The sequence below is a fragment of the Echeneis naucrates genome, chromosome 17 (genome assembly GCF_900963305.1).
Source record: "Echeneis naucrates chromosome 17, fEcheNa1.1, whole genome shotgun sequence".
Taxonomy (NCBI): domain Eukaryota; kingdom Metazoa; phylum Chordata; class Actinopteri; order Carangiformes; family Echeneidae; genus Echeneis; species Echeneis naucrates.
Window position 1 is genome coordinate 9,907,664 of NC_042527.1, and position 60,948 is coordinate 9,968,611.

The following is a 60,948-nucleotide window of genomic DNA, read 5'->3' on the forward strand; positions in this document are numbered from 1 at the left end:
GAAATAATGGTAAATTAACTGTCCCATTAAATGAGACACTGAAAACCACTGAATGAAATGGTATCATACAATTATGTTTTGGGGTAGATGTAAACAAAGATAAAGAGCTTGTTTGCTTAAGTTCCTGAACTGAACTTTCTTATCCAGTCCAGCACTCCAAATATTGGGATCTGATCTCATAGCTATCTGTCAGGTAATCATAAAAAAATCTAAAAACTTGCCTTAATAGGAACACACAACCAGAGCAGGGATGCTAAGATTTACTTGCATTGCATTCATCTGTTGATCTTGTAATATTTATGCACTGTTCCTGATACAGTACTCCAAAATCAAAATGCAGAAAAGGCAGATTTAGCATCCAGAAATGACTCTTTGAGAATGTCATTCCTCCCGTGGGTTTGCTCTGTTTAATCATCTCCCCATTTTGCTCGAAGCACGCAGAGAGGACAAGCAAACAAGAGAGAGAGAGAAAAATAGGCATTTTTATTGTTTGGTCCTGTTGTCTTGTCACAGTAAATCAGATCTCAGGGTACTGAAGTTTAAACTCACACACAAAGACACAAACACACGAAGAGCAACACTCTCTTGTAGCCTGACTGAATGCCCCTGAGGTCAGATAACAGCTCATTGCAGGAAAGGAGAAGTCTGGCCTGTGACCCAGAGGCCAAGGGCCAGTCATGCCATAATGCCTGGTGGAGGCCAAGTCCAACACCTCAGACTCCAACCTCGGCGTCAATCCGAACCCCCAACACACATGAACATACCACATCATGTGTTTTTCCTCTGCTTAAGCAACCACACATATCAAGATCTGATTAGCTGACTCTCCTACCATCCCATGCGGTATGTACCCATTGAGTTAAACAGGACATTAAATTTCTATTAAAACATGGTCTGATGCCATTTTATACCCTGAAGATCAAAAGCCAACATCACTGCAAAAAACATAACACTCTGATTCTGGTCATATCTCCTGCGACTAATTGTAATTCCAGTTTTATTTTAGGCATTTTTTTATATCTCAGATCTACCTGTAAGATTGTCTCTGATCCTCCATCCCTGCTTAGTATGACCCAAATATTCCTTCTCTACTGCAGCGGAATAATTTTTTTTTTTTTTTTTTTCTAGGCTTCTCATATTATTCTCTGAAAATGTGGAGTCTATCAAGCTTGAAATAAGCAGGTGCATGTGGTGGGTTGCACATGTTTTCATGGATCAATTTTCCTCAGCGCCCCAGTAGTAAACCGTGACACTGTGATAGTGAGCCAACATGCACTAGACCATGAAACTGAAGCAGTTAAAGATAGCTCAGCTATTATTCATTTTATAATTAACCCCTGTCCATTTCATTACTAGATTTGCCACTCGCTGCCACTCAGCCTCTCTGTCTGTGTGGCAGTGAGCGGACAGGTGGCCTGACAGGTTAGCATCATAACCCAGACCATCTGCGGCCAAAGTCCTCATCCCTATGGTGCATCTTTGCTGTTTAGGACGTGCAGCTGAAAATTAAAAGAGAATGAGATGTGGTCAGCTGAGCTCCATAGCAATCCACAGCAAGCATGACATTAGTTTTTCAATGTAAACTGACAGAAGATTACAGGCCCGCTGTTAATGTTCACAAATTAGCTACGAAGACGCAGCGTGGACAGTAAATAATACCGTCTTTGGGCAGAATGTGTTGTTGTACTCTAATCAGAAGTTCTCCAGCTCTCCACACTTTTCGGTCCGGCAACAATCTATCAATATTTGGGACTAATCTGTCCTCTAAACACAGCCACCATCCTGGTTAGAACAAATTCTGAAACTTCTCCCAAAACATCAATGAGGGTGAGGTGTTTTCATTTTGCCTCGATAGTTTGTAGCTGTAAAGTGATAAAGTCTGATGGCAAGCCATCTGACTGAAAGCATATGAGCAGATGGTGTTTTTCCAGTGATGTATACTTTACAGACAACCTTTACTCTGTACAAATGATTAAATGGAGTGCCAGAGAAAACTAAAATTTGCATAATTTGCTTGGTAAATTCCATTAATCAACTTACAATTTTTTTTTTTTTCGTCTGTGGACATTAATTAAATCAGACTAATGGATTCGTTTACTCCCACAAATTACGAAAAAAAATCTAACATTTCAATTGCAACCTTTTCTGTTTCAAGGTCACAAAATAATTTCCTTGCTCAACTCCAGGAACAATTTTGGTATTTGTTTCTCAACTCTTTCTTGAATGATATCCAAGATGTTCTCGTGGGAGTATGGTGACTGCATCCATGATGTGTCATCACAGTGGGTGCAAAGTGTGCGGATTATGCCTGCAAGTGTAAGAATTTGATGCCAGTATGGGCCACACATGGCAGCCACCTGCCACCCTCCTTTTTTCAAACCCTACTTTTGGGAGGACTTTCATTTTGCACTGACATTTACAACAGAATAGGCTGACATTTGAGTTGAGTGTACGTGGGGCATCGGTTAGACGTTAATGCACCAGATAACGTGGATACAAACATACTGTAGCTGTTTAAGAAAGGCAACTTTAAGAAACTCCTGCTGAACTACTTGTGTATTCATTGGAGAGGTAAATACAGCAAACTATACATAACAAATGAAGCTACTTTGGAAAATCATGAAACCTGAAAATGATTTATTTCACTTACCTTTTCTTGTCGCCTTCCACTTAACAATCTAAAGATGTGTAAATTGATACAATAAGAGCAACTTTGCGGCGATGAAACAGGAAATTTGATTTAAACATGCATAAATTAGGGTTTTGGTTCCAGCCTACACACTCTATCAGCAGCAGCGCTCTGAAACAAATCACAGCCTTGTTTGTAATTGTTGTGTTTGGCAACTTCTCTGCATTGCAGTATGTTCAAAAGGCAGACAGTCAAGAGCCGAGTGCATCTACATCTCTGACATGGTCACACTCTCAGAAATACCCCACCACTTCTCATATGACCTGTGCCATTTCCCATCAAGTAACTCTACACTAGAGATGCCACAGGAGACTCCAGAACGTATAGTTACATATGAATCCTACCATCCCACACATGCATCATTTGGTAATCGACTTTGCTTCCAAAATGTTCATAATGACCACAAAGACATCCCTTTTCAACTCAATGTGGAAGAAATTCTGTACAAACATTTACTCAATGGAGTGATGGTGACACACATTTTGTAGTAAAATAAAACAAACAATGTGTTTAACTCAGGCCTGTTTGAATGCCAACGTCTTGTCAAATCATTGTCAGTGATGACAGCAACCGATAACTCTTTCAAAGTACATATTGACATTTGCAATTTGTGTAGGCAGGTACTATTTAGTCATGTCAGTCTCACAATTTCCAGTTTACTTTTATCCTTTCAAGCCCTCCAAATCGAATTTCTTTTGAAAATGTAACAACACAGCTGAGTGTAGACTTAAAATACTCTTTTAGGGTGTGGGAAAGTTTGTGTCGCTGTTATCTGTATAAATACGTTTTTTAAATCTAGAGGAAATCACATCCATCTGTTGACACACTTGTTTCACATCTGTTTTTATAATGACCTGACTCAAGTTTATTTGTTTCACTTTATTCAATCTCAGATAATGTGACAGGTCTCCTCACAAATTATGATATAAAGACAGACTGGATATCAGCCAACCTATCTAAACCAAATTTATGTTTATTACTCCGATTAGATGGCAAAAGATCAAATGTGTGTGTGAAACTCTGCTGTAGTCCACCAACCATCAAATCAGATTTATTTTATGTTAACTGACACGAGAAGTCTGTTTGTGTGGGTCAGACAGAAAACAAGATTTCAGTCTGTGCTGTACTGTCGGAAAATGACTGGCCTGTAGCTCAGCCTGTGGTCTCTCATAGTTCATCTTATTCACTGTTTTCCCTATGCTCTGTGCCACGACGTGAGGCAATAACATTATTTTCAGTGCTGCCCCAAACAAAATGGATTTAGAAAAAAAGAAAGAACTTTTTGTCCTTTCATTCACTCTCATATTTCCTCCATATTTACTTTCCCATCTACTCACTCCTCCTACTTGGCTCAGAGAGAAATATCACCAATGACACATTCATTAGAATTAGGGATGAGGGGAATAGCAGTTAGATGTGATATTAACTATGTTGGCAATGCAACGTCGTTATCTCCTCAACTGAGTGTGTGTGTGTGTGTGTGTGTAATGTGGGTGTGTGTGCACGTGTGCGTGCATGTATGTGTGTCTATGGTGTAAGAGTCTTATCAGAGGAAACAGACCTGGACGTGACCAGGGTGGTGAGCAGGAGAAGGATGCGGAGGAGGGGATGGGGTAGAAAAGCAAGAGTGAAATTAAAGGATAAGAAAAGAAATGGGGGGACTGGAAGCCAGCACAGACGGGGAGATGGACGATAGACACAGAGGATATAAAAGAAGGGATAATTGGTTGTGAATGGAGAGAGTGTGAGATAAAAGACAAAAAACGAGGTGAGAGGAAGGGAACAGGGAGCAGATGGGACGTGATCCGAGTGGAAAGTGGGAGCAGAGGGGGGGACTGGGACCAAGAGGAGAACAGAAGTTGGCCGAGGGGGAAAATGCTTAAAAGGTGATATGGAAGACTAGATAGGTGAATTGAGATGAGCTCAAAAATGAGGTCTTTGATGGGTGAATCATCTGTGCAGGAGCCTTGAGGGTGAGCAGATGCCCCAATCTCTCCGTTCTGGCTCCTGTCCTGAGTGTTGCCATGTGGCTATAATTTGTCTTAAAGGCTTAACTATATGTTATTGAAATTGATCCCTGACAGTGGGAATTCAGCAGTGTCTGAAATGTTCATCAATACTTCTGGTGCTGTGTCTGAAATCACTTTCAATTTGCTCTGTCATTTTAAAACACACACTATGTTGTGCCATCAAAATCTCACAATGGATTAAATAACTCAGCCTTCCTGACATTTACAGACTAACACTTAAATCTGCAATAACTGATTATTTCTCGTCACTTTGTAACAATATTTTATCACCCTGGTTAGGTTTTCATGTCATGTTAAAAGTTATTCATTCATTCCATTGACACATTTAAAGCATCGGTTTTTATTTGGTGCTGCTTTTTCTTGTCACCTAATGAAGTTGGACTGAATTAATCAGCCGATAAAGCATCAAACTGACTGAGAAGGATGAGAAACTGATACTCATCATGGTATTATTTATCATTACAACCACCATGGTCTAAACTTAATCAAACCCACAGTCTTTCCCAAAGCCTCACCAAGTTTTCTCTAATCTAACCAAACCACATTCTTAATATTGATACCCTGCCAGGAAAAGTGAGAGTTGTATTAGAGGGTAAAGACAAACAAACTACAATAAGTGGTTGTACTCTTTGAAGGGAGAGTGTAGAATCAGGTATTAGTTCCCTGTAGTGTAGGCCAACATCACTAAGCTGCTGTTTTTATCAAAAGCAAAGTTGGGAATATTACAGGTTCGTACTCCTGAAAGAAAAAAGTAATTCAAACAGCATGGAGCATCAAACACCCATTTCCTTTGTGCAGAAAACATTCTGATCCAAACAACCAATGAGAAAACATGTGGACATCTATCTTGTTCAGGTGCCTTGTCCAAAAAACTGCAACTGTGATTTATATCTCTCTGGAATCTCCCAGCACTGCCGCCTGCCACCATTAAAACAAACTCTCTTTAGCGTGACAAATAGCATAATGTTTTGAGAACAAACTGGCTCTTTTATCGCACAGATTCAGATGTGAGTCTGAAAAAACAAAACATTTGTTTGTTCACACTCACAGCCAAGTGAAGAAATGCACAGATCCACGCCCGACTCACCATCACATCACTCAAGCTCATTTACAATGTGATATGATGGGATGTACCACGTTCAAACTCTCCTATTCAGAGCAGTTTTGACATCTCATCCACAAAAACATGATCTACATCAAGAATGCATACATTTTTCTACTTTAGGTCACCATTGATTAAACTGATTTATTTCTATCAATGTTTGTTTACGTTTTTTCTTCCATTTTTTCTACTACGTTCTACATGAAGTTGACCAAGTTAAATGTCTCCTGAATTGGTGCCAGGTGTAAGACACGTCCATGTGATTGCAACATCTGTAGTTTGATCCTGATGTGATCCTGCTTGCTCTACTGTCATCTGTTGAAATAAAGAAGCCGACGTTGCCTAAAATGTATATCATTATCATTGTCTAGCAATTTCATTAATACAGCGACTCACCCGCGTGTGCTTTCGTCATTTGAATTTTTGTTTTATTATAATCATCAACGCCACCATCTGTCTGTATTTGGTCACGGTGTTTGGTTGACACAGTAAATCCCTCTAAAGCCAGATGACAGTGATCTGTGTGATCAATGATGATCCTGTGTTGCTATGTAAAAACATTGTATCTTTGCAAAAGCATGTTTCTGCTTTGAAACTGGACCTGCATGGACCTTCAATGCATGCAGCTGCTTCAACATGTCTCTCCATTGCCGCCACTCGAACAGCTCTGTCCTTCAAACCAGCAGCCACGAGCAGGAAAAGTCTACAAACTACAGACCTGCAAATACACTGCAGCTTTTTCAGCTTAACGCAGCACATTGAAGCCACCACAAACACGCATCACCTTGCTCAGAAGCCGCAGCAGGCCGCTAGAGCCTAGAGTGTGTGAAGTCTAACTGAAAGTCATCTCAAAAGCTTAAACATAAAAAAAGAGGAAAGGCGAGGGGAGATAAAAAAAAAAAACAAAAAAACGAAAAAACAAAACTGTGGGCGATAGCAAGAGAAATGCAAAGCTATATATTTTAGAGGTGGCTGAATGAATTTATAGAAAATATCAAAACACTGATAGAAAAAAAGAAATTGAGGGCAGACATTAAGAATAATCATCCTGAAAAGAAATATGGAGGTGTGAGCCTTTCTGAGACAGCTGGAGGGTAGAGTGACGGAGGAAGAGACTGTGTGTGTTAAAATTGTAACAGACCTGCAAGGTGTAGAGAGAGCGAGAGTGCTAATTAAGAGATATGGAGATATGGCAGAAGGGCCCTTTAAAAAAAAAAGGCTAAATGGCTATGACTGGAGAGAGAGAGTGGTTTGAAGAGAATTGGGGCAGGGGAGGCGAGGGATCTGTGACGATGAAGCTGAAAAAGGGCAAAAAAGGCAGAAGGGAGAGGTGAGAGAGGGAATGAGAGAATTATGGAGAAAGAAAGAGAGAGAGAGAGATGGTGTGATGAATATAGGGGAGAGCAAGATGATTTGAGAGGAGCTGTTGTTTGTCCTCAGGCTGCTCTCTTTGAGGAAGGACACGAATGTGGGGGTGGTTAGAAACATTTACTGACACAAGCCGTAAATGTGTGTGTGTGTGTGTGTGTGTGTGTGTTCATTCTTCACAGCAACCAGCCACCAATAATATTATATAAGAATTATCAAAACTGAAGAAACCATGGCAACTATAACTGCAACAGCCACCAGCTTCACATGGAGAAACACACAATATCAGGTGTGACCGGGCAGTTACAGATGCCAAATATGTTTTATGATATCAACAACAATAATGAAAAAACATTATATATATTATATATATTTTATTTATTTATTTATTTTTTCCTGGAGTTATTTTAGGAGCTTGCAGCCTAGCAGGGAAGACATGCTTTAGTTATCATGCCCCTGCAGACCAAGGAGCTCTTAATCAGAAAATTCGTGACTGGAGCCCAGACAGTGACGGGCATAGCTTCTGGGAGCTGAGCATATTTCAGGCCTGAAACAGAGGCATGATGGACAGAAGATAAGGGCATCTGGGTCACCATCCCAAATGACTCGCTCGCTTCCAAAAACTCCGGCACAAGCCTCCGACTGCTGTCTGGATCCCAGGCTTAGGAGAGGATGAGTGCAGATAAATGAGAATGCCGGTTCACTAGCTACAGCTTAAAAGCTCATTTACATCTGTTTCAAACTCACACAGGGCTAAACTGGTTCCTGGGTGGCCTACATACCAGGTACCCCACCTGTCTTCTGTCTTTGGTCCACAAAGTACTGTTTTATTATTATCATTATCTTTTTTGACAGATTTCAATAAAAGATAAGAACACAAATCAGTCAAGAGCCATCAGCTACACTGGGCTCAGTCAGATAACCTCTAATATGCTAATAAGGATGCTAATCCACTCATTGGACAATGCTAACATGCCGATGATGAGCAAATTCATTGTTTTTATGTGTTCATTGTTTTGGCTTGAATGTATTAGCCTGCTAATTAACACAACATAAAATGTACACGATCCAGAACACCTGCACTTTAATTATTTAAGAACAGGCTCTTATTCTACTTATTCTAAATAATGTCATTATTTACCAGTATGTTTCTTCTACCACTGTCTCCCTCACTCATCCCTAACAGTCATTGGGTTGTGGTATTATGTGAGAGAGCATTTTACTTCTATGGCAGAGAAAAAAGCTTTGGTAGCTTTGTTTAACACAACAGAAGAGAAGCTTGGTTACTTGTTAGTATGCATGCTGACTTCAATGGTCAGGAGCCCTTTGGGGGCCCTCTCACTGAAGTCAGGAAACGGTAGCTTCAAAAGGGAGTCGACCCACTGAGACATTTTTGCTGTAATTAAGACTTAACTATTAAATCTAAAAACCGCTTGAGGCCACTGCAGTGATGAGAGCAATGGAGAGCTGTCTGAGCTGTGCTTACATTTCTTTAGTGGGACACGTATGGAGCCAAAGGAGAATAGATCTACTGTCTGTCTAAACTTTCCCATTTTACATTTCCAGTTTGAAATAAGTAACACCTCATTGACTCAAAAGCTGGCTGGCTGCCTGCCTCTCACCATCACCTGCTGATATTATGTCATTATCAGAAAATGCAGTGGGAATTATCAGATGGCAGAAGGTATCCTCTCTGTGAAGCAACAGTTTCCATTCAGAGCCAATAACAGGGCATCTGCCACAGCTGATCATGTTCCATCCCATAGTTGCTTTCGACCATATGGGTTATAGGCTCCTTCTAAGTATCTAACCAAGCATTTAATGATAGTATGTTGTTTTTCTGTCCTTGGATTGAAAACACTGTGCTTTAGACTATTGCCCACATGCGCCTTAAATTTGTGAAGTGTAATTTAGTTCACTGTGATGTTACTTGTTTCTTGATTGGCTAGCGTGGAACTTGCAGTGCAGAAACACTCTCATCGTCATGATGCTAACCAAATATTTTGGTGTATCAAATCACTTGATAGTTGAACAGCGTCCCATGGAAATAGCTCTGCCGAGGGGTGTACTACAACCTGTAAGTCTGGAGGTATTGGTAAATGAGGTGAGTAAAACATTTTAATGTGCAGGTATTACAGCTGTAGAAATACAAAGAGACAAAACTCAGTTTGGTTAGGGGGAGCGATCCTCTTTTTATAGAGCCTGAGTGAGTTGCTATGGCTTTGGACTCCTTAATGAAAATTTCAATCATATATTCAAATAATCCCACTGGTTTAAAAATGGAGAATCCATCGTTCCCAGAGGGAGGTTAACATTAATATAATACAAATATTAATTTAATATAAATATGAAATATTTGTACAAATTGCGTTAAGACAGAAAATAAAAGCTCAGGAGAGACCTGCAATAAAATTATTCAGTTGGAAACTTTTTTTTTTTTGGTAAGCTAAATCACAGAAGTTTATCTGTGAAGTTTAACTTCTCCTGCATCATCACTACCAGTTGTGTTTTCTATTCATTTCACAATAGCTTCCATTGTGCTGTGAGAAATGTGCAGGCGTGCTTTGTATCTATTGTGTCTGGTGCCGAATCATATTTCTGAATATCATGTATTAGGAAAACAAAAGGAGCAATTGTTGAAGAGTCAACCTCTGTTATATCAGCGATTCTCATATTTCATGAAAACGTCACTGGATGAAAAGTTGCTGTCACAAAGATAATTTGTTTTGTCAAACTCACTTTAAACCTAAATTTTCTATTTATAAAGGCACGTGCATAAGACACAACACTGATGCACATATTCATCTTTATTGCTTTCCTTTCCCCGTAATGTCCCCAGTAGATGAGAGTGGAGCCTGGAGGAGTCCTTATACAGGCTAACTGAAGATGAAATGAAAAAAAGATGAGTCAATTAATGGGAAGAGAGAAGAATAATGTCTTGTGACATGTGGCGCTGGGATGAAGTGATAGGATGATGCATTGTCACTGCAGGAGCGCAAACACAAAAATACAATTATTGTTGCTGTGCATTTCTGGCAATGTGTTACAACCTATTACAGGCATTCCATCTGTGCATCTCAATATATCTGTGTCTTCGTGCACTGCATCCGATGATCTTAGGAAATGTTTTGTGGGTGTGCAGGGCCAGAGGACATAACACTGAATCATATTAGTTGCTACTGATATTAGATTCTATTGTTTCCTTTTTTTTCCATGTGACATCACATATCTCATACCTGAGGGTGCTCTCACCTTCCAGTTGTAATGGAGTTTCATTTTCTCACAACATCAATCTGATTTGGACACAAATGCACTGGAGGAAGATGGAGCGAAGAGAGGGAGAGACAAAAAAGGGAGAGAGTTGTTGATTTTCTTGAGTGCTGAAGCATTATCTGCTTCTTATAGACGGTGTTGTTCGGAAGCAGCCGGCTGGAGAGCTTTGCCTTCTGTACTTAATCAGAACCAAGAACATGGCACGCTGATTAAAAACCCAATAAAATGACACACACACACACACACACACCTAAGTACATTATGTTGGAGTTTCATTGAAAAAGCAGTTTTTATATAACAAATAAATGAAAGTATAATATGCAAAAAAGTGAATTTCAGGTACGTGGAGCCACATCTGGGAACGTCTGCACTGTGTAAAATCAACAACAAGGTCCAATGGCACACTGTAAAGGCTAAAATTCGCATGTGTTGTGGCGCTCACTGGAAGTTACTCCTGTGAGTCCCCAAAGAAGCTGGGAAAATCTTTTTGGCACCAGAAAAAACTAATGGGATTATACTTTTTTGGAAAGCAGTGGTGCATGAAATGTAGAGTTAGAGGATGCAAATTTATCCTACAATCACACAAAAGCTCTCCAAAATAACAACTAAATAAGTTGTTTGAGAGTTCAACGTGGGCATTTTCTGATCTGGCAATTAATGGCGTACAATGTCATGGCTGTCCAAATCACCATTTACAGTAAATTTAGTCCACGAGTTGGCAATGTAGTGGTCAAACAAAGACTTTGTGCTTTTGGTTAAAATAACAGGACAGCAACAACAACAAACACTTTTTGGAGATTCGGGTGTGACTGATGTCATGGTTATGTCAACAAACCTTATTTTAAGGTTCAGGAGCAACAGTTGTCATGGTTACAACAATAAGTATTTTTTAATGATGGAGGTAATATTCAAATTTACACCTGAGGATTTTGATGTTGTTGACAATGTCCAACCCAGAGTAATTGTTACTGAAGAATCAAAAAAGTTAAACATTGGGATAAAACCAATCCTCATTATTATCAAAGTAAAAAACAGTTCGCAACAGGCCATGGATGAGACTTCTTATATCACAGATAGAGGAGAACAGCGACATCCCCCTTATGCGTTATTCATACTTAACAGGCCTGGTCACACCAGAAAAATGACACAGCTAAACCTTTGTGACGTATGGGACATGGTGACCAGTTGCAGAGATCGCTGGAAAAAAAAAAAAAAAAAAAATCTGTTTTACTCTGCAACACCTCATTATAGATAGAAAAAGCTGACGGTGAAAATATATGTTCAAGGTCTTGAAAATACATTTAGTGGAGCAAATGTAGAGGTTAGCACTGTTGCCTCACGCATTTCCTCCCACCATCCAAAGACATCGTGTTCGGGTTAAGTGGTGACTCTAAATTGTCCGTAGGTCTGAGTGTGAGTGGTTGTTGGTCTCTGTCTGTCTCTGTGTGTTGGCCCTGTGATGGACTGGTCACTTGTCATGGGTGACCCCGCCCTCACGCAGTTTGAACTGGGATTGGCTCCAACACCCCCCGGGACCCAGAAACAGATGAGCGGTAGAAGATGAATGATGGATGGATGAATGAATGAATGAATGAATGAATGATACCCCCCATTAGAAACAGTCATTAATGCTTCTAATAACAAAGCCAGGTGGCAGAGATGGATGTGTTAGTCTCCAGATGTCACGCAAAACACAATGAGCTTTATGATTAGAGGTTTAACAAATGCCAATAAACGCGCACACACACACACACACACACACACACACACACACACACACGCGCACACACACACACACACACACACACCCTTACAGATGGCAATGGCTATAAGTACATGTTGTAACCTGGTAACAAAGGACAAGGTGATAATGAACCGTCATCACTCTGCTACCCCTCTCTGTTTAAGCATGTCTTCCTCCCTCCACTTTAACCTTTCTTTCCCCCATCCAGTTAAGCAGCTCTCAACCCTGTAGTCCTTGTGAGTGATCATGTCCTATGCATAAAAAGAGAACAGGAGGAAAAGGAGAAGTTTAATTAATATCCAGGTCCAGCAACCCTCCATCTGTTCTATAGTCCGAGCAAACAAAATACAATCTGCAGTCCAGCCTGGACCTCAATGGGAGAATTTGCCCTTAATCAAACCTTGTAACCACATCCGCCCAAGTTCTCTCTCTTTTAAAGAACTTTCATGAAGACAGACTTTTCTTTTCTTTTTGAAATCAACCCATCAGTTTAAATTTACATACACAAACACATTATCCAGGAAGCCAACATTTTTCCTTCAGTCATACACAGTGCTGTTGGGATTGAACGATCAGAAATTTTTAAGTTGAACAGTGCACATTTTACAGGTAACCATTTTATACGTTCCTACATTGGTGTCCATCATTAAATTTATGTATCGCCATTTACACCTCAGCATCTCAGCATCTACTATGAATTTATTTATTAATTTATTGATAGGTGTTTTTGGACAATGTGGCCGTGACTCTTCAGATGGATGCTGATATTGGACTCATCCATTTGAGTTGGTTTTCAGCTTAATGCAGAAGTTGCTGGTTCAGGTGCAGTTTTACTGAATCGATTTGTGGCTCCTGTTGTCCTGATCTGTTAAAAAGTTTCATATTTGTTCCATCCACAGCAGCACATGATGTAGACAGCCACTCGATGGCCCCAATTATCACTTTAATGCTTTTCATATACATATACATATATATTATTTCCACACTCTCTCTGCTGTCTGCAGCTCATAGCTTTGGCGTTGGACTACAGGCTGGGTTGTTTTTGTTTTGTTTTTGTTTGGTTGGTGGTTTTTTTTATTCAGCTCTGCCACCCAGATGGTCCAGACCTCTGCTAACCTTTATAATTGTATTGTTGCACTACATTAACTTTATGAACAGAATGTGAACTTCTCACGTACTGTATCTAGGTTGTTCTCTATCAAACATGGACATATTGGCACATTTCTCCTCTAAAATCAGTGGAAACTAATTCTTTCATTAACTGACTTGCTCTTTCATGGTGCCCCACTTCCTGTCCTTGTGCTTTCTTTCCCCTTCCAGGATGTCCGATCTGCATGAGGGGACAGGAGATGGTACATTAAGCACCTCCAGTACTACTTAGAAATCCCCAGACAGTCTCTGATAGACACAGACATTAAAGATATTAAACCTCACATGCCCTCCAGCTCCCCAAAAAGTGGTGCAGCTCCATGCTGTTTAAGCACTTGGGGCATCTCACAGGGTCTAAACAAGGAAGGCTTAGAGAGAGGTTGGAGGAGGTCAGCGAGAAAGGCATGGAGGGATGGAACAGAGGAGGAGGAAAAGATCCCAGAAAGTGAAAAGTGGGAACAGGAACTGCAGAGGAAGAGATTTACTGGCCTGAAAGAGGCAGGTCTAAATGAGAATATATAAAAATGAGAAGGAGAGGAGGATTGACAGGTGAGTGGGTAGAAGCGAAGGGGAAATGGAGGCTTTGGCAGAAATACAGTATGAAATTGGTCAGAGAATTAGTGTGCATTTGGAGACGTGATGGCGGAGAGGCCAGAAAATGAAAGGATTGTGCAAAGAGGATAAAGGGGAGGGAAAGTCGGAGACTGTTGAGGCTTTTGGTGGTTACCTCCATTCACCTCAAACGAAAAAAAATAAAAAATAAAAATAAATAAATAAATAAATAAATATTCTGTTATTTTCATAGCCACCCACACATTCCTAGTTCACAAACTCTTATACGTGCATAAATATAGGATCCTGATCCCCAGACCCTGTGAGCTTGTGACATCACGCTCTCTCACCCTGCCTTTGTCTATCTCTCTCCTTGCTCTGTGGCTGATGTGAAATCAGGCCTGAAACACAGGGAGATTATTCCAGCACACTGCAGTTTATTAGACTAGAGAAGCACAGGCCCTCGCCATTTGGCTCATGGTTACTTTCCTTTGGTCACTGATTTTGCTGAAAAAATTTGGAGTAAAGGACTAATCCTAGATGGACAGGACCAAGTAAAGACCCTGAGCCGACAGCCAGCATACTTTTCGATAAACAGAGACTGGTACTAACAGCTGGCACGCTGTGCATCTGACTGCGCTATGAATTCAGTGATGTGATGTAATGTGGCATTATCATTTCTACATAATTGAAATAGCCTCCTGCAGCTGTGCAGTATCCAGCTGTGGTATGTACGGCTTCCGACCGAATATGTATGAGGTGATTTGTAGTTCATTAATCGCACTAACATACTCACATTCCACAACTTGACAGCATCTATTGCTTCATCCTCGTTTAGATTTCTGTCCTCTGTGCTTATCCAGGTTCTATGTTATTACTTTGACATTTCCAAGCCAAGTGACGAAAAGCTCACATAACAGAGCCTAGTACATGAATTTTTTCATATGCTGAACTGAACCGTCAGTGCCTAAGGTGCATGACTGAGTCCCATCATGCCATTACTATTATGATTATCCTTTTGGTTCCTTGGTGTGTACATTTTCCAAGTCAGTGTGTGCATGTATGTGCAGAAGCAGCCATGTGCGCAGCGATGCATGTCCCATTCTTCCTCTGTGCAGGACATCTGATAATAAGCCAATCACCGCGGCTGATGGAGAGAGCTGAGTGATGAGAGCTCTATCTCCTAGGGGACGACGGCACTGAGGGGGATAGATAACGTGTGCTGACGCAGGCCAGGCTGCTTTTTCGCCTGGCATGGCCACCAGACACCTGAGACCTGAGACCACTGCTGCACAGCGAGCCGCAGCTGATACAGGCCTCACTGCTGGAGGAAGCACACACTCCCTGTCAAGTATGGCCTCGCCACAAGTCTTGGCCAAGTGAAGGCTGGAAGAAAAAACGCTTTGCTTTTTGTTTTACCATTCATCACATCTGCAGAGAGGTTGGTAGTTGTGCGTTCTGTTTACATTCACAGGAGGCACCAATTAGCTTCTGATATATTAACAAATTACCAAGCACTTGGTCGAGTGTTGTGTCATTTCATGCATACAGAAAGTAAAACTTTGATAAATGAGACTCCGTTCTGCATTAATTACTGCTCTTTGACTATATTGGCAAAATAAATGGTAATCTTGTTTTATTTTGGCACCAAGTGTGGGACTCCTACACACAGCTAAAATGGAAACAGTCTTGGACTATTATTACACGGCATACATTGATCACCCCCCCTTATCACCAGCTGCAGGTGCACACAAACAGAAACACAAATATGCCATCACACTGACGTTCCATACAGTTCACAAATAGCCTGTCACACATCCACTCTTGTATTGATGTGCATATTGATTGTTATTTCTCATTGCTCTTCTGTTTAGAACTGGGCTGTAAATCTGCCTTGCTGTGGTGTTACTACAACACTCTGCCAAGTCCAAAGCACTAAAAACAGACATGAATAACCACCAAAATTTGTACATGATCTGTGATGGCATTATAGGGTCACAACTCTGCAAATAGGCCAGAGGGGGATGAATCAAAGGAGGCGGCACCAAAAGTCTAATACATAAAAAGGGATATACTCAGCTCAATGAGTAATAAAATAAAATTGATCTGAAAGTATCCTGCATGTTCATCGATGACTGCTGGTTTGGATGTTTATCAGGGGATTCTTCTAGCCCATATGAATCTGTGCATATACGTCCAACAACCAGGCAATAAGAAGTCCGTTGTCAGGTGCCAACAAATGCTCAGTAGGCATAACAGTCACATATGTGAGCCTGCATGTGAAATCAGAGTGCCTGTAGCGATGAGATAAACAAGAAGCAGAGGCATGCCCATTCGTCAGTGTGTCAGTGTGTGTGTGATTGAATGTACATGCATCTGAATTTCCACCTTCCAGCACAATAAAAGTCTGAAGGAGCCTGGGAACATTCCAGTTCAATAATCGTACATTTACCGTCACCTTTTCTTGTACAGTTCTTCCATCTCCTGCATTTTCTCTCACAGACTGATTTCACGTTTCTTAAATGCAAAGAGACACCAGTGGCTGGTATGTATTTTCGTTGGTCTGTCATGAAGTTGCTTAACAACTTCATATCTGACAGCCTGGTAGAGCAAGTCCTTTTTGAGTATGTTGTGATAGAAGTGAACAATTTAGAAATACTACAATTATAACTATAACTATAAATCATTTTTCACATCACAGGTGTTCCGCAAAAGTTATTCTGAATAAGAAAAAGATCTGTCCACTGCCAGTATGGAGGACAATGAGCTCCTTCAGTGTACCGTTTCATGTAAGAATATCACTAAGAAAGGCTTAAAATATTTTGACTGGATCCTTCAAAACTTCTCAGTCTGTTCCTCTGAATGTCCTCACATATATTCTTATGCCTCTTTTGCTATATACACAGTATATATGTATCTTTCAACTTTTGGGCTCACTTTGGAGGTGATGGACATCATGTATAGTATGTCAAGTTAGAGTCAGAGAGACAGTCATGTGGGAGACAGATGGAAAGAGAAAGTGCACGCGTCGTATCTTTCCTGCTTTGATCTCTCCTGCTATTATCCACTTTTGCCTGCGGTCAAGTGTTCAGCTGTCATGGTTCGCCCAAGAAAAGAGACAGACAGCGATGAGTCCTCAAATCTCCGCTGCCACTGCACACAATGCATCTTATGTAAGCGACAATAGGGACGACAATGGAGGGTGGGCGCATGGGAGAAAGGGAGGACACAGAAGACATCTAGCAGAGGCGAAAAAGGGGAAAAGGAGAAGACAAGAAAGCGTCAGACAGGCAGTGGGAGAAAGAGACAGAAAGACAGGGAGAGTTGTCAGGTCAGCATAAAGAGTCTGACTCATTTGTACCGTTCTGGATATAGCACTGAACAGAAAGGCATGTAGCTAATGTATGACAGCTCGAGAACAATTACATTCCTTCAAACCAGGATTAGACTCGGCACATGTGAGAGAAGGAACCAGGCTCTACAAAATTAGATTGACAAGGAACCCAGTTTCCACCCAGACTGTCACCAAATGATGCCTTGTTGATAATTGAGGAAAATGGGAGAATGCTTTCATAATTTCTGTGTTACTGAGTAGCACCACAAAATATTCTGAAATGTAATGCTGCATCTTCACCCACTATTTTAGTGCTTCAGAAAGTAAACATCTTTTGTTTAGATTCAAAATGTTTATCCATACAGGACAGCTTCATGCATGAATACCTGATAGCGGCATTGGTTAGATACATGATTTATATTCCATTATACTCATTGTGCCATTGTGTCTGTAGCTATCTGCAGAGGCAGTTAAGGGCCCCCGCGTGGCATGCTCTCCCTCTGTGAGTGCCTCCAGAAAGGACTGGCACTGAAAGCTGTAGTCAAATAGCTGTAATTATCTACAATCAGCTGACAACCAGGGAGCGGCTGAAAGGCTGCTCACACACAAACACAACAGAGGGAGCGAAGCTTCGAGGGGTGCAGAGGATAATTCATTGCGGAGAAAGAAAAAGAAAATGGTAGGAATGCTAGCTTCAAAATGAGGCAGAAAGGCTGTGAAAAACATCATAATTGAGATCACAAATTAAGCCCAACACATGTGAATAATAATGAGACTAGAGAACAACAGTAGAAGCGACTTGTGACTCTGAAGCCCTCTCTTTCCTGTAAAACCTTCTGTTTCTCTTTCCAAAGCAGCCGCTTGTTCATTGATAAAGCTGGTTTCCAATCTAAAAAAAAAAAAAAAAAGAAAAGAAAAGATGAGACAATAGACACTCATACTACATGTTTTACTTTTGGTAATCTGAAATTCTTAAAATTTGGTTGCTTTACAAATTTAACCTACATGTCAACTTCTGGACATTGATGGAACTTGTAAACCTGCACAATAAATCAAAGTATAGTTGAAATTACAACATGGCCTAGCAGAAGAGCCAATGCTAACCAAAGGAGCTGCAGGTTAAATGCCTGATCATACATTGTATGAATCAAAAGCATTGTGGTGCTATAGAGGCACCGTGTGTCAGGATCAGCTAGTGTTCACTGTCTGTTAGGTTGAGCTCAGTTTTTTGTCTTTGTCTCATCACGTCCTGTTTTATTTTGAATTCTCGTCTCATCTTAGTCTTCCTGTCAGGCCTTTCCCTCCTGTGTCATTGGGTTCCCTCTGATGTTTTTCACCTGTGGCTCCTCAGCACCTTCCCTTTAAAGGGTAAAAATAGTCCTCCATCACATTCCGTCAGTTTTCATCACCATATGACATTTGTTCAGTTGGAATGGATTAATTCATCCATTTAAAGAAAATACAATTCTGCAACAACTGAACAAACTGCAGGTAGGCTGCTGAACAACATTTGGTCTGATGGGAATTTCTCAAGTGTTTGGTCAGGACTGACTTCCACACAAAAACCTATACTAAAACATTTTTGTTAAGCTGTGTTTACCCTGACTTAACTTTACTACCTACCGTTGACATCCCTGACAGCACAGGCAAACACTGCCACTTATGACTTGGACAGGAACAAAAAGTGCATGTGTGATAAATCTGAGAAAGGATAAAAACGAGGGAAAGGAAGCTTCAGAAGGTTGCCAAGCAGCAGCCATTCCTCTTAACAGCTCTAATATAAGAGCAAGACAGCAACAGATGTTTAAAAGCCAAGTTTCTGAGAAAGCAAGTGAGTGATGTACCCGACTCCAAGAAACAGAAAATCAAGGTACAGATTACATCTTTATCTGTACTGGCATTAAATTGTCTAAGTCATGGCAGAATTATACCAAAAATACCAACCAGTCAGAGCTCCCACTGCATTTTCTTCATGTTCACACAACCTCCCTGAACCCCATGGGAAATTGAATTGCAGTTTCACAAATTCATAATTACTTTTAGACACTGAAATGAATTATTGATTTGAGGTGATTAACAGGCAGGCACAAACCTGAGAAAAAAAAAAAAAAAGGATTGTATAATGCACTTATGCTGTGAAAGTGTAAAGCTTTTCATGTGCAGGCAGGTGTGTGCGCTGTCTCTCCCAGATGTTGGCGTGTTCTGCACTGCACAGCAGTAATAAATCACACTCTTACTGGCCATATGAGGTTTCACGTTACTTGTCTCCAGTAGGTGCACGCTCTTCTGCCGGAGCATTGGGACCGTGACAGAGGCTGTGAAGCACCAGCCTGGAACTGCTACTCAGAAACGTGCTGAAAGGCTGAACAGCCTCAGATGAATAGATGGCAATTAATATACATAGCACCCAGGAGACAGCGGAACAGTCTCTGGACAAATTACTCCATCAATAAAGTGGGCTGCCAACACAATGAGAAACAGAGGATGAGACGATGAGGGAGAAATCCGCAAGGCCAAGCAGCTCTGGTGTTTGACTGCGAGAATGAATAATTAGTTTCTCAGAAACGAACCCATCACTAAAGTCGTATCTCTCAGAAGAATCAAACATAAGAGTAAAAGTGTTAAGCCAGTTTTGAAAGGTGAAAATTGAGAGGAAAGGTTATGAAAGAGCGGGGAAAACCAGAGATAAAGAAACATAAGGTCTAGCTTCATGTACTAAAACTAAATGATATGAGGTTCCACCTCAGAATCATACAATGGACACTGGAACAGGAAGACAATAAAGTCCCATCTAATTTTCACAATCAAACAGTAGCAATTAGATTTACATTGCTGTTAAAGAAATCCAATATCACAAACTACTCATCTTAGTTTCTCTGTTATCGTATGTGCTATGTTTCCTGGATACATGGGGTACGCTCCCATGGTTTAGCCCATAGTGATAAAACAAGATTACAGAGTTTGGGGGGGAATTTGCAATGAAAGCCTGCACTTGATGAAAAACATTGTTCGCCTCCTCCAATCAGCCCATCCCCCCAGCCAGAGTCATCCAGCAGCATATCCCAGCATTCCTCTGGGTGAGCATATATTTCCCTGACATATCGCTTTGAACGTTACACCTCTGCTTTCCGCTGCCGTGATGGGAGCACGAAGGGCAGATTATCAAATTAATTGGCCATTTGAACATTTATCCGCCTGAGGGCACAGTCTGGATTAGCAGTGCTCTTCCCCCGTGAGCACGACAGGACTCAAACTCACGATTCGGTCAGCAACACGTTGCGGTTTCTTAAAGATCAAAGGCTGAACAAGCTGCCTGAACAGATACAGCGCTGCAGAGAAACATGCAAGTCCCACAGTGGCTCCAGGAGAACATGAAGGCTTTGGTTTTAGATTCAAAGTGAGAGGCGAGCAGCTCTGAGACATCACGCTGAATCCTTGTAGATCCAGCGTCATTCCTCCTCAAAAGCAGGTTTGACACAGTCAGCACTGTGCTGGGAGGCGGACAGGTTGTCCTGTGAGGCTGTCTGACAAATGAGGTCTGTAGGTTCAGGCCCAAAGACTCACTCCCAGTGTGGAAGCTGCTTGTTCTGTGTATGGTAATCATTTAACGGATTTTTTTAATGGCTTTATTTAAAATGCCATGTTGACAGAAAGTTAATGAAGCAGCAAAAATGTCAACATATATACAAATAAGTGTAAATAGTTAAACTCTTGTCTTAACGCAGACATATGGGTTCACTTTATTCTAGACAAGTGTACAGGAGTTGTGCTGCTGGGTCAGCAACGTTGAGAGCAGAAAAACACTTGTCAGTGCATGTATAATTTAGCCTTATAACACTGACACTATAAGTGTCCACACGTTCATTATCTATAACTCTTTAGTGCACGGCCACACGAGGAAGGATGAGGGGCTGTGTGAGGAAGCTGAGTGCGCAGAGGGAACCCACACAGGTCCGGACACGGCATGCAAACTCCACACAGACAGGCCCTGAGGTACCTCCTGCACCACCATCCTGTCCTGGGTGGAAGCTTAATTTATGCTGAACTTTTTTTTTTTTTTAAACCCAAATTTATTATGCAGAAGAACTGCGGAGTAAGTAAAGTCTATTCCATATTCCCCATTTGAACACTCAACATACATCCTGTGCCTGTCGGCTGTATGTAAATAAATTGAATTAGCAGTGCTGATTCTGCTCCAAAGAGCCCAGCGCTCCACAAAGAGCTGAATGGAATAGTGGGGCTGTAACGTTAAAGGGAAACTTCTGCTTTACTGAGATTTCCCTCTCTCCCTGACTCCGCTATATAGCTTTTGTGCACCTTAATAGACTACAAGATAGCAAAGCTCAAAGTGAATTCCAAATGGAGAAGCCAACTGATGTGAAGGGAAAAAACACTTTTCCTATTTGCATGAAGCAGCTTGTTGGCTATCTTACTTCCAAAACCCACTGATGTTCAAAGATGAACAAAGTCTAGATACTCCTGGCCAGATATTACTCCAATGCTTGGGCTTCGATTATAAGTGAGGCCAATAACCCATGAGAACTTAAGAAAAACATTCAAATACCGGATTTCCTCTTTGACCTCAGCATGCACAAGCATTTTTTTTTTTCAGGGATTGAAACTGTTAGATTGTCGGCTTCAAAGTATCCTGAGGCCTTAAGTCAGACATGTCCAACTCTGAAGTCTACTGTGCTGGAAATGTTATCTACACATATTATCTTTTGAAGGGCACATCAGCCATTTTGTCACAGTAAACTAAAGCAAAGTAAGTCCAATATTAATTCAAGCTCCCATTAGTCATTCAAGCCTCACAGTTTTGAACTGACTTCAATTAATGTGGTTTCACGCTTCATCATATTCCTCAGTGAGGGAGGGCATAGAGCAGTTCCCACTGGGTGCTCAACAGCCAAAGTGTCCTCTGAGCCCAGTCCCCATTATGTAAAGACAAACGGGGACAAAGAGCTTTGGACCTCTCCAGTGCCTGAATTTGGAACATGGATATCCAGGAGCAATGTTTGCTCACTTTATGAGCCATAATGTGCTCACAGGAGGCTTGTGTTGCCCTTGAAACGTTCTTTAAGACACCGGCTCACACTTGGATACATTTCACTTTTAGTTTTCGCCTCAGCATAAACTCAGAATGAGATGACAGGAACTTTGTTGAGATTAAGGAGGAAATTGCCAATCTGCTCATTCTTGTAGAATCATTTGAAAATGTTAGATTCAATTTGTACGAATCAATCTCTCCAAATAAAATGCTTTTCAATCAGGGGAAATAGAAAAATCTATTGAACTTGAAGTAGTTAAGGCCATATCCTTGGGACGAATAAGCAGTGACAAATCAGCAGAGCGAGAATGTTTATTTTGTTAATTAAGTCTGCAGACTGGCTCATTATAAACGAGACTAAAAAAAGACATGTCACTACTGTAGCGTTCAGTATGTACATCCACACACGCAGGCATAGCAATCTGTGAATTTTGCACCTGGAACACGTAATATAAATCATAAGTCTACGACATGTCAGTTTTGCTTTTGAGATCAATTCTTTGACCTTAAGCAAAACAAGTCCTCTATTCACTCCCAAGTGAAACAAGTGTACATAAATTTAGGTTAACCCAGAAGAAATTTTAAAATCCTTCATTTTGGAAAATGAATTTGGAAAACGATTGTGAAGTTGGTTTGTTGTGTAATGTGTGTTTGCATTCATTCATATTGCCTCTCAAAATATTTTTAGAAAAAAGGAGCAGTTTTAGCATTTTACAATGAGAATCTCAAATCTGGAGAGTTGTAAGCAGCTATCGGAGATTTAACACAGGCAGTGGCAAAACTTTGAGCTGCAACAATCTGCTGAAACATTATGACCGTCTGCCTAATATTGGGTCGCTCCCCCATTTGCCTCCCAACAGCCCTGACCCTTTGAGGCCTAGACTCCACTAGACCTCTGAAGCTGAGCTGTGGTATCTGGCACCAAGATGTTAGCTGACTTGTTTGTTTCGCACAAAGCACAGATGTTGGATTGGATTGAGATCTGGAGCATTTGGAGGCCAAGTCAACACTCAAACTGGCTTTTGCGCCTGAAATCATTCCTCAACCATTTTTTCAGCGTGGCAAGCATTATTCTGCAGTCGTCTAGACATCATGATTTGTTTCTTGTCAAAATTGCTCATACTTCACAAACTTCATAGCCAAAATGTTCACTCTCTGCCTGATCCCACCCACTGACACATGCCTCCGATCACTGTTATACTAACACCCTGATACCGAGCAGGTGCACATTGATGACATGATGAAGCTCTAGCGATCATTTGACGCCAGGCCTTCATGTTTCACAGCCGACCCACGCCAAATCTTACAGACCTTATGTCCCGTTCAGTGTTATTACTGAAGGGTATAGTGGCATGTGATCCAGCTGAAAAGTCCTAGCAAGGCTCTGAGTCAACATTGCCACCAGTCTGTTTACCAACACTAAAGGTGGCCTGCAACCACCTGACAACGTGCAACACAATCATCTTTATTTCTTTCTGTTCACGCAGCTTCTTGTTAGTGGGCTGAATCATACAAAGAGGTCAGTTTCACAACACATACACAGCATCAGGATACGTTTCTGCCTCGTTCAGTGGACAAAATAGTAGGTTGGTGGAAGATCCGCTGAAGAAACTACCTCAATATTATCAGTTAAAAAGAAAAAAAAAAAAGTCTTGTGTGTGTGACGCAGGGGATGCAGATAATGGCTGGCTCATGAAAAAGGAAATATGCCAGCATGATACTCAGACGTAATACAGACTTCAAACATGGAGCAGTAATGATGGAAAGTCCATCTCCAAGGTACAATGGCTCCCCCTGCTGGTGAATTATTAAACAGCTTCCCAAATGAACAGATGATGCAGTGGAAGCATATAAAATGAAATCTTCACATTTCATTTGTGGTACTTTTTGGGAACTTTACACCAAAAACATTTTAAAACTTTTCTGATAGAGGTGTTAGCAAAGAAACTTCTTGGGATTGATGCATCCTCACACATTTCACACCAAATCAGATAAAAAAAAAAAAAAATGTGTCTGTGACCTTTATTCCTCCTCTTGTCCCTCTGCTGGGATGTGACAGCTGTACAATGAATGATGATGTCAACCCTGCCTCAGTCAACGCCTCTGAATGACACTCAAAGCTTTTTGTTTTTTCCTTCCCCAGCACCTGTGCTCGGCTGTCAGACAGTTTAGAGCATGACTCTGCTGCCATTTCAGCAGAGGAACAACAGGCCTCTGTGACAAAGGTTTACAGACGGTGCCCAGGGGACCCCAAATGTGGAGGCAGGTAGGATGTTTACTGATTTATCAGGGTCAAAGGTTATGCTTCAGCATAGAAGAGGACAGGTGTGCGATAGTAACATTAGGTATCCTTCTTTTTGTGGATTATTTATATATGCAGTGTCTAGCCACCGGTCTCTCCAGTGACATTGCTTTATCTATTTATAGAGCCTAGGACATAAGCTCAATGTCCATTTAGAGATGTCATGTAAAGGCCTCATCTGTAAATGTGAAGGTCAACAAGCTGCTTCCGTTTTAGTCATAAACTAGAGAAGTTGGAAAGAACCATTTCTACTGTACAGAGTAAAGAGTGCCGATAAGGACAATCATCACATTGTGAGCAACGAAATCATCTTGTTTTTGAAAGGTGACAGCATGACAAGCATTTCTAGAAATACCATAAGCTGAACTGGCCTCTGGTTCGTGATGTGTGATATGTACATCTCTAAATGTGTTAAGGGATTTTTGAAACATCGTTACTTTCTCTCTCTCTCTCTCTCTCTCTCTCTCTCTCTCAGGATGGAAGAAAGCTATGAGACATTTGAGGAGGAGTTAAGGCCAACAAGCGCTGATCCTCCTCCACAGAAGGCTGTTCGACAGATCCACAGACCAGGTGGCAACACGTACATAGAGAAATTGTAATGCTTGCATATAAAAGCCACAATCCATTGTGCTTATATTGTACAACTCTATAAATACAGAGCAGAAACTCCGGGAGCCACTGAAATATGACTCCTGGTCTAAAACTACTGTGATAATGCAGCTCAGCTGTGTTGGATGGATGGCTGGTGTTCAGATTATTTCACTGGTCAGTGGGTGTAAGACTCAGTCCATCTTAAAAAAACAAAACAAAAACACCCACTCTTTAAAAGTCAAACTCCTGACCAACTGTACAGTCATTAATGCATCCCAGAAGATGCATTCTCGTGACTCTGGTGACTTTTCATCCACAATTATCATCAGTTCACTCAAATATGGCCAGGACTCGAGGCTTATCTCAGCTTATGTCCATGTGAAGTCCATGTCATGATACTAAACCAAGATAAAGGATATACCCGTTAAACATCAGTATGGCAGCATGCTTACGTTAGTATTTAGTTTACATTAAAAATATGTGGACTAATAAACTCCAGATTGACGGAATGGTTGTTTGGGTGTTTGTTTGTTTATAGTTTATGATCATTAAATCTCCATCTGCTTGTTTCAGAAATGTATGTCACAAGAAAAATCAGAGAGGTTAGTTGGACCAACATTAGCAAATTTTCAGTGTGCATTTCTTTAATATCTGGTCTCCTCAAACCTTCATGTTGTTCTCCTAAAGGAAATGCCTCCGGTTTCACAGCAACAGAGGGCAGAACCAAAGACTTTTCCCAGAGAACCAAGCATCCCCAGAACAAGTGAGGCGTTCTTCACTACCACCTATCTGTCAGCCTTTAGTGGAAACAGTTCAACACTTTGGGAAACATTTACATTCACATCCTATCTGAAACTATTTTAAATCTGTCATTTTAACAGGAAACATAAAGACGCAAATATTGAACTTGACTTTGCCAAATATATTTCCTGTAATTCGTCTGTAACTTTCTCCTACTACTTTTCCCCTCCTATCTCCCCTCAGCCTCCATGCATAAAACCCTGCCCATCCAAAACCCGATGCAGATTGACACACCATGGGAGAATGTCACTCTGAATCGATGTCTGTTTGTGGCTATTACCATCCTGGTGCTCACCTCAGGGTTTCAAAAGCTTCATGGCAAGTAGACCGGCAAGCATAAGCACACGCAAACTACATGCTTGATGTAACTGAGTGGTTTTCCTCAAAAACAGAAGTTTTGCGTGGTCAGGGGGCAGCAGAGGGGGAAGAAGATGGACTAATATTGAGACGGTCGGGGATGTTACGACACAGAGGCCAAACACTGGAGGTGAATTACTGTTGGTTTTAATTGCTTTGTAATATAAATATGTGAACATTTGATTTTATTCGTCTTGCTTGACCCACTTCATGCATTCCCCTGCCTCTAGCCTGAAACTTCTCTGTGGGAAGTCATGCTGTGGTGGCTGCCAGATTTTGATGATGAGGATGATGATGATGGAGAAGAGAAACGAGGGAGAGCAAAGAAAGGAGCAATGGCACGAACATCAAGTGGTCTCAGAAACAAGCCGCTGCCAGACAAAAAACTCATGAAGCAAAGGGACAGGAAATTAACAAAGAGGAACATGAGAGCCACGAAAACCCGGCATGAAGATATCAAAGAGAAGGAGAAGAGAAATAAAAAGAAGGGCCTTGAAGAAGAGGAGGCAGGAGATGGAGATGAAGAAGATGAGGAGACAGTACCTAAGAATAGTAAGAAGTTGGAGGAAAAGAAAGAGAAGAAAAAATCTCAAAAGGGATGAGTTGATTCTTTTTGTGTCTGACTCCAGTTCAATTTCTGATACATCAAAATTCTAATCAAAAGGAGTTTTAAACTGAGTTCAGTCTCAAATTATTCAAAATAATAATCCATGCTTCCAGGTTAATGGAAGCATAGAGAACAAAAACCTTGTGTCACGGCGTTTTGCTGCCTTGCTTGATGATTTTGTGTGAAAGAGCTTTGCTTTCTGACTGATGTCATTTGCATTTTCAAGGGTTTTACAATATTAGTTATTTCAAAAGTTAATGTCATTACCACACTTCTCAGATTTTTGCATTAATAGATCAGACCTCTGTAGCCAGCTGCTTGTCTTTTTTATATTTTCATTTCTTGGGAGGGATTTCTGCAGTTTTATTTTCAAAAAGTAATTGGCAGAGAGGCTGACAGGAAACAGAGAAGGGAATTGATCTGAAGCATAGAGCTGAACCTGGGACTCCACAATTACATGGCTGTGCTCTAACCACTCAGCTACCAGCGCTGCCTTCAGCTACTCATCCGTTGACAGCACCAACTGAGGACTCTCTCTGTCACACAAAGAAGCTTCCTAAGAGGAAACTTGTATTTAATCCGCATTTTGGCCAAAATACCCTTTTTTGTTCCCCATGTGTCATCTGAGAATTTCTTGAGGGAACCCAGTTAAAGGATCGTCTGCATTCATTTATGGCTTTATTCTTGTAATATAAGATAACCTGACGCCCCTAACTCATATATCTTAAAACCTTGCATATAGATAATCAAATTACATCCCACAAATCACAAAGAACACACTCCAATTCAGTTGGGGTTGCAATCAACTCCAGTAAGGTTAAAAATGAAAAATAAAGGAAAAATACATTTCATTGAATAAAATATTTTCTCTCGCACACACATCTACCACTTATCCATTTCTGGGTCACGGGGGATTTAAATATGTGTGTTGCAGGGCTCAGATGGCTGGGCAAGTGGGGAGTAAGTGGTACTGGGAGTCAGGAAAGTAGAGGAAGCCAGAAGAGTTTAGAGTGAGAAGCCAGAACTTAGCTGTTGTTGACTCTTTGTAGATGACAAAAGGAGCACCGCAGCCACACCAAGCACATCCAGAAGAGCTTGAGATCTCCACCTCCTTCAGGAAACCAGCAGTCCCATACAGTTGATCATATTCTCTGACTCTCAGTTTCAACTTGTCTCCTGGTTTGTTTTTATTTCATTTTCCGCAAAACCTTTTTAGAAACAATTTTTTAGTTCCTTAATATCTCCTGCAGCAACTCTCTCCTCACTCTCTTCACAGTGGTCACACACTGATTCCACAGGTGCTCTGAGGCCTTTGTTAATTTTGCTCCTCCCAGCTTAGAGGTGTGCCTTGATTTACTCCCTCCCCCTCTGCCGCCTCAGGTAGAAAAAGGACTATTCTGTACTGTTTTTCCTTCTGCTCTTTTCTGCTACATGCTTACAAATAATTCTGACAAATATTTCAGTAACTATTAGATAGATGGACAGATAATTTATTCTAAGGAAAATTCCAACAAGTTAGTGCACAACTGTTGAAAATGTTTTGCTTAAAAAAAACCTTGTGTAATTTCTTAGTAAAACCAGACTTTCTTTGTCCACAGCATTTAATTACAAAAACAGACTCTTAAAAGATATCAGTCAAAGCATTTATACAAAACAGTTTGGTCACTATTACACAGCTGCAACAGCAACCCTGTCCTGCACATTTACATTAAAAAAAAAATGTATAAAAGTTGACTCAACATCCATTTTAAACCTCATCTGAAGAAATAATAAAGGTGAATATACATGCCTTGTCATAGTGAGCTTACTGTAGACAGGCAGGCAGTATGACCGCAGCCCAGGGAAGAAATAAATCATAATCCAATTACAGATGATCAATTATTAGCTATTGTAAGGCCCTCAGGAGGTGGTGGCCTCATTGGCATGGGAGGCATGGGCATCTGGGGGGCACCAGGGGCACCAGGAGGAAGAGGGGGGACCGACATTCCGCCTGGTGGCGGAGGGGGCAGAGAATCGTTTAGAGAGCGAGGTCCAACTCCACTCATGAGAGGAGGGGGGCGTTTCACACCTGCAGGAGGAGCTGGACCGCTGGACTGAGGAATGGCTTTCTCCATTTTGAAGTGAAACTGCAGAAAGAACTGAGGTGGGGGGGTGGGGTGATGTTAAAACATGTGTTGAGACATGAAATACTTGGTTTGGTTTTGAGAAAGTAAATGTTCATCAAGCTATCAGTACCTGTTTAGTTTCTCTGTTCCAATGGGTCCAAAAACGATTTTCTGCTTTATCAATTTCTCTACTGGGGACCTAATGGGGGGAAAAAAGAAAAAAATTATATCACAATTAGAAGAACGTTTTTGCAAAAGCAGAAAAACAGAAGTGCAGCTTCCACTCACCTTGAAGGCAATAGTTTCATATGGCTCAGCAGCAAGTAGCAGGTACTGCCAACGACGATCAGGGGGCTCAATGCGTTGTTCGTAAGCAGACATGAACCGATGCCGTGGCCCAATTCCTTCAGCAATCTCTGGGTAGTCAATCTGATTGACGAAAAAAGAATCTAGTTTACAGATTTGTCTTTCAGAGTATAATATCGTAATGATTAGAAAAATATGTTTAATCTGAACTGCACACATCCCAGGGGAAAAAAATATCAAATTTGACATATCTACAAGAAAAACCACAGGTGTTTCACCAAATACAAGGGTGACATTTAGTTTCACTTTGACAGGATTAATAGTCCAATAAATCTTTAAAATGTGTTCTGTTAATCACAAGCTGGTAAGTTCTTCAATAGAGGAATCATGCCAATGCTACAGCCTGAAAATACCCAAAACTCAACAAAGTGGACATTGAGATGCCAGGGGGAACAGAGTTAAGTGTGATAAGTCTTTGTGTGGCAAGAATAACCTGTTTTTACTTCATGTCTTCTGCACATACATTTCAAAGAAAAGATGCTTTTAATATTTTTTTTGTTTATGAGTGTTTTCATCATAAGTTTACAGAAAGATTACTTCACTTTCCCACCTAACACACTGACCTGGAAAAGTAAAGACTGCTGTCCGGTTTCAGGGTCTCTCTGTTTAGTTACTGTGAAGAAGAGAGAGAGAGAGAGAGAGACATTGGATAGTGTATTAAATATGAAAAAAACTGCAGTGAAACTAACTGCAAAACACTGAATTATTATGCAGTGATGCATCACAGTGCAGCCAGTTTACCTTTGTATCCAGGTCGACCAATTTTGACAAACTTCTTGACCTCAACTTTGACTTTTGCTGGAGCTGGCTGAGCAGGAGCTTCCTTGGCTTCTTTGGCTGCTCTCCGTGCTCTGAAACAAACAGAGCATATGGTTGTTTGTAACTCTTGATCAACAACAAATTAAAAACAAATATCATCACATTTGATTGTAGGTGAATTCTGTGCCACCATTAACATCCAACATGATAAAGTAATAACAAAATCTGGACTTACAAGTTGGTCTGATGTTTCTTTCCTTGTGTGTGAGCCAAGTAGCTGCCCTGTAATGCAGAGGAGAGCAGCATGTAAATTGACAAGAAATAACTCCAAATTGTGATAATCCAGGATTTTTCACAACATGTGTCCTTACCTCATTGTTGTGAAGTGTCAGACAAAGTTTGCATTCATATGATCCAAGATGATTCTTCATAAAATAGGGATCTTTGTTGATGTCAATGGTTTCCAGCGCCAGCTGACGTAACCGCTCCCGTCGGTCACGGTTGCTTTCAGAGGCGGACGCCACTCCACCACTCCCCGTCTTTCCTCCAGCTCGATGCTGAAAATCCATCTTTGCAAGGCAATGGACTCAAACGAATAGACACACCCAGACCAGAGTGTCCAGTCAAAGCTGGACAACCAATTCTCTAAGAGGATCCTTCCTGATTTTTTTGAGGAAACATAAAATAAACACTGTTAGATGTTCTATTGCATATTAATGAGTTAGAGATTTACTGAGAATTACACCACCGTTTGTTACTCCCTATTATCTGTAGGCTATTTAAATGGCATTTATTTGGCCACATAGCACAATATGATTAGGATGAGTATGTATTTTTAATGTTTGGTGAGCAGACGAAGTGAACAACAGTACGTGTTCTTTAGTCTAAGTTAGAAAACATGGGATCGGTATAACTACCGGGAAGTAAAGAAAACTGATAAATAGTTTAAACAAATTGTTTTGAATTGCGTGAGATAATTATCACAGTGAATAAATTAGCATTTTCACAATAAAACTCAAATTAATTCATTGAATGGATAAAAAAAAAATAGGTTCAAACTGTGCAGCATATTAGCTGCTGCGTTGTGACGAGGCTAAGCTAATGGGGTTAACATCTTAGAATCAATGGATTATTAACAAATTCAAACAATTAAACTACGAGTTGACCATAACTGGCTCCGGTCGTGTGCTAATATTCATGGCTGTTACATCTAAAGTGATGTGTAAACACGAGAAGACTTCAGAAACACAGTTCTTTGTCCAAAACACTCACCGACTCTTCAACGTTCGGATCACGCCAACATAGAACTCTAGTGCGCATGCCCGAGCGGAGTCCTCTTCTTCTTCTGCGGTCTCTGTTTGGCAGGTTTGGATTAATGACCGCCTCTTCCTGGACCGGAGAGGATCCCAGGCTGCCCGGTGGCAGGCTGAGAGTGTGTCCGTCAGTGAGACAGAGACAAAAGGAAAGAAAAAGAGAATCTAGTCTCTCATATTGAAATGACTCATATCATCTGTGTAACTGACAAAAAATCGTGAATTTAGCATGGATTTTTTGTCAACAAATTGTCAGTGTTTGGCAAACTACTTGGAAAGTGTAGTGAGCTAAGCTGCTAGTTACTCTAACATTAAATGAAGCTTCACTACATCAAGGCTATTACCTTCAGAAATGTAGCAAGCTAAGATACAGCGAAATGAAAGCAACTAGCGCAACCACGTCCACGTTTTTACGAAATTGAACCAAGTTCGTGCCAAGTCAGTGTTATCTTACTGATCAATAAAGGTCAGTCAAACAGACAGGCACGCAAAAAAGTTAAATTGTTTATTGAACAATGAGCTGCGCAATTTCTCAACACGACCAAACCACAACAGCAAGAATGTAGACCTGCTTCAGTCACAAAAATGGTCAAAAACGTGTCTGTATATGTATGTACACTGCAAAAACTGAAAATCTTACCAATGATATTTATTTCTAGTCAAACCAAATCTCATTAGACTTAAAATAAGACTCATCACCTAAAAAAGTAACTTGTTTTTAGACAATTTTCCCTTGAAATAAGTAGAAAAAATCTGTTCATGGAGCAGTTTTTTTTCCTTATCACTAGCAGAAAAGGTTCCATGGAAAGATTTTTATACAAATTTCAAGTGAAAATTAGCTTGAAATATTTTTTAAGTGTAAAAAATATTTGTTTTGAAATTAGACATATAAGCAGCACAAACAAACAGGACATTCATATTTTTGACTTAATGTCGGAGTATACTTTTCCTCTCATCTTACTGACAAACACGCAGCTACACACCAGCGTCGTCACGCTAGCGTCATGCGGAAGTGCCTCCGTGTGGTCGGAGTGACAGTTTTATTTCAGTCCGTAACAGAAATCTCCGGCTCGTTTGAGCTTCAGAAATGATTTTGTAAATGTAGGACAGCACCGCGCTACGTGAACAATAAACGAGCTTCACTGCCGAGAAGTTACTTGATTCAGAAAACAGCGACGCTGCCACCAAGCTACTGAGAAATGTAGTTAAACTGCAAACGCTCCTGCCCAACACTTCAAAATTTATTGCTACGATGTTTTTACACCCCCTGGTAGGATTACCACTTATTTTATTTAGTGGTTTTGTTGCAATAACTATAAAAATTAGGCTTCCGATAGTTTAATTATTGTGATGTGTTACGTCTGTCTGAAGCACTGGCATTGTGTGTCTGCGCTTATTCTATTATATTAATAACAGAATAATCAAAGTTTTAGTATACGTAGCATATATACAGTTAGACCCTAATGAAATTAAATCGTCATAAAACAACTCCATGAATAACAAATATAAGCATACGTATTTAAAAGCGTATGTATGTATGTATGCAGGATGTCGAAGGCACCGTAGCCTTAGTTTGTGCCTCCCCGGCTGCCGTATTGTGTGAGAATGAGGCGTGTCACGGTGTACTGAGGAAAGTGTGTGTCCGGTGTGTCACAGGGGGGATAGCTCCGACTTCTGACCGCAGAAATGAGCAAACGTGTTCCGCCACCTTTTCAGGACACCAGATAAGGAAGCAGCGACCTGAACTCTGTGTGTTGAGCCAGCTGAGGCCCCGCTCCGTGTAATGTCCCCGGTGGGAGGACCTCCGTGTGCAGTGTGTGTCTGTCCGTCTTCAGCCGGTGTGTATCTGCGTCAGTGACCGTGATGCGTTTTAACGAGAAGGAGCTGGTCTTCCTGAGCCGCCAGCCCTCAGAGATGGCAGCTGAACTGGGGATGAGAGGACCCAAGAAAGGAGACGGTAACTCGGTGTATTATAGATCCAGATTTCATCACATTAGCTTCCTCTTTATAGCGCCCGTTTTCACGTAACACAAATATGGGCAGCACTTTGTTGGCAGAGTTAGACAATGTGTACATTATTAATCTACCCTCCGCAATCTCATTTCTAACATCCAACAGTTGTAAAGAAGAGGCTGGTGAAACTCGTTGTTAACTTCCTCTTTTACTTCCGGACCGATGAGGAGGAGGTTTGTTGAATCAGTGTGCAAACATCTCACCAAGATGAAACATAAAATGCTGCATCAAAGTAAACTTTATTTATTTGTCAGCCGATTGGAGCGCTGCTGCTGGAGCAGTGTCGTGTGGAGAGGGAAGACAGTCAGAGCTTCTCTGTTGGTGAGTTTCATCCTTATCATCCGTTTAAAAACCTCTCACCTGCTGTCTGTTGTCAAGAGGACTGAGTCTACGTGTGTGTGCTAATACTAATTTAAAGTGTTTTGTTAATCTGTCACTGAGCAGCACCATAGTCTGGTAATGATGGCCTTATATCATAGTTAATGCATTTGCCTTGTTTTATCTGTTTGCAGCATTCCTGGATGAAGCAGAGAGGAAGTATTTGTTTGAGTGTGACTCTGAAGAACAGTGTGGGGAGTGGATAGACTCCATTATCAAGGCCAGGTAGCAGTGACTCCTTTTCTCCATGTTAAAACCACAGGTGTATATGATTGGTCACATGCCACTGATCAGACTTATTGGCGCCAAATATGAAGTAAAATGACCAACATTTACTTGCTATCATTACAAACTGAGTTCTTTCAGTTGTATCGAAGATAAAATAACACAGTATTTTCTGGCAAACTATGCATTATTAAAAAAAAAAAAAAAGAAGAATATAAACCTCTTCAACTGTCCCATGCCTACTTGGCCTTTCCTGTGTAAAATCCTATATTTGCAAGTTATGCCAGTATTCAGCAAATAAAGCGTTATTCTTCATTATATTTGCCTGCACACTTTTCCACTATTAGATGTCAAATTAACTTATGTCATCTCTTGCAGTTATGAGTTCATGAGAAAAAACCTCATATTCTATCGAACTGAAATCCATAGACTCACTGGCAAGGTAAGAGCCTTCATGGCAATATGTTAGAGCACTGACTACCAAGCAATAGTCCTGTCCTGTCATTTGTATACCATTAGGAATGCATACAGTATGAAATATATTGTACACTTATGAGTTTTGTCGAAAATTGTGACACAGCATCTATAAATAAAAAGGAAAATTTACTGTTTGTTTGAAATGAATGCTCTTCACAGGACCCCTTAGAGCAGTATGGTATATCGGATGAAACCCGATTCCAGGTCAGCAATGGATTGCAACTTACACCTCGAGATGCTGCCTCGCTGTAGAGGTGCCATTCCAGTATTCACTCCCCAGTGGTTTGACAGCTATGGCATCAACATTCATGTGCTAGACTTTTAGATTTTACCTACTCTGAATGTATTCACTTTTGCCCTATATTTTTGCATTCAAACTGCAAGCTATCTGAGGTTCATTGTCATTGTCAGATATTCCTGCTCATGCAAGGCTTTTAAAAAATCTCTGTCCATGGGTTATTTTTAGTATAGGGAATTTTACATGCCATATAATTTTCAGATCTTTTATTCTGTGTTTTTACTTGACTGACTTTGTACATTTAGATGTCATGTCATAACTCATGTACTTGCTGTAGAGATGGGGTTTTGACTTTTTTTTTTTTCAGGTCTTTTAGTAATCCAAGGCATGTGAACATTTCATAAATAATAATGATAATCATGTAAGTGCACACTGTTACTGAATAAGCACAGGATGATTAGATATATGATTAGATAGAACTGCCAATATAGAAAACCTTCAGTAGTATCTACTGTCCTCTCTTGTACTGCATGAGACCTTTGATCTGCTTAGTTGAGCCACATTTCCTCCATATTTGAGATCTCAGTATGTATTTATCAGCCAGTGCAATTAGAATATTAAGTTTTAAAAACTATATTGCACATATTACTTTACTGAATGTTGATGTTTTTTTGAAATTAGAATTTCAATAACTTACTTGAACATACTGTACCTTCTCTTTGGCACTTTGAATTTAGCTGCTTTACGTAAGCTATTGGACCATGTTAGGAGACAAGGCTCTTAACATGAGTTCTTAAGTGTCACACCAACTTCTTTGTCAGTGTAATTTGATGGTGAGTTTAAATTTTGCACTCAACCTCATTTCACTGTAAGGCATTTCTATATCCTGCAGATTGGTCAACCCTTAAACAGGATACGCCATTGACTGTGTCTCCAGTTTTAAAACTTTTTGCACATTGAATGTTCAGTCTTTTTTTACTTATTGTGAGGCTGTATTTCACTGGTATCTTTCTCTCTCTCACACACACACACAAACATACTTTTTTTAACCAATAAAGACATTTGAAATATGTTGTAAATCCTTGTGCTGTGTCATCTATCAACCAAGAAAACAGCCATTGTTTATTTTTATGTATGGAATAGGGAAAACAAGGAAGATGCGTAACAGTTGGAGTTAAAAAGTCAGCAGACACTAGCTTCGTTTCATTTGTTATGTGATGGAATGTACGCTGTAGTTAAAATATGTAAAACTTCTTAAAGTCTATTTTGTATGCTGGAATGTGATACAGGATTAAAAGGGGAGATGGACTGGCATTGGTTTTGTTTTTTTTGTTTGTTTTGTTTTTTTTTTTTTACTTTTTTTAAAATAGCTATTCAGGAAAAACGAGAAAAAATGATTTAACAATTTGTGTTGAAAATTTAGCACACAGGCGTATTTTGTTATCTGATAAAATTTCATCCCAATAAAGTGTCTTTAGGAGCCAGCTACGTCCGTCCCCTTTTTTGTGGCAGTGGAGAGGGGGTGTAAGGAAAAGTAACCTAGAGTTATTATAAATGCAAATAATTATTTTGGAAATTAACTACCAAGTACTGAAATTTGATTCGCTTTTTTAGCGTAATCAACAATTTGACTACTTTTCGAGAGTAACTTGCGCAACACACACACACACACACACTTACATATTTAGTTTAACTGGTTGTTAGTTTAACATGATGCATGACCTCGTCCTTTACTCCAACCTGAGGAATACAAACTGAATATCTCAGACCAGCCCTGCAGTGAAGCAACAATTTGGTCCGCAGAAAAATACTGTCAGCTGGGACTTCACACGGATAGTCAACACACACAGAAGCATGTCTATCTTTGTGCGTGTCGTCACTGTTGGGACTATATGTCATGGTCCACAACTAGGTAGCAATCGCAACTGTACAAGACACAGAAAAACACACTGTCTCCAAACTCTGACTTTATGCAAAGCAGAGAAAGGTGCGTTTGCGGAACTGAATGCGTATGTGTGTGTGTGACACGTTTCCTTAGCAACTCAAATTGTGATTCAAAAACAGCGACGTCACATCCTTCCCGTGGTGCCTAGCGAACCCAAATTGAACGATCGGCAAAAGAAAACATTTATCTCTTACATGCTCTGTTTTCGGGAGAAAAGGGGCACAAAACAAAACATTCAACCGGAGCGACCTCCGCGAAGAAAACCAACTTAACGGTGCGTGGCTGGAAGAGGTTATCCGAGCACGGTGTGATTTATAATGCTGTAGATTGAGAACAAACAATGTTGCTAATACATTAGCCGGACAGCTAGCTTACGTTAGGTCAGCTGAGCTAGCTTAGCATTAGCATGCATCAGTGTGTTGAATGATTGAATAACTTCAGTCATTTATAATGATGTACATTGCAGAGGATGGTTGGGTTTACTGTCAGCAATCACTAGTAATTACATTAATCGGCTTTTCTTGGGATTATTTTCGGCGTTTCCCGGGGGTGACCATAAAGTTTTCGTCAGTCTTTTCCTTATCATCCAATGTCATGTGATGGTCGTCGGCTGAATGAAAATTTTACTCAATAATCTGTCGTCTTCTAAATTAATATGATAATAAATTTCCCATTATGAGATTTCTAGGCTTGTCACTGTGCCCTCAGTGGACAGTTTAGGTAACAGTGATCACTGATCGCTGTCATAGCAGAAATACAGAGGGCAGAATAGCGGAAATAACAAGTGAATCAGTCCGTCAGAAAGCTAACAACAAAAAACCTTTGCGATCTTGTCATTGTTTAAGTAACCGATCAAGCAAAGCATCTAACATGTCGAGACTTAAATGTGAACATTTGCTTTATTTTCCCACTGTTGAAAACAAGATGTCAGAAGTTGTTACTTTTGCTTCACTAACATTTGAATGGATTGATCTAAACCAGCAGGAAAAAAAACCAAACATTTTTTTAGAGATTTATTCATTAAGACTAATAATTACTTTCAGTTATGCACAGCAACTTTATTATTCTGCTGAAGACAGCTAGACAAGATTACTAGACATTACCTACAAGTTCTTATTATTTCTCTGTCTGATTTCTGACATCCACCATGTCCAGGCAAGACGCTGTTTTATGTTTATCATGTTTTCCAGGCATCATGGATCAGGACTATGAGTGCAGGCTGCTCAGGCAGATCAACATCCAAAATGAAAACGCAAGCCCCATAGTAAGTCCATAACAACACACTAATACATTTTGCCTTTCATGTTTCAGTCATTGTACACCAACAAGCTGTATATCCTGTTAATCATTAGTTCTTCAAAACAATACTATGAATTAGAAAAGGTCTTAACTTTTATGTTTAAGATATCAACTTGACTGTAACATAATGACACCCAACCCACCAAAGATGATGTTCACTATTAGTGGATTTAAGATGGAATAAGAGCATGTTGCGCTCCATGTGTTGGAAGGATAAATACGCTGATAGGCCAGTCTCTAGCAATTGACTGGGTTGTTCATGTTGAGAGAAAACAAGAATGTTCTAACCAAATAAATGTATTTTGTGAATGTGGCCTACTGTTTATAACACCTTGAACAAATGCACCATCTGCCACCAAAATGAGCTTTTTTTCGTCAAGTTCTAAAATCACAGCCCAAGGCTTGTTTGTGTTTGGTCTGTAGTCAGAAAATGTTTGTCCTCTCCTCCCTTGTTCAGAAAGCTGTAGGAGCAGTGCGAACTCTTACACCAACCAGCTCCCCCCTGTCCTCCCCCAGCAAGCATGGTGATCGCTTCATTCCCTCCCGGGCTGGAGCCAACTGGAATGTCAACTTCCACCGAATCAATGTGAGTCTGCCACAATGCAAACACTTTACTTTCTTTCTTACAAAAAAAGATGTCTTAGGATTCACGCGTTGATTATTGATGCCAATAAAACATTATGATTTGTCATTTTCCTTCAGTTCATCCATGGTTGTTTTTATTCATTTAGTTCACAGATTTGGTTCGAGAATCATAATTTATTTGTTTCATTTTGTGGTACAGGAAATTGAAAAGTCGCACAATCAAAATAGGAAAACCAAAGATGGCACAACAGACAGCAACAAAGGTAATAAAAACACCTTCATATCAAAAGTGTAGATATATATGAAACTGACATGTATCCTTGTACTGCAGACACTCTAAATTATTGATTTTGAGTTTGGCTTGAGTGGCGATACACATGTGGAACACATGTACAGAGTGGGTGTTTCTGTATTTAGTCTTGGCACTGAGCTGGTGAGGAAAGTATAGTATTTTTAAAATCACCTGTATTATGACTGTTAGTAATGTATGTAATGTAAGCACTCTCAGCCCAAAAACACACATCTCCTTCTCCGTTGATGCTGGACATTTCAGCGTGAGTTTTATCCCCTTTTCAGCTCATATTCCCAGAAATCAAACTTGATAATGTGACCTCTCGTTTACTAAGCCTGGTTGGGCTCATGGAAACTGTAGATAAGGACTAAACAAAGCTTAAGAGAAAAAATCTCCCAGATCTTTAGAGATGTGAGGCAAGAGCTAAGAAACTGCAAAGGGAGCACAGTGTTTGAACTTAATCATGTAATAATCAACAGCCAGGTTTGATTTCCCTTCTGTCTCCTCCTCTGTCCTCAGCCGATGGTCTGGCTTACTCGGCTCTGCTGAAGAATGAGCTGCTAGGAGCAGGTATTGAGAAAGTCCAGGACCCACAGTCAGAAGACCGCCGTCTGCAACCATCCACTCCTGCCAAGAGGAGCCTTTTTAGTGTAAAAACATTGAGATATCTTTAACTTTTACTAATCTGCAAGTATTTTTATTTTATTTTTTTATTTATTTATTTATTTTTCAATCACTAATCGTGTGTTTTTTGTTTTCTAGTATTCAGTGAGTACTAAGAGAGCTCTTCCAGAAGAGGATGGAAACACAGTATCTCCATATTCTCTATCACCTGTCAGTAGCAACAGGTAATTCATTTCCCCAGCTATTTTGGCTCTTTAATTGAGTAGGAAAAGAGAAAAGCATTCTTCACCATCTTATGTTGTGCATTACAGCCAGAAACTGCTGCGGTCTCCAAGAAAACCTACACGCAAAATATCCAAAATTCCTTTCAAAGTTCTGGATGCTCCAGAACTACAGGATGACTTCTACCTCAACCTAGTGGACTGGTCTTCTCTGAATGTGCTCAGTGTGGGACTGGGTACTTGCGTCTACCTGTGGAGTGCCTGCACTAGCCAGGTTCGTGTGCTGTGTTTGCCCAGAGCAAAGGTCTTCACTCTGGTTAGAGAAAATCAACAAGTGCAAACTTTTCTTTTAATCTTTAAAATTATTTTTCTGATCACACTGGATTTATCCATTTAAGGGTTTCACGGCTTTGTATGTTAGAAATAGTAATCAAGAGTCTTAGTATGGCTTTAATCTCTGTCTGTCTGGCTTGCTCTCTCTATTCAGGTGACACGTCTATGTGATCTTTCTGTAGAAGGAGATTCTGTAACATCAGTAGGCTGGTCAGAGAGGGTGAGTTTTTACGTTATCGTCTTCACAAACTGCTCTCAGATTACATTGACCATAATGAATATGGTCAAACCCTCACACCAAAGCACAACAGTTTGAGCCATTGTTGATCTGAGTTGTCACTTCATGTTGACTGAAGATGGTTTAAGCTTTTGTGTGTTGGCTTTTGTGTGTTGTGGCTGGCAGATTGTTAAAAAAATTTGAACAATCTGTAAAAAAAAAAAAATAATAAAATAAAAAAAAATCCTTTTGTGAAATCATCACTATAAATACATCAGTGTGATATTCAAGTGTGTTGTCTATTTTTAGGGTAACCTGGTGGCAGTAGGGACTCATAAAGGCTATGTACAGATCTGGGATGCAGCAGCAGGAAAGAAGCTGTCTGTACTAGAAGGGCACACAGCCAGAGTGGGTGAGTTGAGGGAGGCTGTGAAGACAGAAGCGGAGACAGTTGCTCAACCATCACTACGTTCATGGATTTTCTCAGTTGTATCACAACATTTCTCATGGATGGGCCATGAATCATCCTCCCTTGCATCTTTGTTTTTGTTTCTGCTGCCAGGTGCATTGGCGTGGAATGCAGACCAGCTGTCATCTGGGAGCCGTGATCGGGTGATCCTGCAGCGGGACATTAGAGCCCCGCCTCTGCAGTCTGAACGCCGTCTCCAAGGCCACAGACAGGAAGTTTGTGGGCTCAAGTGGAGCACAGACCACCAGCTGTTGGCCTCTGGTGGAAATGATAACAAAGTATGTGCACTTTTACTTTTGTCAGCTATGCATTTGTACTGTAACCACATTTTAATAAATCACCGCAGACATATTCCTTTTTATCTCTTCACCTTGTTGTGTCAAACTACTGTTTGCAGCTGCTTGTGTGGAACCACTCAAGTGTCCTTCCAGTGCAGCAGTACACAGAGCACTTGGCTGCAGTGAAGGCCATAGCCTGGTCTCCCCACCAGCACGGCCTGCTGGCCTCTGGAGGTGGCACTGCTGACCGCTGTATCCGCTTCTGGAACACTCTGACAGGCCAGCCGCTGCAGTGCACCGACACTGGCTCTCAAGTCTGCAACCTGGCCTGGTCCAAGCACACAAACGAATTGGTGAGCCTCCTCAACACTTTGATCTGGACAGTGCTGCCAAAATAATGCAGGTTGTTTTATGATAAAAGAAAAAAGTTAAATTGCATCTTAAATTGAGTTTTTTTGCTGCACTGTACACCCTGCAGGTACCATATTGTACATCAACTTTCCATTTTATGAAATTGGATGGATGGATGTTAACAGCTTTGGAGTTCTGAGTTGTTGTTCATTTCTCACTATTGTGTCACTTATTATTATTCTGCTGTTTGCATTAATCTTGCTTCAATTCCCTAAGCTAAGCCATATATGATTTTTTTTTTCCCCTACAGGTCAGCACACATGGTTATTCCCAGAATCAGATTCTGGTGTGGAAGTATCCTTCTCTAACTCAAGTGGCCAAACTAACAGGACATTCCTACAGAGTTCTATACCTGGTCAGTACACTTTATACATTGTGTTGTGTTAAGTCTGTCTGCTGGATGTTGTTCCATCATTAGACCAGTTAAAACTAAATTGTAAATTGTAATTGTAACTAAAATGTTGGGAAGTGTGTTAGTTCATCAGAAAAGAAAAAACTGAAATATAGCATTTAAGCAGTTACTATGCCACTATACCATTATTATGCCAGTTCAGAGTCCACCTGGGGTTACTTCAGTTGATTGGACGGGATTACTAATGGCACACTTTTGTCTTCAGGTCTTACAGCTGACAGTGCCCAGGCCATATGCCATACTCAAGCCAAGCCATTTATGAATGTTTTTAATTATTTAGCATCTATGAACACATACAAGAATTCTACATTGATTAGTGTTCAAATACTGTGTACTTAGTGTGTAATGATGAGGTGTGTGCAGGCTATGTCGCCAGATGGAGAGGCCATTGTGACAGGAGCTGGAGATGAAACACTTCGTTTCTGGAATGTTTTTAGCAAAATGAGATCAACAAAGGTATTGATTCTATTTTAATGTTTGTGTCTTGGTCTTTGCTTTTGTTTTATATAAATTCTCTCGATTTGATTTCAAGAACTGTATTCCAGTTTTATTATCTGCCTGTAATCCTTTTTTCCAGTGGCCTTTGTCTGACCTTCTTTTGTGTCGTCCTCTCTTTCAGGAGTCTGTGTCAGTACTGAACCTCTTCACCAGGATCCGATAGTAAATAAAACCCTGTGGTATGAGGGAATAAAAGAAGGAAGTAATTTTATTTTTGCATGTGTCAAGCTGTAAATGGGAACCTTCTTAGAATATTCACCTCAGTGGTCTACAGAGGGCCCCACTTGTTTGCCCTTTGTTGATTTAGCCAAATTGTAGCTGGAGGTGGGAGGAGCAGTAGTGATGCACAGCCTGAGTGTTTAGGGCAGAGGACACACTTACAGTACACACAGTATTCCACCTCCTCCTGAATAATGATGGAGTCACTGCCTCCTCCAACAGACCAGAGTTCTTTGAGAGGGATCTGGGGTGTTATTTTCCCTTTTGTGATTATGTTTTGTTTACAGACTGATGTTGTGCATACCTGCCAAATAATGAGTTTGCCCTTTGATTGTCTATTTATTTTATTTTTAATTTCTCTTTTTTTATACCTATTTTTAACACATTCTTACTAGTGTGTTTGTTTTGAAGGGTGGTAGATAACGCAATATGTGTGTAACTGCAGTTTTTGCTCTGATCTGTGGATGTATGTTTGGCTTTTTCAGGTTTGCATAAAAAAATCCAAGATAATCTTTTTGTATTTTACATACATGGTGATAACAGATGGTATAATCCTGGGCCAGTCTAAGAATTGCTAATGATTAACAAGGTTTGGACAAATGGGCCTGATCTCCTTTTTTATATACTGATATTAAACAGTAATGGCAAATATTGTTTCATCATATCTCTAGAAATGTCGAAACATCTTAGAAGAAAGTAACGTTTTGGTAACACTGAATGTTATATTACCTTCTTAATACTCATGAAAACTTGTATTGAAATGAGACTTCTTGTGAAGCTTTTCATTGAATTCCTTACTTTCATAGATGGCAAATCACACAAGCAGAAATGAAAAGAAAAACACTCATTATCTGTATGGTTTGTAAAATAGTGTAAACATTTGGGAATAAACCACACATGCTCTTCTGCGCTGAGCTTTTGCTTTGTGCTGCATCTGCTAAGATTTTCAAGCTTGGGGCGTCTCATCTTTTGCTACTTCAAACCATTTCTGTTTTGAGCAGTCATGCTATTGTATTATTTTTTTAAACCTTGGAAAAAGATTTCATATCTTCAACCATATAGCCCAGTTTTGAACTTCTTCTCCCCTGTTTGTATGTTTGAGTTAGCTAGTAAACCACATTTAAATGAATGCTATTTATTTGTGTTGTGAGCAGTTCTTTTTACAGCGGTGGCATGTTTGTTTACTAATGTTATCGAAGGGAAGTTGATGGGCAGTTTCACTATAATTTTATTTTAATGCCACTTCAAAGTCAAGACAATGCTGCCAACTTGAATTACAGAAAGAATGTTAAAAAGAAAAATATTTCTGTACTGAGAGAAAATCAGCAATTAAATGACCATATCTTCTACATTTTGTCTTGTCATTATGTCCAATCACTAAGCGTCCTTTGCTGCGAACCAAGAAAAGACCTCTCCATCTCCCTATCTCCCTATCCATTTCAAACAAAGACAAAAATCTTGAGCAGTAGCAGTGTAGCAGTGTAGGAGATTTCAAAATAAAGAGGTCAAAAGTGAATAAAACACTCAAGAATTCATGTAATGATTAAGATACAACTTGCTCCCAAAGGTATAATAGCAAAAAAAATTAAATAATTTTTTCAGAAGTCAGATATTCAAGCTTCCCATCTCTCTACTCACGGTAGTCATGGAAATATTAAAGGAAATAACTGGTTAGTATGTTTTTTTAGGAATTTGGCCCCTATGAGCTGTCATGACAGCTTTATTCTTTGTCTGAGGCTTTACTAAAGGGATGAAACCGTTATTACATTAAATGCTGCTTTTTCTGGTGTTCTGATTATTATTTCAGGTACGCCAGTCCATCTCCAATTAGTAATAATTTGGGTTGAGTCATTGTGATTGTAGATGCTACAGCATTCGATTCCCATGGTTTACATGTTGTAGAGAGTTTTCATTCCCCCTATGTCACCTGTCTGATTTTCAAGAAATGTTCTTGGTTGTGTTGTTCAAATGTAAAGTGAACACCAGAGGGAGCCCTCCTTTGAGCAGTAGGCCTTCAGTCATTCAGTGCTCCAGTGCTGCTACCACACCCATACAATCACCCTTAACCATGTCACCTTAAAGGTGACAATCAGACCGAAGTCACCAGATGAAAATCCCAGCAGTAATGTTGTCTACCTGTAACAGAAAGCATTGTTGATTATTTCAACAGACAGCTAACATCCCCATTACTTATTGCTCTGCTGAATCCTCCTTAGGTCCAGAGGGAGCGTTTAACAGCCTCAAAACACCCCGTGGCTTCACCTTGTTCCCTGGAAGCCTGTAAATTTTTATCATATTACCAGTCCAGCCCACGCAAGCATAGTTTTGACCTAGAGCATGAAAAAAAAAAAAAAAATAATAATAAAATGTTCTCCGCCTCCGAAAGCTCCCACACCTCTGCCTGTACCCCGTGGCCTATCCAAACTCACTCTTACACATTTAAACAGCAAATGGGTTTTTATCAGTGTAAACAACAGCTGGGGGCTCTAAATACATGTAGAAAAAAGGGACCACGAATGATTCTGCCACTGTGTTTTTGAGAAATTTCCAGACAGAAAACAGAAGTCTTCCATAGTTGAGAGCGAATTCAACAAAGGGAATAAACAGAACAATGACAAATACCACTATTATTTTTTTTACTTCAGAAACGAATGGCTTTCCTTTCCTTCTGTGTGATGATGATCTGGTACCGTATGTCTATGTGACTGAGCTTCCATCAACTCTGAGCCTCTCTCCCCTCCAAACTCCATTATAATGTCATCTAAATAACATGCAAAGTCCATTATAGTCATCAGATAAATCATTTGAATGGAAGACATTCATCTGTGGCTCTTGGTGGGAACATGTTAACATTAAGCCCTGAAAGCAGAGGGGAGAACAGAGGGGGATCACTAATATTCATAATCCGGCCTCCTGATGTTTCTCTCTGAGGCACAGAGAGTTATGTTCATTATACAACTAAAGCCTCAGACCACAACGGGCAGGATCTTCCCCCAGGTTCCTCACTAAGCCAGACTCTTGAGTTGCACTGGTAACTAGGCTACATTGATATCAAAGGAATAAGGCCTTTGTGTTACCTAATATTCACAGCCACCCAGGTTCCTTTTTGGTCATTTTGTCGGAGCACAGAGGAGGTCACTCATGTGCCTTACTCACAAATAGACACTACAGTCACTTAGCCCAGCAACACCTTTGCATTCATAACACGGGAGAGGGGGAGGGTGTTTTTCCCCACCCCACAACTGGACAACATGCCAACTAGTAGGCGTCAGAGACGATGCTATGAGTTAAGTAGTTCTTATTGTCTTTCATAGGCAGGAAATCAAGCCTGCTCATTGGCTGCCATTGATTAACATAAAATACGTGGGTTTCAGCTGTTTTTTTGTTTTCTGTGCACCTTTTCAAATATGAAGATTTGCTTCCTTTTCTCCGAATGTCACTGCAAATTTAAATATTCTTGCTTACATTGTTGAAAGCGTATGTATCTTTGCCTTTCATAAGGAAGAAGCTTGTAGCTTTTTAATACTCAGTAATACTTTCTTATCATTGTTATTGTTGTTGTGAATAATCGACCCTGAAGCAAAACTTACAATTATCAAAAGTTAAAACTAAAATTTATGGTGCATGGAGAGAAAAAAATCAGCCCAAATCATTGTTAGCTACTGTCCCTCAACAAGGCTCTAGTAATGTGAAATGAGTGCTTTTAGCTTTTAGACTTTATTGAAAGGTACAAATTGAGTTCACTCCCATGTACATTTACCAGTCTGCAACTACTATTAAAATGTTGAAAAAAATCTATCACTAAGTACATAACTACACTATTGTGTTGTTTGAAGGTGGCACAGTGAACAAATAATTCACACACAACTTTGTGATCATTATCTTCTGAACCACTGAAGAGACTCATGTCTACTTTTGAGAATTTTCAAACTAAAATCTGACCTTAACAGGGGCCTGATGTTGTGCATGTGCATGTGGTTTTAGTGTTTGGGTGACAATGCTATCAGGGATACCATTCATGGATGAGTTTAGCTTTGAGAACAGATACCTTCTGAAACTCACATCATTCAGTGTACCTGTAAAAAGGTAAAGCCTCCAAGATTTTTCGAGCTCCTTTCATCCCACCAGTCATTTTCCATAGGTTCCTCTAGTCTTTGAAAAGTTTCTCACAGGGACTTTTAAAATGCCCCTAAAAGGTCCCTTACAAGTCCCTCACCTGGTCCCTTTGGATAAATGTGTCTGCCGAAGGAGTGTATGTACGAGTAGATACAAAAAGACAGAGACATAGAGACGACTACCTGCACCTACCTACAGAAATAAATGACCAGTGTGCCATAAGATACTTTCATGTTCACATCGGGATACATCACAGTTTGTTTTTGGTTCTCAAAGCATTTCTTCGTTAGTTTGTAATGTATGAAGCTGACTACAGAGTTTCTTTATTCCTGAGTGTATTTACTTTAGAGTTTGTGATGTTTGTTGCAGTTTGACTCAACAAACTGCAGAAACACTTTTACTCCTGCATGTGTTAGTCTATTTTGCACAGAAGGAACTATCCGCAGTTTATTTTGCAGTTGTCCAGCCTTCACATCCCTTGGGCATGTAACATTTCATTCTAATAGTTTCATTTGCAGATTAATTAGACGTCTAATCTTGATCTCAAAGCTTTGCTTTAATGCAATTACATCCGAGCTCCTCAGTACAGTCAGGAGTTTGTGTGAAGTCGTTTCCTCTTGGGACACATGATTTCAATTTAGGATTGTGTGTGTGTGTGTTTGTGTATGTTTAAGGTGTTTATGATGTTTATTTGATCAAATTGAAATTGCAGATTGTTGGAACCATTGCCATACATATAAACCCACTTCCCATCAGTGTAGCCCTGAGCCCCAACCTCCATATGCTCTCTTCATATATGGATCCTTAACCTCCATATAATTGAATTTAGCTGCTGATTTGGCCGCACCCTTAACAAGGTCTGAAAAAAAAAAAAAAAAAAAAAAAAAAATCCGCGTCCATTGGCGTCCTCTCGCAGTCGTCACTCCACATTGACCCGCCTCCCTCCTTGTCTTCTCCCGAGCAGCAGACGTATATAAACACACGGCTCCGTCTTCCTCCAGCCTACCCGGTAACATCACCATGTAACCATTACGTGGAGCTCCGACATGGGAGGGCGCACAGGCACCCACTGCGCCCCAAGGAGCCGGCGGAGAAGAGGGGGAGCTGTCGGCGTCACCTGTTGTTCCCGTCGGCAGGCGGTGAGTGGACCACTTACAGCCTGGTTTCTAAAGAGGAAGCAGATTTAAGGCAATTTATTGTTCTTACTGTTTTTGATTCATCAGTGTATTTGCTCTCTCGCTGCTTGTCCTCGTGTGATTGTTGTGCACTTCAGCGTGAAGCAAATAATAATAATGATAAAAGCCTTCGAGACACAAAACGAAAAGCAGAAATAGCTGCTCGAATCCCAACTGCGTCTGAGGGAAATTAAATGACAACCTCTTCCTCCTCTTCCTGCCTCGCCTGCGGGGTGGGGGTGCGGGAGAGAGAAAGGTGGTGGTGGGGGAAGGGGGGAAGGGGGGTGTTTATCATGTCGTCATGTTGCCGTGATTTGAGAGAGAATAGATGACTGAGCTGACTTTACGTCAGGAGCAGGTTCCCTATAGATCATATGTGTCTCGTATCAGACGTGGTTGGAGCTTTACAACCTCCTGAGAGGAAACTTCGGTGCAGCAACAGGTGGCATGTTTTTTTTTTTTTTTCCTTCTCCGGGCCGGAATCGAGGCGAGATGCTGGAGAGGAGATGGACGCTGAAGGAAAGTAGGGCGTCATTCAGCACCGAGACAGTGGACAGCTCCCACGTCGAGGGCTGCCCACTTCCATTCAGCTGCGATCTGGACGGAATAACAGGTTTCTGTCTCGCTTTTGTCTTCTGAATATTAGCGTAACCTAATGGTCAGCATTCAACCCAGCTGCTGTTTGGAAACTAAAAGGGAGGTTTTTGAAGAGCCATGCTGTAGCTGCACGACTGTCAGTGTGCAGGAGCAAAAGCTAATCAAGTCTCTTCTGTTTCCTCAGTGCCTTATTAAGATTACTTTTAATGAACATTACTGACCATCTCTTCTGGGGGTGTTTCCTGCTAAACAGCCCCCTTTTTGTACTTTGTCCCCCCATACATACACAGACACTCAAAGACTCAAACGTTTCCTTCCTCTAAATAAACTGCCCCCAGCTTCCCATCCCCCTCTTCCACTGACTCCCAGTCTTGTTGCATAGCTACCAGCTCAGGAACATACTGGAGATGCAGGACAAGCTGTCTGTCTCCTTTCTCTCCCTCTCTCTCTCAGTCCAATTGTGACTTATTGGAAAGAAAAACAGACATCAATTGGGTTTATGCTCTGCATTCACATGTCCATTCCCTCCTTTTTCTCTGCTTAAGGTTCTGACCATTGCATATGGTGAACAGCATTTATTCTAAGTGCCTGTGCTGTGATCCTCTCTCTCTGTGTTCCTCCCCTCCTCCTCCTGTCCCCTCTTTGAGAGGAGCTGAAAGGTTGGCATTACAACAACAAAGGAAGGATGGAATGTCAACAGGCTTCAGAGAGAAATGGATTGAGGGAAAACCAAGAGATGGGAATTACACCTTGTGTTTCCATCTCCACCAAATGAAGTCCACATCCTATCAGCATGCCACCAGCCAGTGGCCGGGAATGCTGCAACACATTTGACACATGTGTATACTCAATTGGTCTGAAATCAATATAATGCAAATCCATCACCTTGCATTTGACATTTTTACAGTGGGGGGAAGATTCAGTCTTTAGTATTTCAAGATTTAGTTGTGTAACAAGGTATTTTTTTTATTATTACAGATTGAAGCAGAGGACGAGGACAAAAAGGAGGGGATGCAGAGAAGTGTTGGTTGTGCTGAGTGGAAGACTAGTGATTTTGTTGTGACGCTGATCAAATAACAACAAGTCCCAGTCTGCCTCTCTGCACAAGCAGTGTCCTTCAGTCTGTGGCAGTTATAACCTGCACATATCTTTGATTCTGGTCACTGTTTTTTATGTTGAGTTTTACAGTTTATATGAAAATTGCCCTCTAAAACACATGGAAGGTGTTCTGATGTAGTACTGAAGTGACGATATGTATATCATACTCATGGATGTAATACTATAATAATTCTTAAAGCAGCATATTTGGTCTGTTCTACTGTTTTCAGTTCTATTGTAAATGTTTGTTGACCATTCATTAATCTGCATTGGACTTTTTTTGTTTGTTTGTTTTTTGTAGCATTATACACAAGTGGAATAAAACAGAATGTGAAGCTCTTTTGTCTATTTGTACATTTTCTCACATCTGCACCAACATTCACATGCAGGTTTGGAGCTGAAATCCTCCCATAAAACACACACTGGGCCCAGAGGAAATCCATATCCAAAGAGATCCTTTTTACATGTGTGCTACTTTATGTTCTCCACATTTGTATATTTTTTTAGATGGAACGAGAAAGCTTCACTAAACACTCTCTGTAATTTGAGGACTAAATGCAAGTCACACATCAATCAGGGGTTTAAATTCCTCTGTGGATCTGCCTCAGTCACTGTAATGTACTGCAGAAGTTGTATGAGTTGACCATGTAAACAACAAAGGGAAGCCAGTTTCCAGGCTTTGATTTGCAGAAGGTAACTTCCTCTCGCATGTTGATTAATACATTGTGCAACATCTGCATGGTGCCTTAGAAATCTGCAGTCATAGCAGAAGTGTTGCAGGTTCATTTGGATCAGGAATAAGTCTTGTGTTGTGTTGTGAGTCTTGTGTGAAAAGTATCCATCTGTGTGCGTGCGAAGATTTTTGTCTGATATTACACTGGTAGTGTCTGACCTTCCTTTGAGATGGATACAGAGCTGGGCGTTTTTATTTTGATTTATATCAATAAATAGACCTGCTCATATGCAAGACGTTTATAGTCCTTTTTAAGACTCAGAAGTGTTCTCACAAAGTCTGATCCTGCTGTCTGCGTTACCAACTGAGGCCATGCTCAAAGAGAAAAAAGAAATTAACGGACACAGAGATATAAATTTAAGATGACACGTCACCACATATTGTATATTGCAGATTTTGCCAAAAAGCAAATGAGGAGAGCAGAGATAATTTTAGGTAAATTCTAAAAAAAAAAAAAAAAATTAAATGGAAAGGCTTGAGGCTATAGGAACAGACATCTATTAGTCTTTTTTCTGTTACCACGGTACCTGGATGAATGACAATATGACCAACCCAGTGCCTAGAACCAAAAAAATTAAGCTAATTTCAAAAGTCGCTTTAATGATTGATGTTATATCTGAGCAGATGCATTATAATGGTTGTTTGATTTGGTAGCTTTGAAATTCAAAGCTGACATGAAACCAACACGCATGTTACAACTGAAGGACGAATCTTCTTTGACTCCACTGACACTAAAGGCAAAAATCAATCATGTCACCATCTCCAGTTAATATTGATCAGAGACAATGTGCTTGGTCCCTTTCCACTCACATTGGCCTGAAACATTTTAATTAAAAATGCATCGTGGATGGTCTCACTCACACTGCACCCTCTAAGTCTCCAGATTGGCAGCATGCTGGTTTTTCATATATAAAAACCAGGGACTGGCGTGTGTTGCTTAGCAACACAAAAGAGTCAAGTGCATTTGTTTATTGGCCAATAAGAATGCAGACAAAGTTTCAAGGTTTTTTGAGGAAGGTCCAGTAATAATATAACAGAAAAAAATTAGGCAAGCTTTCTCTAATAACATCCTTCCAATATATATATATATAGTCAATAAATTGTGTAACACGTAGAGACATTTACCTCCTGCAGCCTCAGCAGCTCATAAAAGAGCACTCGGACTGTTGGGTTCAAATGTGACTTATTTAGTGTTGGTTTTAGTTCCAGACAGAACATACAAATTACCACTCAACCCATTTCTCTTGTGTGAATTGTATAAATATTTTTTTTAATTATTGTACTACTAAAACCTACTGTAATCCAATGATCTCTGGTTATATCCCTGGTATGATGAGTTCATAGAGAAAAAGGGTGAAAAGTCTGACCGCCTCCTGAATCCACACACATACACGTTAAGCTCTTCTACAAATCTATCCCCCAAATTTCGGGCCCTCAAACACCAGTCTCACCCACTGGATGGGGACAGAAGCAAACAGCACAGCTACAACAAGGCACATACTGTATTCTGTTTTACTCTTAATTAAAACCCAAATATTCGATGACCTTGTGACATGGTTTACAGTCTAAAGGTATGAGTTTAGAGTTATTTTATCTCCACAATGAAAGCTGTTGCCAAATGTCCCGGCAGACAATTTCTTTAAAAAATCAAATAATAGAAAATAGTGATGAATGTACTGAAAGAAAAGCACAACAGGTGACAAATTGCAAAAGACACCTTTTCAAAAGCGCAGGCCTTGTGTAACACATGTACTCCTTCATCGTTCTTATTACTATCTGGGCACCCAGCCTGGTGTGATGGTATGCCAACTGTTCTCCGATGTCTGTACTGACACCCATCACCAGTAGGATCCTGGCACCTTGGAGGGGCTTTGGGGGAGGGAGAGGCACTCAGCAGTCGGCATGTGTCAACATGTGTGGCCAGAAAGAACAGTAATCGGGAGAGAAAATGTCTGCTCGTCATCAAAGCAAGTCTGACATTTGACGAACAGACACAGATCAACCCTGTTATCAGACAGAAGCTCCACCTCATGGCAGATTGTGATTGGCATAAAATAATTACAAATATCTGAGCAGGTTCATATCTAATATTATTTTGTTGTTGCTGAGTAACACACAAAGATGAAATAAATTGTAGTGATAAAGGACAAGCAGCCGCGTCTAATTATGTGATCATCGAATCAGCCAGTCTTCACAGCTTTCTCTTTCTAAAGATGCACCGGGGACAGTAGGATAAATAACTGACAATTAACACTGTATTTACTGAAAACAACAAAAAAGAGCCTTCCATGTCGAAACACAAGCCATTTTAATCGTCAGTGTATGAAGTACTTTGATATCCCATAATATACAAAGTCTATAGCTGCAATATGAAGAGACATTTAGATGACTGCGATCCTTAAATGATCGACTATCTAAGTTAATAGCTTCTGCTCCACTGATTTCTTTGGCCTTTAAATACAGAAGCCAATCAGGGAGTAGATTAAGAATAAGCAACAACAAAGTGAAACAGCATGATTCGACAGTCACTTGACAATCTGGTGTACTTGGAAAATAGTTAGGCCTGTCCACTATCAGGTGGACTGTGTGAGTGGACATTCTTGGTTCCCACATCCTAATTACTATAGTACCACCATGAGGTTTACATCAGTGGTTTTAAGTGATACACAGACTGTCTTGAAATATTGTGCCCACAGTGCTGTCCTGCTCAGTATGAATTCGTCTAGTGCCATCATCAGGCCAATATTTAAAAATGTCAGATTTGAGAGGAATTTGATTAAATATCTGCAAAACCAACGACATGCATCTGCATCAGCAGCCAGATAAAGACAAAAGACTACTACAGGCTTAAGACTCTTTGGTCATGTTAGTGTTAGCTCCCTAATTAGTCCCTCTCGGACGAATATGGAAGGCCTTTGTTTGAGTATCAGCATGTATAGGTTAAGCGTTAAATAAGAGAGACAGGTGGAAGTTTCAGAGAGAGTTCACAATCAGGAAAAAACAATCCACCGACCACAAAAAGGCAGATATGCAACATAAATCTCTGGGAATCTTTATGTAGTCTCTTGTGCCGTAGACACTGCTCTGAGACAACCCTATCATTTTGTTCTGCTCTGTAGGTGTCAACTTAAAGCTGCTGTGCATGCTGTACGCTGCCGTGTGTCAAGGTCTGCTCAGCTCTTGGAAAGCCCAGTTTACAGGTTTTTCACATCTTCCAATGCAGAGAGGTTGATTGTGCTGCCCCTTAGAAAATAAATACATTTTACACAAAAACGCTTGAGTTTTGGGGCCCATCAGCTATGCTCTTTGAATTTTTGAAATATTATTTGAGATAATTCATTAATGATTGTGACCTTTCTCTCACAATGATTAAAAGTACGCCGTATTAAATCTCATATTATGGTAACCAGGCAGCACGGCGGCATAGTGGTTAGCGCTGGTGCCCCACAATAAGAAGGTTGCAGGGCCGTTCTGTACGGCGTTTGCATGTTGTTGTTGTTGCTCCGGGTGCTCTGGTTTCCTCCCACCATCCAAAGACATCAGGTTTGGGTTAACTGGTGACTCGAAATTGTCCGGAGGTCTGAGTGTGAGTGGTTGTTTGTCTGTCTTTGTGTGTTGGCCCTGTGATGGGACTAGCAACCTCTCCAGGATGTACCCCGCCCTCACCCAGCACCCCGCGTGGCCCGTGAAACGGATAAGCGGTTGAAGATGAATAAATGTGTGCAGTCAGTGACAGTGTGTCTGTAGAGCCAAGGTTAGACCTCTCAGCTCGTTCATTCGTATAAATATGCATGTTGCTAACTGTGGAAATATTCATATTCTAAATAGCTATATTCCAATCACACAAAACATCATGACCACCAGCCTAATATTGCGTTAGTCCCGCTTTTGTTGCCAAAACAGTCTTGATCCTTCAGAGCATGAACTCCACTAGACCCCTGAAGCTGAGCTGTGGTATCTGATACCAAGATAATAACTAACTCTAACCCTTTAAAGAGTTTATTCTACACCTTTTCTACGTGTAAAGTGCTTTGATGTAACTTTGTTATGACTTGGCAATATACACGTACATCTAAGTCCTGTAAGTTGTGAGATAGTTTGTCCAGCACATTCAACAGATGCTCAATTGGATTCAGATCTGGGCAAATTGGAAGCCGAGTCAACACCTCAGACTTGTTGTGGTGCTCCTCAAACCATTCCTGAATCATCTTTGGTTTGTGGCACTATCCCGCTGAAAGATGCCGCAGCAATCAGGGAATACCGCCTCCATGAAAGAGCATACATGTCTGCAGATGTTTAGGTGGGTGGTATGTGTCAAAGTAACATCCACATGGATGGCAGGGCCCATGGAGTCCCAGCAGAATATTGCCCAAAGTGTCACACCGCCTCTGCCAGCATGCGTTCTTCCCATAGTGCATCCTGATGCCATATTTCCCAGCTAAGCAAAACACACACACACCTGGCCGTCTACATGATGTTAAAGAAAACATGATTCATTTGACCAGGCCACCTTCTTCCATTTCTCCATGGCCCAGCTCTGTGATGCTCACATGGCCATTGTTAGCGCTTTGGATTGCACAGGGGTCAGCATGGCCATCCTGTGTGGTCTGTGTCTATGGGTTAGGGCTAACAGTAGCTTGTGTGTTGAATCAGCGTTCTTTGCCCACGTGAATCAATAAGCTTTGGCTTCCTCTGACCCTGTCGCTGGTTCACCACTGTTCCTTTCTTGGACCACTGCTGACATGGGAACATCTCACACGAGCTGCAGTTTTAGAGACGCTCTGACCCAGTCGTCTAGCCATCAGTATTTGGACGTTGTAAAGCTCACTCAAATCTTTATGGTTGCCCATTTTTCCTGTTTCTAACATCAACTTTGAGGACTAAATGTTCACTTGCTGCCCATTATGCCGCACCCAATAATAGGTGTCACGATGAAGGGATAATCAGTGTTATTCACTTCACCTGTCAGTGTTCAGAAAGTTACGCCTGATCAGCGTATTTTCATCCTAACAGATAAATCAGGGAGAAATGAGATTAGCAACTGTAGCTGAAATGTTTTGCCTTAAGAATAAAAAACACTGTTATATCAGCCCAGACAGCCCACTCAGATAGGCAAAAATCTTAAGGAATTACCATAAATTGAGACCAGAGAGAAATCCGTCAATGCTGAATAATTCCTTTTGCTTTTACTAGCTCCCGCTTTTCATCATTAGACTGGTCTCTTCGGGAGCTATTCATATTGTATGTAGTTGAAATGTGTTATCTGTTGCATTCAAGTGAATGTATTGTTCTTATCGCCCCCATCGCACACCCTTTTGTAAAAAGAAAAAAAATACAAACATACATATACGTGTATATGTGTATATATCAAACAAATATTTTAACAAATAATTGGACAAAAAAAGTATTTTCAAGCAACTTTGTTTTATGTTCATAAAAATGTCTCAAGATTATATTTACAGAAGAAAACATATTAAGGGTCACAAAGAACAATATTTTGAGGCCTGAATATATCGTATCACATCACCCATTTTTGGCAAATAAAAAAGGGTACTAAACAATGTTGGCGGCCAATTTGAACTACATAAACAGTGTGTAGCACAAACACCATGGAAACAACTTTACATCAACATCAGTATTTTTCATATATTATAATGTAAAAAAAACTGAATAATATGATACATGACATTTTAGATGATTCTGTTTTTTTTCCCATGATGATCAAAACAGTTGAGTCCCATTAGTGCTTATACACTGTAACTGAAGTCCGAGTTCACTGTGATGGTAAAATCAAATGAATGAATATTCTATATACTTAACAATTTGGGACCCATCCAGTGAAACACAAAGCACAACAAATGAGTTTGCCAAATGTTACCAGCACCACTGCCAGATTTTCCATGTAAAATAAATAGCGCAGGCAAAAGAAAAATAAAATGAGGAGAGAAAAAAAAACAAACAGGTATTTGTAAGAAAGCTGGATTCTTTTAGTTTGACGTTTTGCTTACAAAAAGTATGAATTTGTTTGAAAGATGCACTGTACAAGTGTGGTTTAACCAAATCAAATGCCTAGCTTTTTCTAATCTTCTGGGCTATACAAGTGGTCTCAGACCTGTTTCATTTCCAATCAAAAGTAATAATTCATTTATTAAGATCAACTTAAAATTGAGATTCAAAAGATAGCTTTTAATGTGAGAGTGAACGATCCAAAAAAAAAAAAAATTTAAATAATAGGGGACTTTTGACTTCAGCACATTGCTTCCCGCTGTAGGAGAAGGGGGATCTCTAACACTTTAACAGGTAACAACTGGTGGGGACAAAGATGAGCCGTCAGATGAAGATGAAGCTGGACAGTCAGTACTAGGTGGTCTTCACTAGATCATAGACATGGATGTGAACATCATCATCATACTTGATGTAGTATACCGTGGGCTTTGCTGGAACCTGGTAGATGACCAATCCTGTCCTCTTCAGGCCATTATCTGTGACATACTCTACCTGTTTACCCACAAGGCTCTCTGGCTCCTCACCAGGCTTCCTGTCGGCTGGAAGCAGGTGTTTGTTCTCTGGACGACAGATGGATAAACAGAAGGCAGACAAGTTAATGAAAGAGAAATAAGACCAATGTAACATGAACAGGCGGTTTCCAGAATTTAAACATTGGGAAGAAACTTCAAGGTTATGGGAGTAAATTATCTACAGTTAGAAGCTGAACCTTAACCTCTGCCAAACATGCTTTGACTTGTTTACTTATGTGGCTAGCCTTGTGTCCTTCACTGGCCTCGACACAGCATTGTTTTTTCATAAGAACAGACTCTTTCCACTGACTCCAGAAGAAAATCTACAGATAGAAAGTCTGAGACATTTAAGTATTTAATTACACCAACTATGTAAATTTGTCCTCTTCACTTCCTCCCACCATTCCAAGCCAAACTAAAACATAAGTGGGAGCCTTAATGCAAACAAACAATGGAGGTGTTGTTAGCATACCTGACTCTGGCAAGACACGTAGATCTCCATCCTTATAGTCATCCCACAGCTGGTACATATACAGAACCGGGTCCTTCTCGTATGTGATGTAATACCAGTGGGTCATGATGGGGGCTCGAGACAGCACCATGCCTCGCCACTCATTTTTCTCACCATCCTCCTTTTCGAACAGATGCTCTACAGCTCGGCCCACCAGTTCCTCTGCCCCAGGAGGCACTTTTATCTTATTATTCACTGCAGGAAGGGCAAGACACCAATGAGGCTGATAAACTAAGAACTTTTTGCGTTATAGGTTCCAGATGTTACAGTATACTCTGATTATTCTCCCTGACGTCCACCACCAATTGGTGCTCGTGTTAGTATTTGACATAAGTTATCACATTTTTACAAATGTTCTGTCAACGAGGCCAACTATGATTTAACTTATGGCTTACTTATTTCAGGCAAAACCTCTGCAAGATTTTTCATGTTTCTGTCTGGAGTTAACAGAAAAACTGGGTGGTAGCAACAATCGACCACCCCCATACACTAAGGGGAAAAACTCTGCTGTTAATAGAAAGTCTTCAGAAAGAGCTAAGCACATATGTAATCTAAATGTACAATCAAGCAATGCCAAAATGTGTCAATCATTACAGATACATTCAGACCTCTACAATTTCCAGTTTGTTCCAACCACAGACAGGAGTCAAAAATACTGAAAGTGAAAACAGAATATGAAATAATTTTGCAAATTTATTTGAGAGAAACTGAAATACCGCATTTACATAAGTATTCAGACATAGTTATAATTACAGTTTGCAATGCTCTTGGTTATGAGGCCACAAGTTCTGCACTCCTGAATTTCTCTGCAGATCCTCTGAGTCTGAATCAGGCTGGCCATTGGTGGACGGCCATTTTCGGCTCGCTGCAGACATATGAGGCCTCTGGCTGAGCCAGTGAAGGATATTCACAGAGTTGTCTCGGAGCCACTCCTGTGCTGTCTTGCTGTGTGCTTAAGGTCACTGTCCTGTTGGAAGATGAACCTTTGGACCGGTTTGAGGTCAAAGTCCAAACAGTGCAATCTAGGTTTCATTGGGAGAAGAGCGAATTTCTCAGATGCCTCTTTGAAGCTTCCCCTTCAGTGGAAAAAGATATTAAAGCTGGAGTGGAAAGCTGGTGTTTCCAGTCTGACCACTGTGTTGTAAAGCAAAGGTCTAAGCAGAGCTGCAGAAATAATTGCCTTTCTGGAGGTTTTTCCTTCAGCAATACTCTTCTTCTCTTGTCACTCAGCTTGGACTGTTCAAGAATGATTCATAGTTGTTCCAAACTTTTACGAATGAAGGAGGCCACTGCACTCTTGGGAACAGAAACATTTTTGAAGCCTTTCCCCGGCCTGCAACTCATCGCAATCCTCAGCTTTATAGGCAGCTCCTGCCTCCGCACGGCTTGGTTTTTGCTGTGATATGGATTTTCCACTGTGAGACCTCATGCAGAGTGGGGTGCTTTTAAAATCATGTCCAACTAGAGGTGGACTCCAATCAAGGTGCAGAAACATGATCAAGATAAATGGTAGACAAATCAAAAACCACCCATCATAGCAGTGAGTCTGAATACTTATGTCAATGAGATATTTAAAACATTAATACATTTGCAAACATTCTTACAATGTTTCCACTTTGTCATTATGGTTTATTGAATGTAAATTGGTTAGCAACACAACAGATCATGCGGAAATGCATTGTATGACATCAAACTCACCAACTTTCTCTGCCAACACCTGCAGATTGGACACCCGGTTGTCTTTGAACAGTTCAATGCCATAGACACAGTCAAAGCCGTCATATTTGACCATGTACAGGGAACTGTTGACAGTCAGACGCTCCAGAACGGTGCCTTTCCACTTGGTGACATTCCCCTTCTCTCTCCAGGTGTGCTGGATCCGACGGCCAAGAAGATTGTCAGGGTCTGGACTCAGGGTTGAGGCCGAGCTCTCACTCAGCTCTCCACTGCTACGCTTCCTGTTGATATGGCCATAGGGAAATAAGGCACGCAGGATTTATTTAGACTGAACAAGTGAAATGAAAGTGAAATTAACTGGTTTCAGAGAAGCTGCACATATATCTACATATATGTATTTATGTTTTATTTGAGGATAGGTTTAGTGTCTCCTAAGATTACAAATATACAAATGGCTAACTTTGCCAAATATACTGCAGAGGGGTGGATTGTAAACAATTGTTATCAAACTTCATGAGCCAACTAGGTGAATTTCCAACAATCTGTGGTGTCTTTAATGTGAAACTTTTAATGGCTCATAATTGTTAGACTCATTAGAGGCTCATGTTGTGCCTCACACACGGATACCATCAGTGTTTACATAGAGGTGAAGCTGGGACTGGTTTTAGAAAAGTAGGAGCTAAAGTTGTAAATAAAAGTTTTGAGGTGTGAGTAGGTTAAAATAGACTTTGCTATGTCCTAATGTGACATGAAGGGGCTCAGTGATGCAGTTTGATCCTACCTGCCCCGTTTCTTCGACATGTTTCCATAAATTCACACAGACCTGTGGGACACAAGACAACCCGTTCAGTGGATATGTCAGGACCAGCTGACTCTCCCCACAACCTTTTCATTCTCCGTTCATGGGAAATGAAAGAAAAACACAGCGTTTCGTCGACAACAGGCGGACTAATGTTACCCCGGTTCGCTGCTGGACGGACTTCTATCGCCCAGTCGTGGAAATCAGCCAGCAGCCCCGCATCGCCGGATGTAAACAACAAAACTGCGACAAGTCCGGAGCTGAAGGCGGACTGACGGAGAGCTGCCGCCGGCTGACACTTCAGAAACACAACTACACGCTTCACGAATGTGTCACTTCTCCCTCTCTGCCGGAATAAATGTCGACGTGTCGAAATGTTTCCGTGTCGGAAATGTTTAGTTACCGCGCGTCTAAAATTAGAAACAGCTGGCAGCTAACAATGACCGCAGCTTTTTTTTTTTCTCGCTCACTGCCGATCATGACCGAGCTACGTTTGAGAAAACCTGCCGTCTGCATTTCTGCACATACGTTAGCTGAACAAAAGGAAATGCATCGCCATGTAGGCGCTGATTTTGCAGCCTTATTGGAGCTGCTGTAGACACGGAGGGAGGGGGGGTGAAATAAGGACTGACCATTAGAAATTAATTCAGATTTTGAAGGTGGTCGAAGGGTTCGATAGGCGGAAGTCGACGGAAAAAGCTGTTTAGCCTACCTGATCAATGATTTCACATGTGTTTGTCTTTGGAGAGCAGATTCCTCCAAACGTGAAGCTGGATACACGGAAACGACTCTGACACTGAACTACAACTCCCGTCAGCCCCCCGCGCCTCTCAAAGCACTCTGGGATGTGACGTCAGCCAATTTCACAGCCTTTAAAAAAAAAAAAAAAAAAAAGTCATAAAAATAGTTCAGCCATAACATGGATGCATCCACGAGTCATCTCCACAGAGTCCCTGTTCACTCCACTGGAACATTATACAGGTTCATCCCTGTTAGGACAGTGTGCACATTTCATACAGGAGTATCCAAATACAGAAAACTGCTTGGTCTGTGTTTATACTGATCCGTCCATAGTGTTGTAGGTCTCTGAAGGGGTGCACA

General features: G+C 40.6%; 5 protein-coding genes across 9 annotated transcripts; 3 read left to right on the top strand and 2 right to left on the bottom strand.

Annotated features, from left to right (window-relative positions):
• The first annotated feature begins 24,439 nt into the window (after positions 1-24,439).
• On the top strand, positions 24,440-28,916 carry LOC115057824 (junctional sarcoplasmic reticulum protein 1). The gene is made up of 8 exons (XM_029525043.1): positions 24,440-24,554; positions 25,066-25,160; positions 25,755-25,783; positions 25,869-25,944; positions 26,166-26,300; positions 26,375-26,469; positions 26,570-26,891; positions 27,996-28,916. Exons 2-8 carry the CDS (start codon positions 25,067-25,069, stop codon positions 28,043-28,045), a joined length of 801 nt encoding a protein of 266 aa, XP_029380903.1. The 5' UTR covers positions 24,440-24,554; position 25,066; the 3' UTR covers positions 28,046-28,916.
• Positions 28,578-31,508, bottom strand: sf3a2 (splicing factor 3a, subunit 2). Its single transcript, XM_029525042.1, has 8 exons — positions 31,449-31,508; positions 30,548-30,836; positions 30,412-30,458; positions 30,159-30,268; positions 29,981-30,030; positions 29,340-29,480; positions 29,182-29,250; positions 28,578-29,084 (listed from the first exon to the last, which is right to left on the bottom strand). Exons 2-8 carry the CDS (start codon positions 30,743-30,745, stop codon positions 28,821-28,823), a joined length of 879 nt encoding a protein of 292 aa, XP_029380902.1. The 5' UTR covers positions 30,746-30,836; positions 31,449-31,508; the 3' UTR covers positions 28,578-28,820.
• A 1,001-nt stretch (positions 31,509-32,509) lies between these two features.
• Positions 32,510-36,125, top strand: plekhj1 (pleckstrin homology domain containing, family J member 1). 3 transcript variants are annotated; one of them, XM_029525117.1, is made up of 7 exons: positions 32,510-32,759; positions 33,146-33,446; positions 33,608-33,675; positions 33,757-33,823; positions 34,015-34,105; positions 34,484-34,547; positions 34,742-36,125. In XM_029525117.1, exons 2-7 carry the CDS (start codon positions 33,353-33,355, stop codon positions 34,832-34,834), a joined length of 477 nt encoding a protein of 158 aa, XP_029380977.1. In that variant the 5' UTR covers positions 32,510-32,759; positions 33,146-33,352; the 3' UTR covers positions 34,835-36,125. The 3 variants fall into 3 exon arrangements, with proteins under 3 accessions (XP_029380977.1, XP_029380978.1, XP_029380976.1); XM_029525118.1 differs by having other exon boundaries at positions 33,206-33,446; XM_029525116.1 differs by lacking the exon at positions 32,510-32,759 and having other exon boundaries at positions 32,798-33,446.
• A 776-nt stretch (positions 36,126-36,901) lies between these two features.
• On the top strand, positions 36,902-43,966 carry LOC115057360 (fizzy-related protein homolog). 2 transcript variants are annotated; one of them, XM_029524433.1, is made up of 14 exons: positions 36,902-37,039; positions 37,956-38,029; positions 38,522-38,650; positions 38,849-38,912; positions 39,461-39,591; positions 39,704-39,789; positions 39,877-40,060; positions 40,274-40,339; positions 40,646-40,748; positions 40,899-41,083; positions 41,203-41,436; positions 41,745-41,849; positions 42,270-42,362; positions 42,526-43,966. In XM_029524433.1, exons 2-14 carry the CDS (start codon positions 37,961-37,963, stop codon positions 42,565-42,567), a joined length of 1,491 nt encoding a protein of 496 aa, XP_029380293.1. In that variant the 5' UTR covers positions 36,902-37,039; positions 37,956-37,960; the 3' UTR covers positions 42,568-43,966. The 2 variants fall into 2 exon arrangements, with proteins under 2 accessions (XP_029380293.1, XP_029380294.1); XM_029524434.1 differs by having other exon boundaries at positions 36,917-37,070.
• An 11,781-nt stretch (positions 43,967-55,747) lies between these two features.
• On the bottom strand, positions 55,748-60,670 carry LOC115057675 (spindlin-Z-like). Of its 2 annotated transcripts, none has more exons than XM_029524860.1 (5): positions 60,560-60,670; positions 59,830-59,871; positions 59,070-59,329; positions 57,333-57,566; positions 55,748-56,908 (listed from the first exon to the last, which is right to left on the bottom strand). In XM_029524860.1, the coding sequence occupies exons 2-5, from the start codon at positions 59,847-59,849 to the stop codon at positions 56,703-56,705; spliced, it is 720 nt and encodes a 239-aa protein (XP_029380720.1). In that variant the 5' UTR covers positions 59,850-59,871; positions 60,560-60,670; the 3' UTR covers positions 55,748-56,702. The 2 variants fall into 2 exon arrangements, with proteins under 2 accessions (XP_029380720.1, XP_029380721.1); XM_029524861.1 differs by lacking the exon at positions 60,560-60,670 and adding an exon at positions 60,007-60,368.
• Between the last annotated feature and the right edge of the window lie 278 nt (positions 60,671-60,948).

Coding starts and splice junctions, on each gene's coding strand:
- LOC115057824 (XM_029525043.1), top strand. CDS start 25,067: ATGGAAGAAAGCTATGAGACATTTGAGGAGGAGTTAAGGCCAACAAGC. Junction 25,784..25,868: donor TCACAAGAAAAATCAGAGAG/GTTAGTTGGACC, acceptor GTTCTCCTAAAG/GAAATGCCTCCGGTTTCACA. Junction 26,892..27,995: donor GGAGACAGTACCTAAGAATA/GTAAGAAGTTGG, acceptor GACTCTTTGTAG/ATGACAAAAGGAGCACCGCA.
- sf3a2 (XM_029525042.1), bottom strand. CDS start 30,745: ATGGATTTTCAGCATCGAGCTGGAGGAAAGACGGGGAGTGGTGGAGTG. Junction 30,031..30,158: donor TGGTCGACCTGGATACAAAG/GTAAACTGGCTG, acceptor TCTTCTTCACAG/TAACTAAACAGAGAGACCCT. Junction 29,085..29,181: donor GGAACAGAGAAACTAAACAG/GTACTGATAGCT, acceptor CCCCCACCTCAG/TTCTTTCTGCAGTTTCACTT.
- plekhj1 (XM_029525117.1), top strand. CDS start 33,353: ATGCGTTTTAACGAGAAGGAGCTGGTCTTCCTGAGCCGCCAGCCCTCA. Junction 33,824..34,014: donor CAGTCAGAGCTTCTCTGTTG/GTGAGTTTCATC, acceptor ATCTGTTTGCAG/CATTCCTGGATGAAGCAGAG. Junction 34,106..34,483: donor GACTCCATTATCAAGGCCAG/GTAGCAGTGACT, acceptor CATCTCTTGCAG/TTATGAGTTCATGAGAAAAA.
- LOC115057360 (XM_029524433.1), top strand. CDS start 37,961: ATGGATCAGGACTATGAGTGCAGGCTGCTCAGGCAGATCAACATCCAA. Junction 38,651..38,848: donor TCAACTTCCACCGAATCAAT/GTGAGTCTGCCA, acceptor TTTGTGGTACAG/GAAATTGAAAAGTCGCACAA. Junction 40,340..40,645: donor CAGTAGGCTGGTCAGAGAGG/GTGAGTTTTTAC, acceptor GTCTATTTTTAG/GGTAACCTGGTGGCAGTAGG.
- LOC115057675 (XM_029524860.1), bottom strand. CDS start 59,849: ATGTCGAAGAAACGGGGCAG. Junction 59,330..59,829: donor ATGTCGAAGAAACGGGGCAG/GTAGGATCAAAC, acceptor CCATATCAACAG/GAAGCGTAGCAGTGGAGAGC. Junction 57,567..59,069: donor GGTGTTGGCAGAGAAAGTTG/GTGAGTTTGATG, acceptor CCCTTCCTGCAG/TGAATAATAAGATAAAAGTG.